General features: G+C 40.8%; 4 protein-coding genes across 6 annotated transcripts in view; 3 read left to right on the top strand and 1 right to left on the bottom strand.

Annotated features, from left to right (window-relative positions):
• The window catches only part of FOXJ2 (forkhead box J2), a 16,795-nt gene extending 8,708 nt beyond the window's left edge, over window positions 1-8,087 (top strand). The window contains exons 7-10 of one of the 2 annotated variants that reach the window (XM_042469277.1): window positions 1,681-1,779; window positions 1,968-2,168; window positions 4,048-4,146; window positions 5,331-8,087. In XM_042469277.1, the coding sequence (XP_042325211.1) occupies window positions 1,681-1,779; window positions 1,968-2,168; window positions 4,048-4,146; window positions 5,331-5,410 (479 nt within the window). In that variant the 3' untranslated portion in view covers window positions 5,411-8,087. The remainder of the gene's footprint in view (window positions 1-1,680; window positions 1,780-1,967; window positions 2,169-4,047; window positions 4,147-5,330) is intronic. The other variant, XM_042469279.1, reaches the window with a different exon arrangement.
• A 4,073-nt stretch (window positions 8,088-12,160) lies between these two features.
• C3AR1 (complement C3a receptor 1) lies at window positions 12,161-18,604 on the bottom strand. Of its 2 annotated transcripts, none has more exons than XM_042466547.1 (2): window positions 18,489-18,604; window positions 12,161-14,593 (listed from the first exon to the last, which is right to left on the bottom strand). In XM_042466547.1, the coding sequence occupies exon 2, from the start codon at window positions 14,591-14,593 to the stop codon at window positions 13,199-13,201; it is 1,395 nt and encodes a 464-aa protein (XP_042322481.1). In that variant the 5' UTR covers window positions 18,489-18,604; the 3' UTR covers window positions 12,161-13,198. The 2 variants fall into 2 exon arrangements, with proteins under 2 accessions (XP_042322481.1, XP_042322482.1); XM_042466548.1 differs by having other exon boundaries at window positions 18,506-18,589.
• Window positions 18,605-23,135: 4,531 nt separating this feature from the next.
• On the top strand, window positions 23,136-43,193 carry NECAP1 (NECAP endocytosis associated 1). The gene is made up of 8 exons (XM_042468685.1): window positions 23,136-23,367; window positions 28,076-28,176; window positions 29,884-29,988; window positions 30,777-30,858; window positions 35,302-35,410; window positions 35,519-35,705; window positions 36,971-37,082; window positions 41,064-43,193. Exons 1-8 carry the CDS (start codon window positions 23,240-23,242, stop codon window positions 41,110-41,112), a joined length of 873 nt encoding a protein of 290 aa, XP_042324619.1. The 5' UTR covers window positions 23,136-23,239; the 3' UTR covers window positions 41,113-43,193.
• Window positions 43,194-47,338: 4,145 nt separating this feature from the next.
• LOC121931365 (C-type lectin domain family 4 member E-like) lies at window positions 47,339-68,570 on the top strand. Its single transcript, XM_042469052.1, has 6 exons — window positions 47,339-47,651; window positions 50,907-51,023; window positions 60,778-60,873; window positions 64,178-64,329; window positions 64,631-64,776; window positions 68,075-68,570. The coding sequence occupies exons 1-6, from the start codon at window positions 47,585-47,587 to the stop codon at window positions 68,235-68,237; spliced, it is 741 nt and encodes a 246-aa protein (XP_042324986.1). The 5' UTR covers window positions 47,339-47,584; the 3' UTR covers window positions 68,238-68,570.
• Window positions 68,571-71,252: the final 2,682 nt, after the last annotated feature.

Genomic DNA, 71,252 nt, shown 5'->3' with positions numbered 1-71,252 from the left:
TTACTGTCTCTTATGCACCAGGCAAAACCATTTTTTAAAAACCTTTTAAAATTTTTGACTCTAACTGTACTTTTATCTGTCAGAGGTTTTTTTTTCTATGTGTTGTCTTTATTTCTTGTTTTAATTTCTGTAATGGTTGTTGTGTGCCTTCAAGTCATTTGACTTATGGTGACCCTAAGCCCTAAGGTGAACCTATCATGGAGTTTTCTTGGCAAGATTTGTTCAGAGGGTGTTTGTCTTTACCTTCCTCTGAGGCTGAAAAAGTGTGACCTGACAAAGGTCACCCAGTAAGATTACATGGCTGAATGGGGATTTGAACCATTGTCTCCAAATTGCAGTGCAGCATTCAACCCACTATACACTGGCTCCCAGTTTCTGCAAAATGTCATTGATAAAAGGCAATGTATACATATTTTTAAAAAATGAGGGAATGCAGATTACATTGAATAAACAGACTTTCTTGAAGTGAGTCCTGGAGCAATTACTGAAGATGGTCAAGGAGGAACGTGCCAAGGTTGGATTAATGCTGAACATTAAAAAAACCTGAATAAAATGACTATGGAGCATCTACAAGAATTCATCCTACACAATGGGAAAATTGAAATACTGTAGTCCAAAATTCCCATACCTTGGTTCAAATACTGATCAGAATGGAGACTGCAGTCAAGAAATCAGAAGAAGACTAGGATTGGGAAAGGCATCTATGAAAGAACTGGATAAGATCATAAAATGTAAAGCCATTACTCTGAATACTAATGTGATGATCGTCCAAGCCATTGCATTCCTTGTCACATATATGGGTGTGACAGCTGGATAGTGAAGAAAGCCAATAAGAAAAAAATTAGCTCATTTAAGATGTGGTGCTAGAGAAAAGTACTGAGAATATCGTGGACAGCCAAGAAGACAAATGGGTTCTATAACAGATCAGGCCTGAATTCTCTCTGGAAGCCAAAATGACTAAACTGAGGCTGTCATACTTTGGCCACATCATGAGGAAAAATTAATACAGTCATCCCTCTATATTTGCGGCTTTGATATTTGCAGATTTGATTATTCACGGATTTCATTAATATGTTCTCTCTGAGACTGTCTAGGTCCTCCAGTACAACTCTGTGGTCAACTTTAACTAAAAGTTGCACTGAAAGACCATTTGTAGCTACTCCAGTGCCATTTTATGGTCAGTGTATGTTGGACATTGCCCACAGAGTTGCACTGGAGGACCTAGAGATTCCTAGAGAGGTGTCCTCTCAGGTAAAAACAGTGTTTTTGTTATTTGCGGTTTTTCCATATTCACGGGGGTCTTGTTCCCCTAACCCTAGTGAATATGGAGGGACAACTGTAATTAGAAAACACAATGATTCAAGTAAAGGTATAAGGGTAGAAAGAGAGGAAGACCGTATGCCAGATGGCTAGACTCAATCAAAGAGACCACAGGAGCCATCATGTCCTGAGCAGAGATGTAGAGGTCAGGGGGCCTTGGTGATGTCTTATCTACAGGGTAACCATGAGACAAAGTTGACTTGAAGGAAGTTAAAAAAAACAACTTGAAGAGTGGAGAACTTTTTTGTTTTTTGCAATTCAAAGTGTTGGTGAGAAATATAAAGGGAAATAATCATTTTTAGATGTAAATTATGGGAGGGGAGGGTAGCATATCATTTTGATTGTTTTGACTTTATCTAGCATTTCCTGAGTGGTGCTCCAGCATTGATTCCCTAAAAGAAAGTTTCAAGATGGTGAATCGACTCAACTGGTCTAGCATTGAACACTCCCAGTTCTCAGGTAGGTCATGTCATGTTCCCTCCTTACATTCTCTATTCTGTCTCTTAGACAGCATCCTGGTAAAGGGGAGGGAAACAGTCCTCCACAAGTTTAGGGGGGAAACAAAAAATAGTGAAGGAGCTCTTAGACAAGAGTAGAGAGCAGTGATATCTAGTTTCTTACCTCTCTCTTTCTCCGGCCTCCTGCAGAGTTGATGGAGAGTCTGCGCCAAGCTGAGCGTAAGAACTGGACCCTAGATCAGCATCACATTGCCAACCTCTGTGACTCCCTCAATCACTTTCTCACCCAGACCGGTCAGCTCCCTCATCTGGGAGGCCCACAGCAGCCTCCCCGAATCTCCGAGTCCTGTGCCATGAATAGTGGCAAACAAGAGCAGCCCATGAACCAAGGTACTTAGCTGGGCATTCTGGGAGTGTACCTGCCATGCCAGGACAGTGGGTCCAACAGAATCAAAGGAATACTATAGCCTGTTCTGTGGCATTGTTGCCAAGGATGGGTTAAATCCTCACCAGGTTTTGAGTGCAATCAAGGCAATTCTTGTGTTTTTGTGACATCTAGTCTATTCCCCTAAGATTTTACCTCACCTTGGTTTATTTTGCCTAATCCCTTAGTAAACTGGGAGAAGGGGAAGTAGAGGATAGTTACATATTCAAAGGCAAATGCCACCTTGAAAAGATCTATATGTCATTAGTGACCAGATTGTATATTTTACCTGAACGCATCAAAGAAAGTAGCACCCATTTGGTGCAGTGGTAACGATTATCACTACCATGGGAGAGGTTTTTCCCTCCCATTGATTATATGCTTAACTTTTTACCAAATGGATTGATAAGCCTGATGAATAGTTTTATCAACTGCAGATCCTGTGGCAGATGCATGTCTGTGCATGCTTTTACTCTGTTTTACACAGAAATTAAACTATACCTCAAGATGGTGTATGTATGTGATTCTTTTTGAAAAGGTCAAGACCAGAAGCACAATATTCCTGCCAGTCTCAGCCTTTACCTACCTGTTATGCTTATAACATGAAAAACTTGGGGAAAATTAACCAGGAACCTGATTATCACTTAGGAAACTTTTCACAGTTATCTCTTACTCATGAAAAATTTTAAAAAGTTTTTTATGACCACTGATATTTTTTTTTAAAAAAAAAGAAAGAAAAGATTTTATAGTTTTATTCAAAGACTTTAGCCTATACAGGATTATTTGAAGATTTTGAGGCACCTCAGCTGTCTCACATCCAGAATGAGATTACATCATATCTCCTAGTCACCCATTTCCAAAGATTTTGTATTGTCTATAATGAGATACTGGGCTATATTATTTTATCCAGGCCATAGCAGTGATAGAGCTTTGATTAGACACTATGCAAAAACATCTGAATATTTTGATACTTCATGTTGCATCTTACCTTGCTTATTCCAGGATAGCAAAGGCATTATTGTAGTACAGTAGTCACTCCTCTGTTCCCTTGTGGCATGTAAGATAACTCCAGGTAACCAGTGGGGAGTTTATTTTAAGGCTGAAAAGAGTTTATCTTATTTTTTTTCTTTCATGCTGCTAATACAGCAAAAAAATTGCAATAGTTTGTGGAGGCAGGAAAGCTAGTAAACATGTTTGTAACCTAGGAAATGTGGACTTAACTGTAAGAATTGATGTAGCACAGTGGTTCCCAACCTGTGGGTTGGGACCCCTTTGGGGGTCAAATGACCCTTTCACAGGGGTCGCCTAAGACCATTGGAAAACATCTATTTAATTACAGTTATGAAGTAGCAATAAAAATAATTTCATGGTTGGGGGTCACCACAACATGAGGAACTGTATTAAAGGGTCGCAGCATTAGGAAGGTTGGGAACCACTGATCTAGCAAATTTATGTCAGTGCATACACATATAGTTATTTGTAAAAAAAGAAAAGAAAAAGAGAAGGTGATTCACCTACAGAAAGCAAATAATTGCAGTAAAAACATCTGTACTTTGGTGAATATGGAAAGCTATGCACATATATAATGAGGTTTTACTTTTCTTTTTTTATTAAGAAAATTGCTTTTAACAGGATTTCCATATGTTAGTTTGTGGAAGAAGCAAATGGTCAGAAAACTTCAACTTAATAGAAACTATCCCTTGTCTAAATCCAAACGGGTGTTATAAATCAACTAAAACATGGAAGGGTTGTATAGATGGCATTGATCCTACCCTAATCTTTCACATTCTTATGCTCCAAGCACATAGCTGAGGCTATTGATTCTGTTCCTCTTTTATCTCCTAGTGAACTCTTATGGTCAGCCACAGCCTCCCCATCTCTACTCTGGGCCATCTCCAATGTACCAGATTTCTACCCAAGATACGCCAGGGTATAATCGTCCAGGTAAGATGATTGTGTAAGGTGCTGTATAATAAATTTGTTGGTAATTAAGGTGCCAGAAGTCCCTTTGGCCTGGGACAGACTCCCTGAAAAGGGTGGCCTGCTGGTGGCCTACTTTCCTCTGGAGAGTCAAAAGGCTAGTACTGCAGTTGTATTAAAATGTGAAGAGCCATAAATTAGGTCTGAGAAGAGGGAGAATGGAATGAAGAATATCCTAGAAGACAGTAGCCGAAAATCAGCATTATATGGATGCACAGTAAAATGTGATTGAACATATGATAGCAGTTCAGAGAAAAGAAACATCCTTTCTTTCATACTGTATCAAATGAGGCATCTAGCTTGGAGAAGCTGGGAGAAGCAAGCCTGTTCTCTCATACTTTCTTTGCAGTTTTTCCATATTTTCTCTTCTCCTTGTATATACCCATCAAACTGAAATTTGTGTACAGTAGCGCCTCCCAATTCATGGGGGATCTGTTCCGGGACCTCTCTCCCATGAAAATGACAACTCACAAATATTCAAGTCCCACTGAAAATAATCGTGTGTGCACCCAATGTGCACGCCCTTCCCGCAAAGAGCAAGACCGCAAACTCCAAGTCCGTGAAAAGGAAGGAACAATTGTATTTGATAATACAGTATATATTTTTCTGAACACATACCATTTTTTCTGTATCCTCTTGATGTGAAATTTAATTTACTTTGTCTTAGAATGTTTTTGTTTCAGTTGAAAATTGTATTTATAGCAGTCTTCACAAATGCAGTGCCATTCAGCTATAATACAATTACATCTCCCGTCATTCCTAGCCATCATGACCATTGGCCTGTATTGTTTTTCCTGTTGTGATATCCATGCTGCATATAATATCTTCAACTGAATAGTTTTTATTTCAAATAGTCTATCATATTTGCCTAGGCTTTCAATTGTTAGGCTTGGTGAAAGTGCTAAATAATTTTCAGAATATCAGATAGAAAACAACTAGTGTGTGGTTATGTGAATTATTAGTATTTAGGTAAACTAATAACAAAGAATGTTATTTATGGCCCAGAGCGTGGGATGTTTGTGGAGTTAAACACCTTATGCCCCTACCTTTTTAGCAGAGGCAAAATGAATGAAATATACTAATTCATCAAAAATTCAAAATAACAGATCATTGATTGTCCTTCTTCTCCTTTTCTGCCATATATTCAGGTCATCATCTGGTTCAGCGGCCACCTCCAGGTGCCAGTGAGGAAATCCCTGATGATTTCAACTGGGATTTGATCACCTAGCAAGTTAGAGACTTGATAGCACATCCCTCGTATAGGGTGTGGGAAGGAGAGCCTAGGTTTCTGGTCACAGGCCAGCATCCTTGGTCTCTTTCCTTGCCTGTATATAGATATATATTCTCTACTTCGCCAGAGAAGAAGCCGCAAGATGCTGCCGAAGATAATCCTTCCTTGCGCTCCCTGTTTTACCTTCTTTTCTTCTTCGTTGTCATCATCATCATCAGTAATTGTGCACAGCCCTCCCGCTCCATCTACCAGCTTCGGATTTTACATGTTTATTGGCCCTTGTGTGGGATGGAGAGAAAGAAGACTGTTTGGTGGTGCCATGAGAAGACCTCAGATGGAGGATTTCTTGAGGGCATCTTTTTCTTCCTCTAGCACTTGCGTCTAACAATCCCTCTTTTCCTCCATGGTAGCCAGTGACTTTTTTTTATTGGCTATGAGAGAGTAAGAGAGCCCTGTGGATCTTGAGAGTCTGTAATAATTATGTTCTTTCATAAATGTTGTAACAAAAAGGGGGGAGGGGGGCTAGATTGGTGTTGAAGGGAGATTTGTGGACTGTCTTACATCAGAAAGGGACAGCTAGAAAAGTAATGGAATAACCAAGGCAGATAATGGGAAGCTTTAGGGTGTGGTAAATAGCTGTGGTTTGACAAAAAGAGAGAGGCCCTGAATGGAAAGCAAAGACTCATTTTGAGACTGAAACACTGTAGTTAGGGGTCTGCTGCTTATGGGGTTGAGTTTCTGTGGAAGATGAAGGGGGCCTTTGCCATTTTTCTACACTGCCTTTTTTCAATCACTGCCATTTTGCACTTGCCCCCCTTGGCAGATGAAGAAAGCTTGACAGTTGTGACTTTTAACAGCATCATGTGGGTTGGGTACCGAGATCTAGCCAGACTCCTCAGGGCTCATCATATCACACTTTTTTCTCCTTTGCCTTTTCTCATAATGCAACAAAGCACTTACCTGAATATGCTGATAAAACATATAAATCAAGAAGTATTCCTCTCCCCTGCAACTTTTGTTTAACTTGTGAATTTCACTTCCCCTCAAATTCTTTTAAAAGGGACTGTGGCTTGTAATGCAAGGGAAGAAGCTGAGGGTGTCTTCTCTGCCTTATATGAAGAAGTGATTGATGTGAATGATCTAATGTGAAAAGAGGAATGTATAGCTGAGTTGAGGTTGGTGGGTGGAGTTTAAAACTCTCCCATTGAGACTAATAGGCACCTTGCTGCAGGAGATATGGAAAGTGAATAGCTGGGAAAGAAAGTTAAAAAGGCTCCTTCCAAATCAGGTGTGATCAACAAGGTCAGATATTCAGTTGTATGGTAGTCCTTAGGATAGGGGTGGCATGCACCAGAGCAAAGAGGGTTGTACCTTTCCATTTCTACTGCCTCAGAAGGCTGCACAGAACCTGAGCAGTCACCATTTGAGGCAACCAGAAGTGATGACATGTTATTCTTGGTCACCTTTGAGGCCTTTTTTGAAGGGGGAGGGGTGTTCTTGTTTTGAGGTGTGGGAGCATCTTAAACAGCACTTCATGGCACTTTCAAGCACTTAGAACTGATGGGGAAAGAATTTTTTTTGGCCAAAAATAAGGTGCGTGTCCAATTTGGGTGGTGATGCTGGGGCTTGAGAGTATCATTAGGGGGTCCCACAGGCCATGCTGGGCCTGCATGTGACCTGTCGTCTGCACAGTTTCTAACTCTGCCATAGGAGGTATTAAAGGGCAGCAGTGCCAATTTGGAACTGGATTTCAGCTGGATCTGGACGGGTGGCCCCTCCCCGCTGCTTTGTGTTCAATTTCAGGTGTGACTCTCTTTTGCCAGACCTCTTCATGCTCTTCCAACTAAAGCCTGCTTTGTATGTCAAGGGGAAATTAAATTGGAAGTAAAACCATCATGGAAATGTCCTATGCCAGGGGTGGGAAAGTTCTGTAGTACCATTGCTTTTAACTTGCTGTTTCATTGGATTTGGGAGGGAGGGACATTTGTGGTTGTTGGGGGAACAGTCATCGTGTGTTCTGAGAGGAGTGAAGAGTCCCTGAGCTAAACTCATGGAAAAGTTATGACCGTTGCCTGCACTTTTTCCTGCACAAGAGGACTGTGATACGACCAGAAGGGCCTTGGTGAGATTCTCTGGAACATAATGTAGAGGTGACTTTCCCTTCTGATACCAATCAGTGCTTTATTTGAGAACAAGAGCCACAGAAGGGTACACTTGGCATTTCAAAGAACATGGGGATGGGGTAGGGGAAAAAGAAGATCATGCCATTAGGTATTAAAAGGCTCCTCATTCAGTTGTTCTGTTGCACCTTGTTTGCATATGTAAATATATGCCAGTCAGTGTGCATATTAGCTCCATCCTCCATTTGCCTCTGAATTAACTGTATCATTTTTGAGCGGGTTAGTATTGGATTGGGCACATGGAGTCACAGACTCATCACTGGAATTCTGCACTGAGGATCTGACATGGCTTGTCCTGGAAAAGGAATCAGCGCAAAGGGTGGGCAGGGCTGGGCAGCCTGCTGGTTTGCCAAGGAGAGGAATCCCTCATCTGCCCACCAGCTGCAGTGCAACCCAAAATGCTTTATGTCAAGGAAATGAGAGAGGGGTGTGGCCTCACAAATTTATTTTTGTGCATGCTTTCTTAATTAAAAAAGTGAATGTTTATGGTTTAAGTGTTTTTGCGCCCCTGTTTTGATTTGTTCATGGCAGGTTGCATCATAAAATCTACATTCCTGGGAAACATAGCTTCTTTTTGAAACAAGCCTGCAGTTTTAAATGGCTTGATTCCAGACTATTTCTTAACCTTGTACTAACACACACTGGCCAGAATTGTGTACCAGTCAACGTGTAGGTAAATCCCATTAAACCATAAGGTCAGTTTTAATTGTGAAGAATAGGACTGAGACCACTGAATGTTAGTCATAATCCGATCCCAAAGACAACAGTAATGTGCAGCGTTAAGACATGGCTTTCAAGTCTCAGAATCCAGGAAGGTGGCTGGAAAAAAATATTTCCAGTAACTGCAGAAGGCTCTATGCTGAGACTTCTGATTAGTAAAATTAGAATTATGTAAAATAATAAAAAGTGTCAATAGATTTTACATATCCAGGTGAATGTTGAAATAAGTAGAGCTGTGCTAAATCAACCTTCACCTAATTCAGGATCCTGCCTTCTGTAGTAGCTAAGCAAATGCCCTTGGGAAACTCACAAACAGACCATAAAAGCAGTGGTCTTCACTAGCAACTAGTTAGTTCAGTGGCTTTCTAGCTCTACATTTGGGGATTTGAATAGGCATGATTATCTTCCATTGCTAAAACTGTTCCCCATTAATTTGTCCAATCTCTTGAAAGCAATTCACGCTATAGACTCATCACTATATCTGGGAGGTCCATAAATTAACAATGTACTGTGTAAAATTCCTCCTTTCTACCCTGAATCTCTTATCAGTTTCATTTGATGACTTTGAGATATAATATGAGAGAGATAAAAAACATTTGTTACCTATTTTCATCACATTGTCCATAATTTTATAAACATTGGCTCAGCTTACAACTCATTTCTCTAAGGTACAGAAATGCTTTGATTGCTTTGGCCCCAAGGTTTAGTTCATTGTACACTGTTTGCATCTAGGTCTCAATTTGTCAGATCAGATACTATTCACTCCATTACACTAAATTGCATTTTCAGAAATTCTGCTGAGTGAAGATTTAGAGGTAAAACCATCAGACTTGGGAGGTCTGTGATTCCAGCAAGACAGGAATCCATTCATCGGCTTAGATCTTGTTCACAGTGCATTTCTGGCCGGGCACCTTCCAGGCCTGAGGCTGTAAGAAACCTTTAAATGATTTTATGGTGTGTACTTCCTTGGTTACTCTTATTCAGAGGATTCAAAGGCAGAGATTATGATCAAATCTGGTGTCATGTGAAAATTGCTGTAACTTGTTTTTCCCCACAACATTGCTTTTGCTGAGATTGGCAGTGTATTGAGCAACCCTTGCTTGCAAAAGGGAAGTGACCTTTTGAATGTAGTCAATGGGGCCCATGGGCATTTTGGTGGGGCATGTTTCGTTTCTGAGATTCAGTGGACTTGCTGCTGAGTTTAGGGGTAAACAGTAGGAAATCTAATGTCCCAGTTTAATCCCACATCTGGCCCACATCAAAGGGAATCATTTTATGTGCTTAACCACTTTTTACAACTTGAGCCTGAAATACAGACAATGAACTCTCACTCCAGTTATGAATTATCAACAGACTGATAGAGCCTGCCCTTCATGTATGTCAGCTGTATACTTGCTCTTGGTCTACATGTGCAAAAGGTGAGGTGGTGGAGTCCCAAGATAGTGAAATGGAGTGTAGCAATTTAGAATTTGGGAGGGGGAGTGAAGTTATTCAATGTTTTGAATGATCCCATATGTTAAAGGTTGCTTTTTTAAAGCATAGCAAGTTAAACATAATGGAATGTGGGATGAGCTAGAAACTTTTCTGATATACATTTGTACTTCCAAGGAATATGCATTTTTAGTACATAGCAAGAAAATATAAATGCCTTTCCCATAATAGTACACTTTTACCACCTCATTCTTTTTCCTTTGTTACTCAGATACATAGGGCCTGAACAGAAAGGCCAAAATAAAGCTGCTTCGGGTCACTTTGGAGGTATGCAGTTTAAATGACACATGCATCTTAAGAGGCCAGAAGCTACACCAAAGCTGTGCTCCAGTCCTTGGGACTGGAGCATGATTTTGGCGCAGCTTCCAGCCTCTTAGGATGCATGCATCATTTAAACAGCCTCCAAAGTGATCCGAAGAAGCTTTATTTTGGCCTGTCTGTTCGGGCCCATAGTCCCTTAAACTTGTAACTCGCCTCAGGATGGGTGCTAAATCAGATAGTTCTCCCAGCATTATGTCCTTTACTTGCTGGCACCCATTTGCCTGTCTTGATTCAAGCAGAAGAGTGAGCAGGTGTGGCAAACTGGTGTGTGCACTTCTAGCCCTACAAAGACAAGCTTTAAGGTATTTTTGTCCCTGTTTCTCAAAGGTAGAGGTTTATCACTTGTGCATTTTAAGGGCTCCTTCAGTACATGAAAAAACAGGCCTGTACATGAAAGCTTGGTCCCTTTTTCAGGGTTTTCAGTCCTTCAAGTAAAAGAATTAGCTGATTAAACTTGCCAGGATCTTAAGAACAATTTACCAAGGCAACTTCCAGGGGAAGGACAATTCGGAGCTTCACTGTCCCATCTTTGTTCAAGTGAAGACGTGGGAAATCTAATTTACAATCAAAGATATACTTCTTGGTGGGCCTGGCAATTCCCAGAGTGGGAAATTAAAACTGTCTTGGTTGTCTGAGAGATGGAAACATTGGGCCATTCCTATATATCCAGTGCAGAATGAGGTGGTGGTGGATTTGTTGCAGGAGGTATGTATAAAAAAGCAATTGTGGGGAGCAGATTAAAGAGGAGGTGTTTAGATTTTAACTAGGCAGACCTTGGCATTAAGTGACTAGGCCGGATGGTATTTTGCCACCAAACATACCTCACAGAATATATGCTTAGTTAAAAGGGATATATCACCTTGACTCTTTAGATAAAAGGAGGGATGCAAATGAAATAATCAGGAACTACTCTTCTCTACTGGCTCATTCCAGTGAGGGACGTTTGTGATGCTAGTCTTGCTCTTGCTGAATTGAAACCTGAGAATATAAGTACTTGATGGCTAAATTGGTAACTGCAGTTATTAGATGTCCTTGTTACTCATTATTAAGTGGTGCTTTCAGTGTATATGATAACATTTAAAAAGCCAATAGAACAAGCAGAGAGGATAAAGATAAGCATAACCAAAAGGTTTACCCATCCAAGTGGTTTGAGTGTTAGACTAGGACACTAGGAGACCAGAATTTGGCTCTCTGCTCAGTCATGGAAACTACTAGGCAAGTCACACACTCTGAGCTTCAAATGCAAGGGCAAATCCCTCCGAACAAATTTTGCCAAGAAAACCCCTTCTAGTCACCATAGGTCAGAAATGACTTGAAGACATACAACAACAGCCTGAAGGGATGACTATGAAGAGAAATCTTCAGCTCTCAGCCCCCATAATTTGGAGGAAGAGACATTAGAATTACCTGAAAATCTTTTCCTATCTTCCTGTGACATTTACTCCTGTAATGAATTACCTTTTGTTCTTATTTAGCGTGGAATATTCCTTAATTTATTGAGTAAATGAGAAACTTCTACAACAAGGAATATGCTGAGATATGTGAGATTGCTATTGTACCATCTCCCTTCTAACACAATGAAGAGAATCATGGAAAGAGTGTCATTGCCTCCTACATGTGGTTGTGATTACCATTAAACCCACCCATACTATTTTCTGTGGGCACAACAATAATAATAATGGTGATGACAATCGTCATCATCTACAGCTCAGTTGCACAGTATAATTACTGGCCCAGTCCCAAAGTGAACTGGTATTCCACTCTTCCAACTCAATGCTGGGGCTGGAGAAGGAATGGAAACCGTTGGACCTTCCAGTTAGTTTGGATTTCAGCTCCTAGCTGCTTTGCCCAACACACCCAATGATAAGGGATTGGGAGCCAAATGTTCCTCATCCCTGGATTACATCAGTGGCACTTGTGTTCCTTAAGAATCATTGGGGAGGAATGGATGAAAGATGGGTTCTAAACTAAATCCATCTAAGAAGAGTAAGCTGTGTGACCATGGTGAAGAGGAAATTCTTTTAAAAGTATCAAATGTAGAGGTTTAATTTATAAATCAGTACACAGTACACTCATCCCAAAGGTTTAGAGCAAGTGAGAAAAACAGAAAATTAAGAACAGAATAAATTGTCACTAAATTAATAAAATGTCTCTACAGGGCTTGACAGACCGCCCCAAAAGGGTGGGCTGGAGGCGCCCATTTTTGCTCCTGAGGGAGCCCACAGCAACCAGACAAGATCACACAGTGTTTCTGTGAATAGTGAATTCCCAAGATGGGAACATTGGAAACACACATTTTTAGTGGAGTCTTCCATAGCACTGCAGATGAACTTAAAACTATACAATGCTTGTGGTTGCATAAGTCCCGTGGACTGTTTTTATGTTCTGTAGTCTGGTTTAAAGTTTGTCATGTCATATCTTGTGGCATCAGTAGAAGAAAATTCTTAAATACAGTTGGTCTTCATCTTGTAGCATTAGAAAATTAACACTCTCCTTTGTGTAACTCGTTGCTGTTCGGGTAGCACTATTTCCATCTTTGGCCATTATTTTTAGTTAAAGATTAAGCTATGAAGACAATACTGTAGTCTATGAAAAGGTGGAATACCTCTCAAAGTAGGTACATTTTCCTTCATATTGAAAACATGACTAGAATTAAAGAATGGGGTTTCTTTCCAGAGCAGCTGGCAGGACTCAGGCCTGAGCCCTGGTGCATTTCCTTCTTTCTCTAAGCACTGTCTGTACCTTCCTTGACAATATAGTGAAAACATGACCCTAAAAATTAAATGTTTCTTGTATAAGATTTGTTACCACTAAAACTTACTCTAGCATGTTATACATATATATACACACTCCTTTTTATCACTGGTGATAACAGTGCAGATAAACCTATATGCGCACATACTGTAGGTCACTTCTGCCAAGCAATAAAATATAGGCACATTTGAAATGATCAGCTTAAAGCAGGGTCATGTACAATAGCTATAGATTGTAAACTAGATTAATAACATCTGTACTGTTTTACATTAAGGACTAATAGGAGTGAGGAATATTTCTGTTGTGTGGAAGAACTATTTTAGAGGACAGAAACATCAGTGTTCTTGTCAAATCTGGTCTTGCTTCTGTCCTGGGAGCAGGCAGTGGAACATGTGGCCTCCTCACTGAAAACCCCTTCAAAGATCCCCAGCACTGTCTGGCGTGCTTTCTCTTGAAAATTTTTCCCCACAAACACATAAAGCAGTGGGTTGGTGCAGCTGTTGACATAAGCCAATGCTGTGGAAATGTGGTCCCACAAAGCCAGTTCTTCATAAAACTCTGTGTTTGGAGTAGCCAGGAGGTAGAGAACTCCAATTATATGGTAAGGAACCCAACAGAGAAAAAAAGTGGCTACTAAAAGCAAGATCACAAGTAGAGCCTTCCCACGGATCTTAGTAAACTGGCTTTTGAGCATCTTGTGGGCTATGAGGGCATAGCAGGTTGTCATGATTCCAAAAGGGAGGAAGAAACCAAAGATGCCTCTAATGATGGTAATGGACACAAGGACACTTGGTGGTTGACTCTCAGTGGGGTAGTCATAATAGTACTTTTCCATTAAGTTGCTGCTGTTTGTAGAATAGCTGCCAGGATTAATACTGGTTGTGGCAGTATTCAGCTGGGGTTGAGAAAATTTAAATATGGATGTAGGGTGGGTCCTGTCTGTCACCAGTGTATCTTGATGGATGCCAACTGTGTTTAATATGCTAGAATGTAGAGCTTTTGAGTTATTTTTAGCCATGCTAAGAACTTGGTCCTTTGGATACATGTCCAGAATTTCATCAGTAAAACTCTCCTGAGGGATACCAGTAGCCATGAAGGTGGGATGTTGTATAGAAAATAGATCGCTGCTGAAAACTAGGTCATCCACCTCTTCATCCTGCAGATACTCCTCACTGTACCAATTGTAGACACAAATGCTGTTGCCAAATTCATCCACAGAAGTCTCTCGGTAGAAGAAGGCAGGACAACACATAGCAAAGGCTAGGAACCAGATGCTGGCACATACCCCTGATGCAAGTCTTACTGTTCGATGGTTCTGACACCAAACAGGCTTCATCACTACCAGACACCTGTCAATACTGATGGTTGTGAGGAGAAAGACACTGGCAAACATGTTCAAAAGAATGCCTGTTGGGATAATCTTGCAGAAAAACCATCCAAAAGGCCAGTGGTAATGGAGGATGAGCTGAACAACAGTGAAAGGAAGTGTCAGGCAGCACACAAAGTCAGCCACTGCAAGATGCAGAAACCAAACGGTGTTCACTGTTCGTTGCATTTTCAGGGTGACTATCCAGATTACCAAGCCATTTCCAGGAAGGCCCAACAAGAAGGTGAGGGAGAGAATAATCAGAGAGCTGATAGATGTTGGTGTATAGTGTAATTCAAAGGATTCATTATATTCATCTAAACTGTCATTGGCCAGAAGTGGAGGCATCTTAAAAAAGAAAAGAAAAGGCAATGTTGAACAATAATAACAACAACAGTGATCATGCATTAGTCCAGGGATATGTAGATACTGTTCCACCACAGATGGTGGGCTTAGGGTATCCTTAAGGGTGGTATAAGGATACTTGGGTTGAGCACAATCTAGTGGAAAGCCCCAGTTGCAATCAACAGTTGCTTCTCAGAGGCACAAACCTGTTTCCATACCTCCTTTTATTCCAGTAATGCTTGCAAAGAACAACTGCTTTGTACGTTATGTCCTTTGCTAATTAATGAAAGCAAGAAGCATTTGGAATCCCTGCTTTCAGCAACAACGTATCTCTGGCTAATTCTGGCAAGCACTCTTGATATGTTCAGGCCATAATTGTTTTCTTTAAAATGTATGAATCCCAGCTCTCAAGTGGAAGGGTTTCCTTTTCTCAGTGGCCCTCCAGGATTGGCAAAAATCCTATGGAAAAAATGTACCAGGATGAAAGTTTCTCTGAACCCTGTTCCCAGATATATTTCTAAGTACATGGAACCAATTTTCTGATGAATCCAGTAGAGAATTCAAATACTGCATCCAGTCCCTTCCCTAGGAAATGAAGTACTTTAGTCCAGAGAAACCTTTACTGCTTGACTCTCTTACATGCATATTGTGTGGTTCTCTGTGAATCAAGACAGACAAAAAAAAAGTGTGTGTGTGTGCCTTCTTGGGTTTTAATGAATGACTACCAAGAAAACTGGGAGGATTTTATTGCCATTGTCAATTACTGACTGGCCTTTTAAAAGCAAAAAGGGCAGGGAATCAGGAGGACCACAAGGGAGAAGGAGAACCCAAGGGCCGTGGGATATAGCTGAATGACCGAAGGCCACATTATGATTTGATCAAGCTAGTGGATTTGGGTATTGTCCTTTTCACCAGTACTTGGGAAGGAAATTCATGCCTCTTAACTAAGTCAATATACCAAAAACAATTGTTGATGGAGAGGATGAGGAAGGAAGTTTTCCCCACCAAGTACCTGCAGCAGTTAAGGTTAAGCCAGATATAATGCTCTTAGGGTCACAAGCTTTCAGCTCAGACAAAGTGTGCATGAGCATACATTCACACATCATCTCCCCCCATAAGATTAAATATACCTGAGATTGCAAAATCTGGAAATCCCCCCTGCGCCCCAGTATCTAGCCATTTTGCTTTGTGGATCATAGTTCATGAAGGTCTGCCTTAGAGCTGCCTTGTACCTTAAAGCCAGCAGTTAATTAATTCCCAGGCGAAGAATCTTGGCAATGTAGGTTCAAACTTTCTCCCTTTCCCCTGAATTTACTGTATAGGATTAAAGGAGCCAACACTTTTTGGCCCTCAAGGTAGGAAATCCAACTGACAACCCTTCTCTGTTATCTCTCCCTGTGTGCACACAGTTTACAAAGGCAGGCAGGCTGGTTGGTTGGCCACTTTTTAATTGTCCCCTGAAACCTGCTCTTCAAGGCAGAGATCTCTTTCCCACTTTAAGGTGGAGGTGCCCTTATTTTGCTCTTAGAACTAGCATCCCTCTCCGGTGACTGTATTCTCGTCCTTATGTAAGAGCAAGCATTTTCCTTTGTCTGGCTGGAACTGTAACAATCTAGCATGTACAATCGTTCACCCTGATCATACTGATGTGATGTTAATTACCAGTACGTTTGCTAGGTTACCATTATTTTTCCCCCAACTGGAAAACATGTCAATGGCACTCCTGCTATGGCAAATAGACCAGTCATGATGGACTTTAAATAAGCCCAATGCAGGAAAAATGGATGTGTCCACTATCCACACCAGGGTTCTCTTGGGAGATTACTTTCCCAAGGAGACTTCAGCTTGGGTCCTTTCTGTGTGGCATACTTATCCTAATGGTTAATGTCACTCGCTTCGCACATGCATTCTCGCTGTGCCTTGACTAGAAAGGCACTTAAAAGAAAAGAAGAAAAGAAAACAGATTCTTTCTATTACAGCTTATCAGTTCCTTTTTCTTATGTAAATGCTGTGGTCTCCCTTGTGATGGGGGGAAATGTGAGCAGAAGGCATTTCCGTCTCTTGTATATTTTTATCGCTTGTGTGATGTTCCAGTTATAATTGATGTGTCAGCGATGCAGCAGTGGCAATTTTGTGGTGAGTAATACTAAGAGCCACCCCAAACAAGATGAAGTATTAAAGAAATGTACAGTTTGTTTGCTTCCGAGTCTTAAGTGAAATTTATGTTGTCAACATATATTTTGCTTTTCTGCAACTATGAGGACTAGAATCTGAATCTTTTCAAAAATTTGGTTTGTCTGGGTTTTTTTCAGATCTGAAAGTCACATTATATGCTTTTGTTAGCAGATATATAGATGTGTACTCGCTTAAAATGCAATGATTTCAGAAGCCTATATGCACAAAATACCATCTCATGCAGTGGTGAGATATGGATAGTATGGTGGTGTTAGTTTTTTTTTAAGGATGTCAAATAATCATTAGAAAGAAAACCAGTTTCCAGTAGTAAACCAAAATGAGTGGCGATCTGTACCCACTAAGGGAGTAATATGTGTGGAAAAATAACTGAAAACAGTGCATAAAGCCATAAATTAATCCTTCTGTTTCTGGTCTGGCTCTGTACAGTCTAGGAAAAGCATTGCTGAGAATATAATTGGACATAAGACAGTATGCAAAAAAAGGGCATGAGGATACAGAATAACATATCTTAAATATAATAACCATGATAGTCAAATTAGACATTTATGTGGGATTTCAACCTGTCCACATTCAGTTTCACAGTAAGAGAAGTCGGATTTGCCCTTCTTGTTTTCCATAAAGCCAACCAATTTTCAATGTGTGTGTGTTTATAAACACTAGGCACTATCATAATTTCAGCTTTTAAAAATGAAACATAGCAAAAGTACAGTTCAGTATTACTCAGTTATCTATAACAGTGCCCACTTGTATATCACTCTGCTCTTCTACATACCTTTTGATTCAACAAAGGCTCTCAAATACAAGCATCCTGCTGAATATGAAAGCAGACAATGATAATATCATGGTCTGTTTTTCTCATTTTTCTTCAACCACATTCTTTGATTTCCTTCCCCCTCACATGCCATTTCTCTCTCTTGCAGGCTGCTATCAGTCCAGTCTTTCGCCATTATTAGTGTCCAAGTGAGTACTTGTAGTCATATAGGGACCTACATGATTTCTTGTCAAATGGCTCATCTAAGCGAGTACTGGCTACTCCAACTGGTGGTGCCACTTGGACAGAGAACCAAATTGGTTCTCTGAGGTCCAGATTAGGACACCACGAAGTTCACAATCATAGTATAATAGGAAGGGCAGTATATAAATAAATTTTTTATTTATTATTATTATTATTATTATAAAGATTTGATCATTATAAAAATTAATGTTGGAAAACAGTTCAGTAATCTGTAACTCTCCGAATTTGTAATCCTTTATAAAGCAGGCTTTCCGGAGTATGTCACACACAGCAGAAACCCATCTGCAATAAAAGCTGTGTGTTATATTCCTATGCAGCAATTTGTTTTTTAAAAATGGGAAGGGGGAAGTATATGGCGATTGTTTTTTTGCTATTCCCAGATGCCCCCTTCCTCCTCTTCCTAAATAGGGGTACGACTGAAGTTTGTTTCAACATACAATTCTGACTTTTAAAAAATGTGGCTAAATGTGATTCACAATAAGATTTCTATGCACTCTTGACAAACCTCCCAAAATATGAATAGTCTAGAAAGACTGGCAGCCATGTCATACCCATTCCCTTGTTCCTTTCCCTTCATCAAATCCTGACTGTTGCTTGTAAGTCTTGTGTAAGTCACACAACAGCTTTTCTGAGAACACACAGATATTTTCTTATTCCCTCAAGCCTATTGCCCCAGATAATCCATACCTTTGCTCCCTTATTGCCTTGGGCAACTATCCACAGATGCTGCTGTTGTAGTTTCTGCCTTACCAGCTTGTTCTGTCCCACTGAGGCAAAGGCAATGCGCTGGGAGTGGGGAGGTAGGAAGTATACATCACACATCTAAGCACTTCTACCAGGACATTTCTCATGTAGTTGCTTGGTCGGTCTGAATATGATAGCTCCTCCTCAATTGCTGAAGCTTTAATAATTTTTTATTTCTATTTTGAAAGTAAAACAGCTATACATAAAACCAACCAGTTTTCAAGAGAGTTTAAAGAAGATGCTATCATAACATCAGCTTTTACAAATGAAACCTAGTTCAGAGTGCAGTAAAGATTGGGTGGCAGGAAAAAAATGCCATTAAGCAAAAAAATCCTAATTACAGATCTGTCCATAAGAATAGTACTATAAAGACTCTTTTTTAAAACAAAAAATACATGTAAGAAAGGGGAACATTTATGATATTCAGTTTAGTCGGTACCTTAGTAATTATAATTTAGTCAGTGTCATTAAGTTGAGTCTTAAGGCGGCTTCTCAGGCATGTTTCTTCAATATAAAGTTGTCTTGAAGGGCAGCTTCACGCCTACTGTGAGTTTCAAGAGATGGGAGTTTCTGGGGGTAGCAGAAAGAAACCATACTACAGTATACTGTCCTGTCACAGGAATTTTAAGTCACATTATGTTGCTAGTTCTCTACCAAGATGAACATCTGTAGGAAGTCTGGGATGTTGTCCAGAGTGTGCACACAGAGCAAAAGTAACACTCAGCATGCTTTGACTATTACCATCTGAAACAAGTGTGCACCATTAAATATGTGCTACCCGTACTGCAATTCACAGTTTCCAAGCTGACATGGAAAGCCAATGGGTATTAAAAAGGCAAAGGTGGTTTGCTACAACTAAGTGTAAAGTGAGGCACACCAGGAACTAGACCCCTAATGTGACAGAGTCTGAGATGTCAATGATTCACCAGAGGAGTTTGTAGCTTAGGGATGGGCAATGTCTGGCCTTCCAGATCTTAGAACTATAACTCCCAGCAGCACTGGCTAACATTACCTGTGATAAAGGGATGATGGGCATCCCAGTCCAATATCTGGAGAGTCATTAATGCTCCAGCCTGTCCTAGACATTGTACATCTATTTAGGCTTTTCCTCCTAATGGATACTTGGTTTGCCAGTATTACATGTGAAAAGGACTTGTATTATAGTTGCTCATAAGTTTACTTGACCCAGCAAGTTTACATGACCCAGCAATGTGATGCTGCAGCAAAGAAGGCAAATAATATTTTAGTCTGCATTAAGGGAAGTAATTATGTTTTAGCCTGCATTAAGGGAAGTAATTATGTGCATGCATAAATGCCTTCAGGTCACCAACCTTCTCCTTCTCCTTTTAATAATAATAATAATAATAAAATTTTTTATTTATATACTGCTTTTATAAAAGATCAAAGCGGTTTACATAGAATTAAAACGAATTACAAACATATCATAAAATAGATAAAAACCAATAACACAATGTACAATATACAGATATAAAAACAATCATTGAATAGGGTGAGGCAGAGAGTCTATGGGATCAAGTACATAACTTCATTTTCCAGGGGGGGCTTTATAGAAGAGGAAGGTTTTAAGCCTCATTTTAAATGTTTCCAGGGGAGGTGATCAGACGGAGCTCCTCGGGAAGACTATTCCAGATTTGTGGGGCCGCTACTGAGAAGGTCATCTGGGAAGTAATAACATATTTAGAAGGTGGAATTTCCAGCAAGTTCGTCCTGGTTGTTCTGAGTGTGCGGGGCGGATAATATGGGGAGATACGGTCCCTCAAGTAACTCGGGCCCAAGCCATGTAGGACTTTATAGGTAATAACCAACACCTTGTATTGCGCTCGGAAGCGAATAGGCAGCCAGTGCAGATCTTTCAGAATAGGTTTTATATGGTCAAACCTGGGAGCACCGGTGACCAATCTGGCTGCCATGTTTTGTACTAACTGAAGCTTCCAGACTTGGTACAAGGGTAGCCCCATGTAGAGCGCATTACAGAAATCTAAGCGAGAGGTTACCAGAGCATGTACCACAGTTTCAAGGTCCCTTTGGCCCAGATAGGGTCGCAGTTGGCATATCAACTGAAGTTGATAGCAAGCTCTTCTGACCATCGCATCTACTTGAGATGTCAACTGCAGGGACGAGTACAGAAGTACTCCTAGACTGCGAACTTTGTCCTTCAGGGGAAGTGTGACCCCGTTCAGGACAGGTGGACAAACCTCCTTCCCTGGGCCTGGGGAACCTATCACCAGTACTTCCGTTTTCTCTGGATTCACACTGAGTTTGTTTTCCCTCATCCAGCCCATTACCGACTCCAAGCAGGCATTTAGAGGAGAGATGCCATCCCTAGTCACTGCATCAGTCGGGGACACAGAGAAACATATTTGGGTGTCATCAGCATATTGATAACACCGCGCCCCGTGTCTCCGGATGATCTCTCCCAGCAGTTTCATGTAAATGTTAAACAAAGTGGAGGACAAGGGACACCAGATGTCAGTTCCCTCTTAGAGGAGCAAGTGTCCCCCAACTGCACCATCTAGAGTCTGCCCGATAGGTAGGATCGGAACCACTGGAGCGCAGTGCCCCCCCGATGCCCGATTCCCTCAGGCGTTCCAGGAGGATACCATGGTCTATGGTATCGAAAGCCACTGAGATGTCCAAGAGCCCCAACAAGGTCACACTTCCCTTGTCAATGCTTTTTGAATTTATTAATTTTTTTAGTTGTTCGTGTCCTCCATTTACAAAATATGTCCTACATTTTGGGGGTTTAAATTTTGTCCTACATTTGTCCCGGTTTGGAGGGAGACAATTATGGCAACCCTATCCCCACCTCCCTAAGTCGTTCTCCATAGGGCATGGTTTCCAGGCCCTTCACCCTTTTGATCACCCTCCTTTGGACACGTTCCAGTTTCTCAACATCCTTTTTAAATTGTGGTGCTCAGAACTGGACACAATATTCCAGGTGGGGGCTGACCAAAGCAGAATACAGTGGGATGATATTACTTCCCTCTATTTAGACACCATACTTCTATTGATGCAGCCTAAAATTGTATTGGCCTTTTTAGCTGCTGCATCACACTGTTGGCTCATGTTCAACTTGTGGTCTACTTGGACTCCTAGATCCCTTTCACACGTAGTTTCATTCAGGCAGGTGTCCCCCATCCTATATCTGTGCATTTCATTTTTCCACCCTAAGTGCAGCACCTTACATTTTTCTATGTGTTGAAATTGTGTTAGCTTTGGCCCAGCTAGCTAATCTTTTCAGGTCTTCTTGAATTTTGATCCTGTCCTCTGGGGTATTAGCTATTTTTCCTAATTTGGTGTCATCTGCAGATTTGATAAGCGTGCCAGCCACAGATGCTGGCACAACATCAGGAATAAACTGTTTCAGAGTACAGCCACATATCCTCGAAAACCCACAAAAACCCCAAAGACCCAACACTGTACCATCTTCCAACCACCCCCCTCTCCTCCTGTATGGTTTGTAACACGTTTGTCTGAGGAAGAAGCCAGTGGAGCTTTGAAACCTAGCAACATGTCTCTTGTGCATTGTGGCTGGCCCAATAAAGGTATCACTGTTGGGTGGATTTTTGAATGGTATTAGACTGTTATTCTTCGTTGGTTTGTATGTGTATGTATGTGAGGTTACCAAGATGACTCTAGTAAAGAGATTTTGGACTCCAGCTCCCAGAAGCCTCAGCCATGTTGGTCAATACCTTGGGATTCTGGGAGATGAAGTCCAAAAGACCTTGAACACACTTTTGGGACTACTGCCTTAAAGAGATTTTGGACTCCAGCTCCCAGAAGCCTCAGCCAAGCCCAAAAGATTTGGCCATTAGTCTGGAATTCTGGGAGATGAAGTCCAAAAGACCTTGTACTCCAGCTCCCAGAAGCCTCAAGCCATGTTGACAAATAGCCTGGGATTCTGGGAGATGAAGTCAAAAATCCCTTAAAAACCCACTTTGGGGACCATTGCCTTAAAGAGATTTTGGACTCCAGCTCCCAGAAGCCTCAGCCATGTTGGCCAATAGCCTGGGATTCTGGGAGCTGAAGTCCAAAATCCCTTGACGAGCACAGGTTTAGGGACCACTGTAATCTACAGTGCTGTTATTTCATTTTAACTGCTGTGGCTGTCTCCAATTGCATTGTGGGCTTTGTAGTCAAGTGAGGCCTAAGAGTTCTGTGGCTGAAGATTCTAAACGCCTTTCTTGTAAACTGCAAATCCCAGAATGCAACGGGAGGCAGGAACAGCAGTCAAAGTGGAATAGGAGCAATATGTCAGGTGAGTATAAAAGCGTCCATAATGGCGCCCGGGAGACGCAGGTGACTGTGCCAGGACCTAAAATGGCGGCCAGGGGCTTCATTACTACCGGCCTCGTTGCCTCGCTCGCTTTCGTTGCCCCGAACAAAGATGGCGCCCGGTAGACCCAGGTGACTGTGCCAGGACCTAAGATGGCGCCCACAGGCTTCAGTACCACTGGCCTCGTTCGCTTTCGTTGCCCCGAACAAAGATGGCGTCCAGGAGACGCAGGTGACTGTGCCAGGACCTAAAATGGCGCCCACGGGCTTCATCACCACCGCCCTCGTTGCCCCCAACAAAGATGGCTGTCGGAAGTGCTCCCGGTTGTTGTTGTTCTCCTTAGCCTCCTTCCGTGTTCCACCTTCTCCTTTCTCCTCCCGCCCGACTGAGAGCCGAGATGATGATGGCGACGGCGGCGGCCACAGCCACAGCCACGGCGGAGGTGGAATACGAGTCCATTCTCTGCGTGAAGCCCGACATCAGCGTCTATAGGATCCCCCCGAGGGCCTCCAACCGCGGATACAGGTCTTAATTACGCTTTAAGGTTTTGTGTTGCTCTGGTTAATGCGCACTGGAGAGATAACCCGGTTTGGAAGCGCTTTAACTCTTTGTCTGGCTGTTTGCTATGGAATTTTGGGAGTTGGAGTTTGTTGTGGGCCCAGGCCCACAACAAACTCCAACTCCCAGAATTCCATAGCAAACAGCCAGACAAAGAGTCAAAGATGGAAGAATACACAAGGTACAAAGGGGCTTCCTTTCTCTAAGAGACTTTATAGGGTTGGAAGAGGCCACAAGGGCCATCAGTCCAACCCCATTCTGCCATGCAGGAACTCTCAATCAAAGCATCCTTGACAGATGGCCACCCGGCCTCTGTTTAAAGACCTCCAAGGAAGGAGACTCTGCCATACTTCTTCCACTGTCGAACAGCTCTCACTGTCAGAGTCCATGTGCTGCGCATCCCGCTTCACCTCCCAACCTGGGCTCTTTATTTCCATGTGCCGTGTCTATAAACCCACCCATCAGCCCCATCCTTCTGCCTTGTGGCTGAGGGTTGTGTACCTGGCCTTTCCCCTTCACTTCCTGCTCCCATGTGCAGTGCCGCCCCCCACATTTGCAGCTTTGACATTTGCAGATTCAATATTTGAAGGGATGTCATGTTGAAAAGGAAGCAAGCTTGTTTTCTGCTGCTCCAGAGACTAGGACCTGGAGCAATGGATGCAAGCTCCAGGAAAAGAGATTCGACCTCAACATTAGGAGGAACTTCCTGACAGTGAGGGCTGTTCGACAGTGGAATGCACTTCCTCTGAGTGTAATGGAGTCTCCTTCCTTAGAGGTCTTCAAACAGAGGCTGGATGGACATCTGTCGGGGATGCTTTGATTTGGATTTCCTGCATGACAGAATGGGGTTGGACTGGATGGTCCTTGCGGTCTCTTCCAACTCTATGATTCTATGATTCTGTGAATAATTGACAGTTTTGATTAACATGCTCCCTCTAGGAATCTCTAGGTCCTCCAAGGCAACTCTGCCAGACGTTGACCATAGCGTTGCACTGGAGAACCTAGATGTTCCTAGAGAAAACACCTCTCTAGGCATTTTTTGGTCTTTCTGCATGATTCTGTGATTGACCATAGAGTTGCACTGGAGCACCTGGAGATGATGATGATGATGATGATGATGATGATGATGATGATAATAATAATAAATTGTATCCTGCCTTTCCCATTGAGGATCGAGGCGGGTAACAATAAAGAAAGAAAAAATACAAATACAATTTCCCAATACTAATAACAAAACAATCCCCGACCCCCCCCCACACCTTTCTACCCTTCCTCCTATCAATACAAAATAATAACAATAAAAACATATTTAAAAGAATAACATCAATTCCTCAGGTAAAAAGAATAGTGTTGTTGTTCTTTTTAATTTGCCTTTCCCCCCACATTCGCAGGGGTCTTTTACCCCTAACCCTAGCAAAAGTGGAGGGACCACTATAGTTTTCTGGAATCGTTGGGCTGAGTCAGAATGACTTACCCAATGATCAGAATCCTTAGCTGGCTGAATAGAAAGTGGGATTCCTGCCTGTTCAGACCTAAGTCAGGGACATAGCCAAGGGGGGTTTCTTGGGGTCCGGACCCCCCCTTCCATTAGATAAAATGAATGGTGTGTGCTGCCGCGCTGCCACACCCAACCCCCATTATAATGGTGGCACTTAGTCAGGAACCCCCCTGACTATGTCCCTGCCTAACTCAACAACATTGTGATACTACTGTGCATTAACGTAAATTTTCTCTTTAATGGGGAAGCCATTGGGCCACTGCTTGTGCCCTCCTTGTTCTAATACTGAGCAGAAGTGGTTATCTTTTATTGCGATTCCTGCCTGGCTTCCTGCTCCTACTGTATTTTTGAGGAATAACAGAAAGAAGTGCCTTGACATCCTTTTAACAAAGGATGCTAAAATGGGAAATGTCATGAGTTTGCTCTTGCTGTCATTGATGATTGCTCTCTTCCTTTTTCAGCATGGCAACCCAAGTGAATTTCTTTCTTGCTGTTGATGCTGGTTTTCAAACAGCAAGGGAAGAAGTAAACACGACTCTGTTTTATAAACTCCCCTCCTTTCTCCCCCACCTCCAGCTCTGTTCCCTTGCGCTGTGTGTGTGTATTCACGCACGCGCTCTGAGTCATCCTAGTGCTGTTTTCATTAGTGACAAATCCACTCTCCTGCCTTTTATCTTCTTGCTAACAAGCACAAAGGGAGCTGGATTATCTTCCAACTTGTACATCAGCACTGACTGTCCTGGTGAGATGAGCACAGAGGAATGGAAAGTGGATACTGTGAAGCAGTGATGCTTGTTTTTCTCTTGATCCATCCTACGCAGGCCCTGAATTTGCCTGAAATGCTTTTGAGCTGCCTTGCTTGCTCAACAAATGCCTGATACAGACAGCCAAAATAAAGCTGCTTCGAGTCACTTTCGAGGTATGGTGTTTCAATGATACGAGTCCAGAAGCCACACCAAAGCCACGCTCCAGTCCTAAGGACTGGAGTGCAGCTTTGGTGCAGCTTTAGACGCATGCATCATTGAAACATCATACCTCCAAAGTGACTCGAAGCAGCTTTATTTTGGCTGTCTGTATAGGGCCAAAGTGAGCAATCAGAAGTGTCATTGGTTTCTACTGTTAGTGGCTCTCCTGCTTTCTGTGCCTTCCTGCATTCAAATCTGAAATGCACTTGGAATCTGCTTTTTCCAAATAGAAGGTTTTATGGCAAATGCTGTTGGAGAGATGAAGGCTTGAAAAAGTATGGAGATGGCCCTTTCATTGGCTTTTCCTCTGTAAAACAGAGAATGGGAATACTGAGGAAAACAAAGTTCCTTATCCATTTTGTTATCTTTCAAAGGTCTGTGAAATGTGCTTAAAGTAAGGTTTTGAAATAATAAGGGATATGCTTAAGACAGTGTAGGAAAAAAACATTTGAAAAGCTGTGGAATACTGAATATCCTGAAGAATTTGGTCCAGTTTAGAAATTTGCCAATTACTTTTGCATTCCTGAACAAATGTGTCTCATGACTGTTCATCTTGTTTTGTGGGAACAGAATCTGCTATTGAAGCTTAGAACCTGCTATTCTAAAAGCTAAATAAAAGCCTCATGGTCAAAATAGTGATAAAACATCTAAGCATATGAGAAAAATAATGTGACTATAACACTATTATTCGCAAAAATACATTTCATACAGCTGATGCATGAAAAACACATTTCATATGGTGTAGCCTCAGTCAGTGTGGACTTCATATGAACCAAGATGGTTATGCACATAATAAAACATATAAGCCAGAGACAGCTGTTGTTTATTTAGAAAAATATCCTTTTTGTGCTTCTTATAATGTAGAACTTTAACAGTTATCCCTGTGTTGCTTGGTCCTGAGTGAGTATTCAGCAAATGCTTCAAGTCCTGAAGCAAATATAGAAATGTATTGGAATCTTCTGCCATTGTCAAGCTGCTCCTTATGAATCATAGAATCATAGAGTTGGAAGAGACCACAAGGGCCATCCAGTCCAACCCCCTGCCATGCAGGAAATCCAATCAAAGCATCCCCAGCAGATGGCCATCCAGCCTCTGTTTAAAGACCTCCAAGGAAGTAGACTCTATCACCCTCCGAGGGAGTGCATTCCATTGTCAAACAGCCCTTACTGTCAGGAAGTTCCTCCTAATATTGAGGTGGAATCTCTTTTCCTGTAGCTTGCATCAATTGTTCCGGGTCCTGTTCTCTGGAGCAGCAGAAAACAAGCTTGCTCCCTCCTCAATATGACATCCTTTCAAATATTTAAACAGGGCTATCATATCACTTCTTAACCTTTTCTTCTCCAGGCTAAACATCCCCAGCTCCCTGAGTCGTTCCTCATAGGGCAAGGTTTCCAGACCTTTCACCATTTTAGTCACCCTCCTCTGGAAACGCTCCAATTTCTCAATGTCCTTTTTGAATTGTGGTGCCCAGAACTGGACACAATATTCCAGGTGGGGCCTGACCAGAGCAGAATAGAGTGGCACTATTACTTCTCTTGATGAGAAACAGTGAAACAACAGCCTTTTCTCCAAGGAACAAAAGTGGTTTACATGATTCTTCTCCCACCCTTTTGATTTTCACAAGTACCTTGTTAGGTAAGAGTACTCCTGGTTCAAGGCCAAGAGTTTCATGTCTGTCGGCTTGTCCAGTCATATTCTATCAAACGAATACCCTTTTCACTAAATTTTTAAAATATACTTTTCTTTTTCCTACTGTGTTTTTCCTTTTGTTTATTGTTTGTACAGTATACATTACATTACAAGGACAAGATTGGCTTTCTTTTATGTCTGTGCTACACTTATTTTTTTTTAGGTGCTGTGGAAGTGATGTCATTCACACTGAAATAAGAATAACTCAAACATGGTGTCTAATAACAGCAACCCTTTTGTGTTTGTTCTAACCTTTTCTCAATAGCAGGCTAGGAAGCAGGGTGGACGAGGGTATAAATGATAGATTAGAGTGATATGTTCATCATCCACTGATATTGTGGAAAAGCAAAAGGTCCAAATTCTGCATGACCATGTGCACCTCAACCTTGTGCCTTGAGCAGAGGACCTAAATCTATTATGACCCAGGATTGTGCTGAAATCAGCAGGTCAAGCCTACAGTGGGAATGTATGCAATGCAGGGGGTTTCTCATTGGCACATGTCCCAGTGTTTGTTTATCCGCAGGGCTTCTGACTGGAAACTGGATCAGCCAGATTGGACAGGACGACTTCGCATTACCTCTAAAGGCAAAGTTGCCTATATAAAGCTAGAAGACAAAGTTTCAGGTGAGGATATTGCAGGATTGATATTACACAGGCCAAGAGACATAATGGTGTAGTTAAAGATATCTTATGGTAATTGTTCTCAAACTTTGGTTCTTCAGATGTCTTAGGCTTCAGCACTCAGCATTACAAGCCATTAACTAACGTTCCAGACATCTGGAGGACCAGAGTTTGAGATTCAATATTTTTGAACTTCTGAAATAATTTCTGTGCTAACAACATTGCTTTAGTTTATTGATTCCGTGTAATTTTCCTTACTTGTTCAGTAATGCTGTCCTGCATATTTTTAGGTGGTTATTATGATTAAACCTTGACTGAATGCAAGGCTGGCCCTAATTGAAAAGTAAATACTGCACAGTGTTAAATCTCTTTTTCACAAGAGAAGAAATTCCTTTTTTTTTTTTTTTGGCGACAAGCCATTAAAAAAAAGTATCAGGCTTCTATCTGCTTGTTTTATCCTGCTGTGTTAGTGACCCATAGAGATAGTTGCTTACATTCCAGGAACAAAGTATGCTAACTGAGCGATTGGTGAATCTATTGTACTAAAATGTTGAGCAGACTGAAATTTAGACAGATTAGTTAGAATTTAAAAGACCTTCTCAGTAACTTTGGCCTGTTACAGACTGCCAAAATACAGCTGCTTCGGGTCTCTTTGGAGGTATGCTGTTTAAATGATGAATGCATCCTAAGAATCCGGAAGCTGCACCAAAAGCTGCACTCCAGTGCTTAGGAATGGAGTGTGGCTTTGGCGCGACCTCTGGACTCTTAGGACCCATGCATCATTTAAATAGCATACCTCCAGAGACCCAAAGCTGCTTTATTTTGGCAGTCTGTAACAGGCCAACGTGTGAGTTAAAGTTTATCAAGGAAAGGCACATCTTTCTGTTGTTCAGCAGTGGTAACTCATGTTAGTTTGTTTGGTTATTCATATCTATCAGTTTTCAGAAACTGCTACTGACATTATAGTAGTTCCCCACAGTTTAGCTGTAGTTTTTATGAAAATGGTACTGATAATTTTGTTCAAATTGTGTCTTAGCCTTTGTTGCTGAACCATGGTGTCACTAGGGCAGGTGCGGATAGCACCAGGAAGCATCCTAAGGGTGGGGTGATATCACTGCTGCTCCTCAGACATCTGCTTCTTGGCAGAAATGGGCTGTGGCATTTGCCTGTTTCCTATTAAAATGCTGATGAGATGGTGGGAGTGGGGTCAGGGTCAGTCGAAGAAGAAAGAAAAGGTTCCAGGGTTTGGTTTTTTTCTAAAAAAAATTAAATAATAATTTTTTATAACTTTAACAATTTTTTTATTTTTTAAAAAAATATATTTTAAAATTTTCTTTAAAAACATCATCCTTTACCAAATGTTCACTTCAACCACATGAAACTATGTATATGCAAATGCACTGAGGCTGTGCATATGATATTGTAATTTAAAGGTACAATTTTAAATTTGCTAGTTTATGTCACAACTATTAGTGATATGCAGGAATTACAATTAACGAGTAACATTAGTACAAAAACATCACTAAAAAGTCTGTATGGTGTGGGTTGGGAGGAGGTCAGTGGTGGGGATGCCATGAGTTACCGCACCGGGTGATGCCAACCCTATTGTTAAATAGTTTGGTTGTCCCTGTTTTGGAGGTACACTTCCCCAATACCATTTTTGAATCTTGAATGAGTCTTGAATGTGGTGCTCTTTTTGTATCTCCTCAGGAGAGCTTTTTGCCCAAGCGCCAATAGATCAGTATCCTGGTATTACTGTGGAGACTGTGACTGATTCCAGCCGATACTTTGTTATCCGGATTCAAGATGACAATGGTGAGACAGGCCTCTTTACTGAAATGGGGTGGACTTAAAGGGTTTCCGATACAGAATGCCTTCAGAGGGATGAGGTTGAATGAAAGATTGTTGGGATTTCCATATATCATATATACTTGACTATATGTCGACCTCATGTATAATTCGAGGGTAGGTTTGGGAGCCAAAATTATGGATCTTGATATGACACATGGCTAAGTCGAGGGTAAAACTTAGGGGCACATAACAAAGGATGGAAAGGAAGATGCAAAGGAAAATGATGCTAAAGAACTTAGAACATTCTGGCAGGCATAACTGTTTGTGCTCATCCTAAAGGCTGGATGGATGGCAGAATAGAGGAGATCCATGCTTCTTTTTTGTGCTACCAGTTTGGACTAAACTTTCGCCTTTTATCACTCTATTCAGAGAAAGGGGATGGCTCCATATATATACTTACATTGACCCATGGATAAGTCGATCCAGGTTTTTTGGGTCAGATTTTTGACTAAAATTTCTAGGCTTATACATGAGTATATATAGTATATGGAATAGTGTAATGTGTTACATAATTATATTTAATGTATACAGTCAGACTAGTCAAGATTTTGATAAATAGATGAAAGACAGTTAATACAAGATAATACAGCAATTAATGCAAAATAAAAGGGTTGCTGTTGCAAAATAGAGTTAGTGGTTTCTTTGATTGATTTGAACGCAGGGTATGTAGTGCTGTGCCAGTTATACCTGGCTTTCTCTGCATTTGTGGGGATCTTTGCTCTACTGACTACTTGCTCAACCTCCCTTGTCAGGACGAAGTGCTTTTATTGGCATTGGCTTTGGAGACAGGGGGGATGCCTTTGACTTCAACGTTGCCCTCCAGGATCATTTCAAGTAAGTTTTCTCTTTGCTCTACCACAGAATATTCAATTGCTTCTTTCCCCCATAGATCTCTTCACTGGCTACCAGGAGTAGAGGTTAGCGAGTGAAGTGTTGACAACAAGTATGTCATAAGCATGGTAAACGTGGTTGCTGTAGAACCACAGCAGCAGACATTACAGCTGTTCTAGGAACTCAATCATAGATTCTTCACAATCAATCACAAATCTCCTCTTTTCTTTTACCTCTTTCATCATTCTTCTTCCCTTATCTCATATTCATCATCAGTTTGCTCTTTTAACCTATAACTGCCAAACAATGCCAAGTAAGAAGATTTACAGTGCCTGGCTATTCCACAGTCTAGACTTTACAGAGTCTTCTGCCTGGGGCAAAGAATCTCTTCTTGTTCTTACACTTTTATTTCAGTATTCATCTGCCCTACTGTCTCCTAACTGGGAGGGGGTATTTCTAGAAACCTATTACACATTGTTATTGCTTATCTGCACTTACTTTTAATATCTTCAGGGTCCAGTTCAAGTTGCTGGTTTTTTTATTTCTGAATGACTTGGGTCTTCTATGTTGTCCAGTCATTTTCTCTTTTACATGTCACATCATCCAAGCCCTAGGATCCCTGAGATTGGTACAGCAATTATAGAATCCCCTCTTTAGAAAAATATGGGTTGGTTGTTGGGAAAATCATAAGTGATTTTCTGAAACATAGGAAACACTTTAAACACTTCAGAAATATTTAGTATGTGTTTTTAAAGCTACATGTATTGTGCTGAGCATTCACTATAGAGGTAATTACTAATGTTTTAATTAGTAAAAAATAAAATAACAAGGACTTGCTTTGCCTGCAGTAAGGAGTGATGGAACAGGCTGTCTCTGACACAGATGGTGTGGCAGAACCTCCAAGATGTGGGTGCTAGGTACTCTGCTGCTAAACATTTGTGTTTTTTACATTTATATTTTTGATTGAAATGACTGTTCATGTGATAATACTTGCATGATATAATAAGTTCTAGAATGTGGGTGGAACACTCCCTCCCATGGCAATGACAATGAAAAGGCATTCCTTTTCCAAAGCTATAAGACTTTGACGAAAGAGAGGAAAACACTCTTCCATGTAGTATTCTTTTTTTTAAAAAAGGCTAATTGCCAACCAAATGGGGATTTGAGAGCAGGATTTTTCAGCATGTGGGATGGGCAGACTCTCTTTTCTTCAGCTATGGCTTCCCACCCCCTCTAAATGGATCACATGTGACAATGAGGCTTTTTAAAAAAGTAACTGCCATTATAGCTTTTTAAAGAATGGTAGGGATCAAGGAAGCATGTGGGGGAGGCTACCGTTTCCCTGCATGGTTTAAAGTTTTCAGTGTAGACCAGGGAATTTGGGTTTATTTTTTATATTCCTTCTCATTCCTAGTTTGGGACTGTTTGCAACAGTTAAACATAGCTAAAAACTTAGAACATGCAGAAGTTAAAAATGTTAATTAAACTATCAAAAATTTAAAACCTGTTAAGAACATAAACGTGAAAAGGAAAACAGTAAACAGAAAACCCAGTACATTATTGGAAGGCCCTTTCCTCCAGGAAAAAAAGGAAGACACATAAGTGCTCAGTGGATAGCCTTGATTTTACATTTTGGAAAAAGCCCACTGTGTCCAGGCTTATGCATACATCTCAGTGGCCTTCTTCAGGGGCTACATAAAAACAAAAACAATATAAAAACAATTGTGTCTTGATACTGTAACATGCTTAATTCTATTTTAATGCTCACCTTTGCAATAAAGGCAGCAAAAAGGCTTTTTTTTGGTTAAAACTATTGTAGCTGCACAGAATCGTTCAGCTGAGCTGTTTCAAGTGGTCAGGGTCTGTTATGATCTGGTCCTGAGGAGAATGTAAACCACTCAACAACAGCTCACTGTAAGGAATTTGCCCAACATTTTGCTAATAAAATTACTTGGATTCACTCTGACTTAGATGCTAGCGTGGATACAATTTTGGTGGATATAACCTTAGATCCTGCTTGTCCAGGATTGATGGATACTTTTCAATTTGTGCAGCCTGATGATATGGGATCCTTGGAGAGGTGAGAGCCACCACATGTATACTAGACCCTTGCTCTTCTTGGCTTATTAAACAGGCCAGAGGAGGACTGACTCAGTGGGTAAGGGAAGTGATTAATGCCTCTTTACAACAACCCAAGGTCCCAACACACCTGAAGGAGGCTGTGGTAAGATGGCTTTTGAAAATAACTTCCCTGGATCCTACTGTATTAGATAATTATGGGCCAGTCTCCAACCTTCCAGTTTTGGGCAAGGTGCTGGAGCGTGTGGTGGCTTCTTAATTCCAGGGTTTCCTGGGTGAGATGGATTATTATTTATTATTATTATTAACCTTTATTTATGAAGCGCTGTAAATTTACACAGCGCTGTACATGCAATCTTTTTAGTTAGACGGTTCCCTGCCCTCAGGCTTACAATCTAAAAAGACATGACACAGAAGGAGAAGGGAGTGGTGGAGGGAAAGGGTAAGAGGTCCAGCAGTTCCTCTCAACCTCCGAGGTCTGGACCAAGGCAGATGGACTGGAGGGAGGGCAAGGCTTCATAATGGATGTCAATCTGATTTCAGGCCTGCTTATGGGACAGGGACAGAGACTGCTTTGGTCACCTTGGTGGATGACCTACACAGGGAACTGGACAGAGGGAGTGTGTCACTATTGGTTCTACTGAATCTCTCATTGGTTTTCAATACCATTGACCATGGTGCCCTTCTGAGTTGCCTCTCTGGGATGGGGCTTAGAGGTACTGTTTTGCAGTGGCTCTGTCATTTCTTGGAGGGACGTTCTCAGAAGGTGGTGCTGGAGGATTCCTGTTCGACTCATTGGCCTGTGGAGTCCCGCAGGGTTCAGTCCTATTCCTTAAGCTTTTTAACATCTACATGAAACCACTGGAAGAGGTTGTCTGGAGTTTTGGAGTATCGTGTCCCCTGTATGCTGATGATACTCAGCTCTATCACTCCTTTCCACCTAATTCCAAGAAAGCTGTTTTTATCCTAAACTGGTGTCTGGTCGCTGTAATGGACTAGATGAGGGCAAACAAATTGAAGCTTAATCCAGACAGGACGGAAATGCTCCTGATCAGCCGAAAGACAGATCTGTGAATAGGGATTCAGCCTGTGTTAGATGGGAATACGTTCCCCCTGAAAACTCAGGTTCATAGTTGGGGGTACTTCTGGATTCAGCGCTGAGCCTGGAAGACCAGGTTTCAGCAGTGACCAGGAGTGTGTTTGCACAGTTAAAGCTAGTGTGCCAACTGCGCCTGTTCCTGGAGAAGTCAGATCTAGCCATAGTGGTACATGCCGTGGTTACATCCCATTTGGATTACTGTAATGCGCTCTACGTGGAGTTGCCTTTGAAAAGTGCTCAGAAACTTCAGTTGTCCCAGAGAGCTGCAGCCAGGTTGTTAACTGGAGCTGGCTACAGGGAGCATACAATTCCTTTGTTGTGACAGCTCCACTGGCTGCCAGTCTGTTTCCAGGCAAAAATCAAACTGCTGGGTTTGACCTATAAAACCCTATACGGCTTAGGTCCAGGTTATTTGAAGGACCGTATCTCCCTTTATGAGTCCACTAGGGTGTTGAGAAAATCCGGAGAGGCTCTTCTCTCTGTCCCACCACCCTTTCAGGCTCGTTTGGTGGGAACAAGAGAGAAGGCATTCTCAGTGGCTGCTCCCAAGTTTTGGAACTCCCTCCCTAAAGAGGCCAGGATGGCTCCATTCCTGCTATCCTTTCGGAAGCAGGTAAAAACATTCTTATGCTGTCAGGTCTTTTCAAGCTGCTAAGGACTGGGATTTAAATGTTGTGCATTTTAAATTTTAAAGTTTGTATTTTTATCATGTTGTATTTTAATTTATAACTGTTTTAACTTTAAAAAGTGTTTAATTGTTTTTAAAAATTTTATGTTTATATATTTCAATTTTGTATTGTTTTTAAATTGTGTTGTTTTTAAATTTTGCTGTTAGCCACTTTAAGTCCCTATGTTGGGAGAAAGGTGGGATATTAAAATAACAACAACCATGATAAATTTTTCTTGTATTCCTTTAGATTATAAACTGCTTTGAGTCCAAATTCCCGCATAATTAGAAAGCTCACAGGGTGATTTTGTATTAGTTGCTTTCAGTCAGCTTAATCCCTCTCACCAAGTTGTGAAGCACCATCAAAACAAGTTTGCCTAAGCCACCTCTGAATTCCTTGGGCAAAAATTAAGATGCAGATGTAGTTAGTCCCAGTCATGTACTTGCTGTTACACTGCACCTTACTGGGGTATTTATTGGAGGAAAGAAACTTGATAGAAAATCCCTGGTGAGATTTTCCTTGCCTGTTCCTTCCCTCTGTAATCATTTTTTTCATCATGTATGGATTCCTTTTTCTCTGTTCTTTCCTTTCCCAATGCAGGTGGGTGAAACAAGAGTCTGAAATTTCCAAGGAGTCCCAAGAAATAGACAACCGTCCCAAGCTTGACCTCGGGTTTAAGGAAGGACAGACCATTAAATTGAACATTGGGGTGAGAATCGCATAGACTTTGTGCTTTATAATCACCTGCCTTGTGGTTTATATGGTGAAGTGTTGTTAATCTGAGAGATTCCTGTTGATTACATATTTCTCTTTACAGAATATGCCAACCAAAAAAAGTGGACATTCCAAGCCACGTCCAGCTGGATCAGGGGGACTAAGCCTGCTCCCGCCACCTCCTGGGGGCAAAATTGCACCACCTCCTGTCCCTCCACCTTCCTCAACTGCCATTTCTAATCATGTGACACCTCCACCAGTGTTGAAATCAAGCACATTGGGCAACACAGGTAACAGCCATATATGTTCAAGGAAGGAAATTTGAAACAATCCTTTTGAGGTTGCAGAAGCTTCGAATGTGCAAATAGTGATGTTAAAAACAAGTATATAAATCGGACCTCAGAAGAACAGTAGCAATCTGTATTGCCCCAGGATTAATAGCAGTGTAAAAGGCAGCTTTTACAAAAAGAAAAAAAGTTAAGTATTGATGAGATGCTGGCATCTCAGTAATAAAATGTGTAGTGTTATGATAATGGGGCATATGCTGATAATACTGTATATACTCATGTAGACATCTAAAAATTTCAGTCAAAAAATTGACCCAAATACCTGGATCAACTTATCCACAGGTCAGTGTAAGTACTGTATTTTAACTCTTATGTTTTAAAAAAGAAACTAACTTATTTTGCTAAAAAGGAACCATTTAAAAAAAAAAAGGTGAAAGGCAAGAAAGTAATCTGTCCTGGAAGCACTGACACCCCCCCCAACTCTCTCTCTCATCCATGTAGGCTTTAGTGTGAGCACAAACAGTTATGCCTCCTTGAATTTTGTAAATTCTATTGTATCATTTTCTTTTAGCCCGAAAAACTCACAAAAGCATTTTCTTTTATTTCGTTCTTTAGATCCTTTGTTACATGCCCTTAGGTTTTAACTTTGACTTATCCATGGGTCATATCAAAATCCATAATTTTGGCCTCAAAATCTACCCTTGACTTCTACTTGAGGTCGACTTATAGTCTAGTGTATACAGTAATTCACAGTCATATGATCCATAGCTGAAATAATTTGAAATCATGGTACTGAAAAGTACGACATTATTGTCCTCTTCCAATGGTAATATCAGATTCCCCGCACCCCGAACTGGCATAGTGTTCCAAATTCTGCATTTCCAAAGTATGTGTGTGAGGAATTTTTCCCTTGTCAATTTTTTTTCGGGAGAAAGACGAAAACGGCTTGGAGAGATAAAAAGTCAAAATAGCATGCAAGGAAAGGGTGGAATAATCCCACCCACCTTCCCTCCTTCCTGCTGCTTCTCTATTGTAAAATATTCCAACCATTTATGTTGCATGAGTGCCTGTTCCTCACAGCAAGTGTAGAATGTGAAATCATTTGTTGGCTGAGGGGCATCTAGCTATTTTTTTCCACTAATCTGTTCAGTCCATGGCTGCTCTAGATATAGCTTTAGTTGCTGCAGTTTTGAGGTTTAGCAATCTGATTTGTCCAAGCTTGGGAATCCACAGCACAGCACAATAATCAAATGTTTCTTTCTCCATAGCATCAGATATTCTGCTAGACTTGGACTTGCCACCTCCTGTTTCAAACGTTTCTGCACCTGGTATGGTTCCAGCCACTACAGACCTATGGGGCGACTTCAACACTGCATCCAGGTAATAAGCATGTGATTAATTCAGGGGAGATGCAACTGCCATAGATGCAATGGCAGCCTATTAGATATGTCTGATGGTTATTATACCTACCATTCAACAAGGAGGGGGCAGTGTAGTCTATTACTTCTTGATCACTTCTAGATTGCTACCTGCTGTAAAAACTTTTTCATTAGAAAACTGACCAGAAAGTGACTATTACTGTATTAAATCATACAGCTAGCAGTGAAGCAAAGTGGAAATAAAAGTGCATATTCACTGAAGATGGCTACAGCAGGCAATAGATGACTTAAATGATCTGAATCTTTGAGTATTGAGATTACTGATCACTTGTATGGTCCCATTTTGGCTGACTTTAGGAGTAAAATCTTGCAGAGCAATCTGGAGGTTATGGAGGGTTATCAACAAATTATAGCTCTGCTAAAATCACACCTAATCCAATCAGAGCCTGCCAAAATCCTTAAATTGCACAATGCAAGTTAGTTTGGTGCTGAGTGCAGGAATATTAAAAAGGAATTAACCAAGCTCCTAAAAAGAATGGGTCTGAAGCTTTTCACAGACTGATTAAAAATGATCTCAATATAAAGCCTTGTTGAAGAGAAAGAAAACTATATTTATAAGACAAAGATGAAGGGATTTGGAATGGGTCGTCTGGCAAAAGAATGAAGTAGAACTCTGAATATGGTTCATTTTAGTTTAAGGATCAACAGGCTCCACTTAGAATCTAAAATTTCAGTTTCCACATGGGAAATCTTTTAGAGGGGACTTTCCATAGGTCCTGAGCCAATGGTAGAAGAATCAGTCAGTGATGATCTCCCTGATAGATCCCCAGTGTCATCTCAAGAGACTGACAGTCTGCTTAAAAGTCTTACAGCAGTAAAGCTCCAAGGGAAGACATGCTTCCCCTGAATAATTTAAATTCATTTCTTCCTGGTGGAACCCCATCCTGTCCAAGTTATTTTCACATATTAGTCAAAAGAAATATTCCTACTGGATGTTGGTCCAGTGTTATTGTTCTCCTGTATAAAGAGAAAGAGAGAGAGATCTGATCCCAAAATTATAGACCAATAAATCTCCTGGACATAGTGTCAAAAGTATATGGCAGGTTTCAACTGAATAAACATCAGGACCAGGCAGTGGAAAGTGACATCATAATAGAGGAACAAGCCAGATTTCAGTATGGCAGGAGCACAACTGAAATTTTTTTTGTGGTCACCCATCTGATTCAAAAGAAGTCTGATAGAATCAAAAGGAAGTCTATGGTCCAAAACACATTGTAGAAATAATACAGTTTGAGACAGCTGTAACTGCCCTGGCTCAGTTCTAGGGAATCCTGGGAATTGTAGTTTATTGTGGCTCCAGAGCTCTGTGACAAAGAAAGCTAAATGCCTCACATAACTATAGTGCCCAGAATTCCCTAGCATTGAGCCAGGGCAGTTAAAGTGGTCGCAAATTGGATTATTTCTGCAGTGTGTTTTGGACCTATATGTGGCAATTGTGGATTTTGCTTTTGCATTTGACTTGATTGATGGTGCGTCTGAGAAGAATTGTCACACCCAAATACTCAACTATAAGTCAACCTTGTGTATCTATAGAGGGCAAATTTTGGGACCAAAATTGTGGATTTTTTTATGATCCTGTGGATAAATTGAGGGCACTCTCTGTGCCTGCCTAAGCAGCGGTTTCAAAGGTCTTTGGCTATGAAGAAAGGGTGAGATGTCCGGCAGCAAACCCTTATCAATCCATTCACACAAACATATACACACATTTAAGAGAGGGAAGGCAGACTGGGAGGAAAGTACTCTGTCTCAGCAGCTGTTTCGGAGGAAGGTTAAGGTGTCTGGCAGCAATCCCCATCAATCAACACACACAAACATACACACACATGTGACAGGGAAGGCAGACGGGAAGGAAAGCACTCACACTCTGTCTCAGCAGCTGTTTTGGAGCTCACTGGCTATAAAGGAAGGGTAGGCACTTATTTGAATGGTTTTCAAAGTAGTATTACCATATTGCCCCATATATAAGTCGATCCAGGATATTGGAGTCAATTTTGGAGCATAAATTTCTCGACTTATAATCAAGTATATGCAGTAGATAGAACGTAGTCTTGTTTTTCTCCACACTGAATTAAGAGTGAGGGTAGGACTACCAGGTTCTCTGGCAAAGTCCAAACCAGTAGAAGTGTCAGGCAGGGATGTCTATTAGCCTTTTTTGTGTTTAATTTCTGTGTGAACAATCTAGTCTGTGATCTGAGTTCTGCAGAATGTTTCCCACCTTCTGTTGGAAACAGAAAGTTCTAAATGTTGTTATATGCTTATCACATGGCTTTATTATCTACCACTCAGATAGGTTTGAGGAGACTTTTAATAAAACTTTTAATAAAACTATAAAAGTGTTTATAAGCTGGAGGACTTATATTCCTATCCAAAAAACAACAGCAGTCTTCTTTCTCTAAAAGGAAGCATTTGCATAAATGTCATTTAGATGGTCACTTGACTGAACAATGTCACAGTCTTAAATATCTGGGGTACATCTTAAAAATCTTAATTGCCAAAGTTTTGCCGCAATTGCTGTATTGAGTAGAGATAGGGGGACAGGCTCATGTTTGCAACTGTTGAGACCATTCAGAATAGATTCTTGAAAGAACTACTAGCACTCCATCCAGGGGTCCCTCCTCATTGCTAAGGGTAAAAGTTGATCTCTCTTCTGTTAAGGCTAGAATCCATACTCGAAAAAGACTGATGGGCTGAGATGATTGCAATTTTGCAAAATGATGGGGCGAAGCAGATGGGCAAGAAGGAGCTCCCATCCCATTTGCCCCAGGGCTGTGCTTAACACACACCCCAGCCACAAGAGAGCCTCCTGCCATGGTACCAAAAGGAGCAGAAGAGATCTGCTCCTTCTGGGGCCAGCTTTGGGCTGCCCTGGTGCCTGAGTGCTCCAAGGGCATGCATCATGTAAACACCTTGCCCCCGTAGTGTCTGGAAGCTACCCCCGTCTGCCCATCGGATTCAGGCCTATGTTTCATTGAGCAACTAACTCAGAAAGGATGAGTCCATTGTTGGTCATCATTGTTCCAATCTTATTTTGAGGGTGTCCAGGCTTCTATAATCCATGAGGACAAATATTTTATCAGATAAAGAATTTTTGAATTTGATACTTGTGAAAATGTGCTTGCTATCCAGCAGTAAGTGTTCGAACTTGGTACAGTACAGCCTTATAAAAATAGAACAATATTTCTAAAAGTATTTTCAAGATTTATCATTTGTTACCCTCAGAAAAGCCTTTACCCTAAATATTTTAGAAATATTGTTCTATCTTTATAAGGCTGTACCAAGTTCAAAGGTACAAAGGAATCCCCTACACACAGAAGTTATGTATCTCTGGGGAGGTGGAAGATCTAGTCCACTATTATTACTCTGCCCATTATATAGCAACCCCAGGAACTACTTGTTGAGAATGAAGGTGGGTTGGATGTTGCTAGGTATTATTTGTGACCTGTTGGCAGATTATTCCAAATCCATTAGTCAAGTTGCCACCTTTGCAGTCGCAGTCGCTATCCAAAAGATCCACTGCAAATTCTTAAAAATGTTAGCACTGGATTGTAAAGGGGACCAACCATAAAACTTTAAAAGTGCAATATATAAAATTATTGGTAAATGGAAAAACAAATGTGTATATTAAGAGACAGCCAGATCACGTAGCCAGTGTCCTTTTCATCCAAATAGATGGATTTTATGTCCCTTCCCAAAACAATCAAGCACATCTCATTCACATTTCTATAATGCTGGAACAGTAAGAATCTTGTTTCAGTTTACTGAATAACTTTCCTTTTCCACTGTTAAGATTTCCAGTTTGAAGATCTTGATCAAGAAATGGGGAAGATATACATAATGGGATATGCAAGCTTCTAAAGGTTTGTGGCAAATGCCAAAGACTGCCCCTATCCTTACTAACTCTGTTCTGCTTTCTTTTCCACAGCACAGCTCCCAGCCAATCTTCCCAGCCACCCAATTGGGTCCAATTCTGAAGAATCTTGAGTTGAAAAAGTAAGAATGGACCAATGAACAAGGCTTGAGGACTCCAGGTCAAATGGGAGTGAGCTGATTTCCTTAGCTCTTCTGTCAAAACATGATTTTTGGACAATCCTCCTTTTTTTATGTTAAAGTTTGCATTTGCATTGGCACCCATAATTTTCTCTCATGAATGCCCTGTGATAATGTCAGAAGAATGGGAGGGAAGCTCTGACAGGCTTTGCTAAGTGTACCCTCTACGTCATAGCTGCTACTGTGGAGGAAAACTAACGCTGTGTTGCTTAGGAGAAAGCTGGCCAGATTTGGAGTTTCTAGCTGGACTTGTCTCCCTTTCTGTTTTCCACCTCTACCATAGCGGCAATGATCTTGGCAGGTTGGCTGGAAGCCTGAACAGAATAGTGGGCCATGACAAGCATATTTGATGAATGTTTTTGTGTAGCAAATGAGGAGGAAAACAAAAGCCATTCCTAAAGAAGTCATTGTGACACAATATACTTTCCTTGTCATAGTATCTTTATGATGGACCTAACTGAGCCCTTCCTCAGATGTTATTTTCCCCTTCTGACGTGTGATAGGGAAGTGTTAATGAGTCTGTGTATCAACTTACTTGTGGTGCAGTTTGACTTAGATCACCCTTCTTTCACTCTGGGTGTACACCTACAAATCTCCCTGATTCACCACCTCCTAGCACTGAAGATACTTTACAACTTTTTAAAACTGGAAATGTGTAGAAAAATTGTCCCCGTATCATGCAAAAAACCCACCCTCTCCTGCTTCCATCTTTACATAGAACAATAACAGAGCTATCTGTTATTAGGAAACTGCAGTTTTGGTTCTTTTAGAAATCTGCTGAAGAGATTGTGCAGATTAGCACTGACTCTTGATACAAATTTTATGTATATTCTACACTTGGGATATGCCTGCAAATGTGAAAGCAGTCTAAGCACTTAATTGACTATTGCCAATGAAATGCCATCACCTAACTGTCAACGGCAGCAGAAATGCCACTGCAGATTTCTAAAAATGAATTTCAGGGCTTAAGGGAACTAATGTTTGAACTGTACTTTTCTGGCCAGCATGTTTACTGTCTTTATACATGGGTCATCTCTCCCAACCAAATATTAGTGAACAGTGAAATTACTTGGGACAGAGTGTTTTTATTATCCTCTATTCTGTACCATCTGTTCTTTCTTCCCATCAGCTGCTCAGTTGGTTGGGAAGGCATACTATTATACTTGGTTTGCTTGGCTCCTGAAAAATATTGTTGAACAGATTTGTAAGTTTCACTGTGGGAATCTTTGGTGATGCCAGTAGGCAGTAAGCAATATCCGTTCATATCAGCTAGAGATCTGTGTTTGTACACACAGTTGATATGAGCCCATGGCTTGGTGCTTTTAGATGTGTGTGGCAGAATTAGGGTATATCTGAGTAGTCTTGTGATATTTCTCCTTAGATCATAGCCCTGTGACTCTTGAACTTTTCTGTAGATTATTTAAAACCAGTACAGCAGGGGGAGATCTACTCCACTAGTAACTGAGAAGTGAAAGTTCTGAAAAGTTATATGCATATCTCACTTATCTGAAACATCTGCTGGGGTTTGCTTTTTAAGGCTATATATGCTTTAAATACTCAGTTATTCATCCTCTTGGCACCACTACCACTTTATTTCTATATTAATCTACTCCTACAACTAGATGTATTTTTGAGTCTTCATTATTTCACCACTGGTTGCTCGTGAACTGTTTTCCTTCCTCTTCTCTACTAGTGGAATTGTATAAGTCAGACCAGGAAATCTTCAATCTGGCTTGAATAGTCTATATCAGTGACAGGCCCTATCATTTCAATAATTCTGTGTCCAGACCTCAAGAAGTTAGATAATAATTGGAAAAGAGTAATCAGGAGCTTCTCCTTCTATTTCTTTTTTGTTTTGTTTTGTTTTTTACAGCTCGTATCAAGGTAATATATTATGTATTGGCAAAAACTGAAATAAAATTTCGTCTATATGTATATGAAACATAAGATGTACTGGTTCAATAACAGCAAATAAAATCCAGAATATAATTGCAAAGGGCATGTATTTTTGATCTGTGTGCATGTTTTTTAAATTAAGCAATATTTACAGATATCTGGCGTTTCTATATTGCACTTCTAAAGACATCTGGTGCCACTTTCATCTGTTAGGATCCCTCAGGAAGGTAGGTTGCTGTAGGACTGGACTTTTTCCTTAAATACATGGATTAAGCAGCCCAGACAAATAAGCAAGTTGGAAGAATCTGGAAGGAAAACAAGAACAGGCATGGAGACACTTGTAGAATGGAATCTGTAAGCTGCCTAGGAGGATTCTTGATAAAGGTAAATAGGAAAGGGTTCTTCTTGCCTAGGCAGAAGAATGAGTAATGACCATTCATGGTGGAAAGGGTGGAACAAAGCAAAGAGGATTTCAGAGGTTTCTTCCAGAGATACAGCAGCTCAAGAGGTTCAACTCAACTCCCCCAAGCACCCAAGAAGTTCAACTTAGCTCAAGCACCCCAAGCACTCTGGATTGAGTCAACTTGTATCAGTTCACTGTTTCATTTCAGATGTCAGTGTTGGGTTTTTTCTGTAAAGACTGGAAGATATGAACTATAATCTTGAATTTATCCAATTGTAATAGGAAGATACAATAGATAGAAAATATTCCCAGTTATTGTAAATATATGTGTTTATGTGTATTCTCTTTTTCCTTTTTTCCTTCTTTCTCTTTTTTTCTACCACTTTTTCTTCTTTCTTTCTTTACATGTTGACATTAGTTTAGTCATTTTTTGTTAATTTGTCTGATTAAAAATGTTAAATGTATTTTTTTACCTATACATAGGTAAGTCTAACTTTGTCTAAAAAAATTTTTTTTTAAATTATCTCAGGTAAGAGATGAGGAAGTTAAGCAGGGTCCTGTGCTGCAGATTAGTAGATCCTAGGTCCAAAAAGATTGCTGTAATGCTGTGAATTTGTTATTGTCCAGAATATCATTTTAGGGATTCAGATTTTTAAAGTTTTCTCAGTTGCTATCAACTCTACTAAAACCGTATTTTCCAGCGTATAAGATGACTGGGTGCATAAGACGACCCCCAACTTTAAAATATATAGTTTGGGATATACTCGCCGTATAAGACTACCCCTCTTCCAACACACACCAAATAAAAATTAAAAAAACATCAGATTTGATTTCAATATGGTAATTTTAATTCAAATGCTTATGACATGCAGGTACTTATCAGGAAAACTTGTTGTGTACAAAGCCTGCTTGGATTGGTCAGCTCTCCCTTGCTCTGCCCTTCACTTACATCTTCCCGGTGAGGCGCCCCCTCACCTCATCATCAGGACTGCGTTAAGTCACTTCTTTCCACAAATCCTGGTGAGTGGATTTTCTTCTACCGTACTTGTACAGCGCCACCCTTGCTGCTTTCATAGAGTCACTGCATATGATGGGGATGCGGCTGTGGCCGGTTTTGAGTTCCCCCCACCATATGCGGTGACAGCAGATTCTCCAGTCCGGCTTGGAAGTTTCAGCACCTGCCCTATAAGATGACACCCGGCATATAAGACAACCCCCGACTTTTGAGAAGATTTTCCTGGGTTGACAAGTAGTCTTATACGTCAGAAAATACAGTAGTTTTTCTGGCAGAAAAAATAATTAATTCATTGTAAAACACATTTGGGAGCTAGATCAAAATGTTGCAGCGTATACATAATATTCATATGTTACCTGTGGCTGTGGGGACTGAAAAAGCACATATAACCATTACATTGTTATCAGCGCCAAAATCTTCTGAATTTTGGTATGTGTACTTTCTCCCTGTGGCCCCAAACGGACTCTACTCTGGGCAGCCATGATCTCTGAAGTGAGTGGTCATGCCCACACTATCCGATAAACACATCAAACAAAAGATTTTGGGAGCTTCAAATGAGAAACTTTAACACCTCTGAAGTCAGGAAGATAGGTGATTTAGGCAGCATGTTCTGCTGGACAAGCTGATAAGGCTGATTTACAACTTCATTTTCACCCTGGACATTGTCATACTGAGCGAACCTTTACAATGTAGACTTGATTTCCTTTGATGTAGGACAAATACCTTTGCCTTCAGGCTAGTTTTGGCTTCTAAAAGATCTCCGAAATCCTTTGTTAGCGGGCTAGTTGGAAGGCATGGGGGCACTCTGTCACTGTGAACTCTGATGGGTCGCAGTACATCTGTTTTTCCACTGCTCACCTGAATGGTGCATTATGAAAATAAACAGTCCTTGTAATATCCAGAAATACATACATTTTCTTTGCGTATTCACTTAAATGTAAGATCCATGTAATTTAACTGTTATCCCTAAATATTGTTCTCCGTCAGTGTTGAATACAGGTATCAAAAATAATCTGAACAAGCTAGACAAAATATTTTGGCAAATAGAGGGGGAAAAGATTTCAAAATGTTATAAGTTATTACTGGATAGACAATTAGAACCAGAACCAGAAACTGTAAAGGACTATATGATTAAATGGACACGTGACACAGGTTGTAGGATTGAGATTGAGGAGTGGCAAAATGCTTGGGAAAAGTCAAATAAATTCATGGTGTCACAAGACTTAAAGGAGAACTTCATGAAAATTATGAACAGATGGTATTACACACCATGGAAATTTTAAAAAGATATACAAATTAGAAAAAGGTGTAGGTTGGAGAGGTAAAAAGGAAAAAGGGACAATTTTCCATATATGGTGGTGATGTGAAGAAATTCAAAAATTTTGGAAAGAGGTTCATGAGACAATTCAATGGATTTTTGGGATTCAATTTCCTTTAAAGCCCTGAATTATATTTGCTCAATATGACCTCAATCTTGAATTCATCAGATGAGAATAAATACTGAAGAATAATTTTGTACCTGGTCACTGCTGCCAGAATATTGATAGCTAAATTTTGGAAGTCAGACACATGACCAACTTGCGATAATTGGATGCAAAAAGCGAATGAGCATAGAGAATTAGATAAGAGATCTTGTGGTATACAAAATCAAAATACACAAAAAAGGAAAGAGGAATGGAGTACAGTATTAATGTTTTGGGAAAAGACTTGGGATATAAATAAAGATATTTTGGATATCTTTGGAAGAAGGAAGAGCCCTCCCTCCAATCCATCTGCCTTGGTCCAGGCCTCAGAGGGAGAGAAGAACCACTGGACCTCATCCCCTCTCCCTCCATCATTCCCTTCTCCTTTTGTTTCGTGTCTTTTAGATTGTAAGCCTGAGGGCAGGGAACTGTCTGATTAAAAATAATATTGTAAGCCGCCCTGAGAGCCATTAGGGCTGAAGGGCGGGATATAAATACCTAAATAAATAAATAAAATAAATAAATATTTGAAAAGTTGATTACAGTTAAAGCTAGGACATTTTGTATTATGATCTTGTTTGCATTATTATCTTTTATACCATTATAGGTCTGTAGATGGGGGAAAAAGTAACCTCCGATAAAGCTTGTTTTATTAAATAGGAACAGATGATTAAGGAATAATGCATGTATTAGGCAATTAAGCAACTATTGAATATAGTTTAAGATACAAAATTATTAGAACATTGTTAAATATTTTAGAGTGTATGTTGTATCTTTTTCTTTCTTCTTGTGGCATGATACATAATGTAAAGAAAGGTTGAAGCTAAAAGAAATAAGTACAGTACTCTTTCAAGATTCTAAGAACGGAAGAAAGACGTATCAAGGATTAATTAACACAAGAGAATACTTGTACTTTTTTATTATATATGAAAATAAAGATTATATTAAAAAAAAGAATATCTTGCATATAGTAAGTGACACCAGTGCCGATTAAATCCATTCCAGGTCCATGGTATAATGTGGAAAAGTGAAAAATGTGTGTGTGTGTGTGTGTGAATACTTCTTCAAGGCACTTTAGCTTCTCTTGGCAGCCTATTTGATGTAGGATTGTGTCCTTTTTTGTCTCTCTGTAATGTCTTAGTATCAGAACCATTTTGGTTCTGCCTTGAGTGTAGGACTACACCTCCATTATGTGGTGATATGTGATATAGGGGCAGCCAAATAGAAAGTAGATGGGTTAGGATTAGGGTGGAGCAAAGAGAAGATAATTTCTTGAGACATAACTGGGGTATGCATGCATGCTAGACTACAAGGGGAAGGAACAGTAGCACTTCCCTTTCCATGATGAAGTTCCTCTTTTCATTTAGTTTCAGCCATTGCAAGCCTCTCCAAATGAAGATACTGTACATCAGAAGAGCCAACCTTTCCTGGGCCTCAAGATATTTCATCCTCTGCCATTTGGCCTTCCTGAATGAATGGTGACAGCAGTGAGCTTTCTGGAGAGTTAGAAGTTCTTTGTTTCAGGGTTGCATTTATTATCAGCAGCAGCACGCCAAAAACTCAGCAGACCCAAACTGCAGTTTAAAAATCAGTTTTGGAAAGGCTCTTTCAGAATTCAGATGGCAACAGAAGTCACATATGCTGAAATAAACTTCATGAAAACGCCTCCACCTGTTGATCCAAAAGGTGAGGACTGGTATTTGGTGGGGTAGATGGTTATGTCTATAGGGAAAGGAAGAATGGAAAACTTTGGTCAGGAGTAGGAAACAAGATTATTAGATTATCTTTGTTAATTTGTTCTGCTTTAAAACAAATCAAGTACTGTATATGGAAATCCTAGCCTTCTTGTTTTCTGATATGCTGTATGAATGAATAGGTGCAAAGCAGACAGAAATCCATTGTGTAGACCCTCTTGCTATGAAAATTTAATAGTGATGAAAGTTCCCCTGTTAAATGACTAGCTTTAATGTAATTCTTAGATTTTGAGGCTTCAACACGGAAAAAATTGGCAATCCTCTAAACTGTGATTTTGATTGTTTTTAAAAAGCGGTTAGGGAAAAGGCACTAGCAGTGTTAAAAATTACACTGCTTCCAGACATTGTAACATGCACAGTGCATCTAGGACTGATTTTCAGATGACATTTATCCAGTCCTATTGTGAGGAAAGGACTTCATCTCTGGGGACAGAATTCTCTGATACAGTGTAATATATTTTCATATGTCAAAGGCAACTGATCACAAAAACAATATTGAAAAAGAGAGTGCAGATCTTTCTGCCATTTACATGTCATTCGTTTCTTTGAAGTCACTGAGAAATGTTAAAGCTTAAGAAATAAACTGCAGAGCTCCAGGACCTGGGGTGTCTCAATTTACCAGTCTCTGATACTTTACTGTTTCTTTGCGCAGTTATATATAAATGTATATCTCTGAAATTTACCAAGTCAGTTTTTTTATGACCATGGCTCAGAAGATACCTGAGCAGGGCTTACTCAGGAGAGAAAACCTTTGCAGATTGTCAGAACCTGACCTCAAATTTCCAGGTTTAAATGGTGAGGATCTAGACCAGAGACAGGCAATATGCATCTCAGAATCCCCCCTTTTTGCTACCTCAACCATCAACATACCCCAAATCCCACAAGATGCCATTTTTTTTCCTAGCAAAAAAGGGTGATTTGCCTTTGATAGATGCTTGCAGAGATAACTCACTTTTCAAATAACCCACCTCTGCACTATTTACCTCTGGTTTGGTTTGGGGCATTTTTGCAATCTATGTGGGCCCCAGAGCCATCAGCTTTGCCCACTCCTGCTCTAGTATGAGACAGCTGGCTTTTGGGCCAAGGCAAAGGAGCCTTTTCTTTTTAGAACATCTGTTTCAAATAGGTTGATGAAGGGGCTCAACAGACAGCCCCGAAGGGATAGCCTGCAACCTCCCCTTTTCGCACTGGATCGGGGCCATGGCAACTTAATGCCATGGCCTCGATCCAGCCTTTTGAGGGCACAAAAAGGAGCTGCAAAAAGTAGCTCCTTTTTGTGCCCTTGAAAGGGGGCCATAGCCATGTTGCCACAACCATACGATGCTCCTTTGGTGCTGCATCGTATAGCTGCAGCATCAGAGGAGCACCATGATGCTGTGCGCCCATGTGGCACTCTGAGGGCAGAGTCAGAGCATGCGTCATTTGGACATGATGCCCCGATTCCACCCCCATGCCAGCCTTAGTGGCCAGCGTGTACACGGCCGAAGATACCATTTGATTGTCCAGCATCAAGAGGAACACAATGAGTCCCAAGCTCATCACAAGAAAGGCTTCAGTGCATCACTTTTAATATAACTTGGGAGTGGCAGCCATCAGAAACATGGAGAAGGCCAGATTACTGGAAATATGCATTCTTATGTGGGGTTTTACAGTCTGAAGCCACACTATAACAGGATTAGAGACATTCACTCAAATAAAAGTTATAATTTAAAATATAAACATTCACATATACCTTGTGATTTAACACCAGAGTATGCACATTTGTATTCTTCAGATATCTGGCTGCTAAAGAAAGTAACTTGGGGTTTGTTTGTTTTTAGTTCTTTGCCAAAGCACAAGAGAAGTACAATGAAGGGATCAGATAGAGATTTGTGTTACTGCCTGCAGACAGTTAATAATACTCATAACAAAGCTGCCAGTGATTGTTTTTCTGTTTCCAAAAATGATTCATAGTCATAAGGAGTTTATGCATTTTTCTCCATCTGACTCTGATATGTAGTTACCAATTTGCATTGGCTCTCAGGCAAGTGCATTACCCTTTTACCAAACCATGCCTGTGGCCCTCCAGATGTTATAGCCCTAGACATCCTGGCCAGTGATGAAATATCACTGAAGTCCACCAACCTTTGGACAGCTAAAGGTTCACCATCCCCAGCATTAGTTTACTACCACTAACTCATCACTGTCCCTGAGATTCAAGTAGTTGGCTTTTGCCTATTTTAGGGCAGTGTTTCAGGGCAGACAGGCTGAGCTTATGCCATGAGAAATGTCAGTAATTCCTGTCTACCTGCAAGCATGTCAACAAGCTAGTATTGTAACTGGAAGATACTTAAAAAGCAGAGCTGGCATGAGGTTTTTGTAACCATATCTTAACATTGTGCTGAAGTCAGCCTATACATTTGCCAACAGTTAGACTCCATCTAAATCCTACTGTCCTGGTGGTGCAGTGGTTAAATGCTGATACTGCAGCCACAACACTGTAAGATCGATCCTAGAGGAGGGCTCCAAGTTCCACTCAACCTTCCATCCTTTTGTAGGTCAGTAAATTGAGTACCCAGCTTGTTGGGGACAATTGGCTTACACACTGTAAACTGCTTAGGGGATGCGAGTTGACTGATAAGTGGTATAGAAATGTACTTGCCATTGAGTAGACCCATTGAGGCAACATAATTTAAGTCAGCACTTATGTAAATTCCATCAATTCAATAGGTGCACTCAATTTTATATTAAAATTGGATTTAACCATTTATTAGTTTTCTGCTTTATCTCTCCCTTCATGTTAGACATGGAATGTCTGCCCCTCTGAGTTTTTGAAAAGGATGTTCTCTGAGTGCGCTGATGGAAGCTGGCTTGCCGCCAATATTCACAGGCTTAAAATGTCACAATATGCTTTCAAATTAATTTTAGGAGGAGGAGGTAGAGGGAGTATGATGGGAGCATGGAATCAGAATCCACCAGCTAAGAAGTGGTTTGCACATTTAGCTTCCAGTTCACAGTGTTAGCTTCCAGATCACACAGCCAAGTCTCCTTGTGTTTCACTATGCAAAGATATACTTGCATGCCAGTGATTGATAGGGAATAATCACTGTACCATTCCTTAAGGCATCTGGATTATGAATGCAACAGGTTATATAGTTTGTAAAATGTGAACCTTTAATCATGGTGTCTGTGTCTCTTAACTTTGTAGCATCTTCAAAGCCCAGAACGCCTCTGAATGTATTCCAGAGAATCCCCTCCTGGTTTCCGTGGGTGATGTCAGGATTTTTGCTCCTACTGTCCATTGCACTTCTTATTGTCATCCTTGGTGAGTACAAAGGAGTGGAAATAGTCTGACAAGCAGACAACTAGATAAAACCCAAAGAAAGGAGCCACATGAATTTTTAAAAATAATATAAAAGCGTAAGCACTAAAGCTGATAAAGTAATAGTTATTCCCTCTCTCCAAGGACAGAATGTTGGATATCCTTGGCCACCAGCATGGCTCTTCTTTATATTCCCTGTCCATACTGGGGGTAGGATATGTGTGAGAACCACCTCCACCTGTCCCAAGCACACTTGTCCATATTATAGAATTATGTATCCAACACGAAGGTCTGAAAGGAATGTACAAGAGTGTTCAGATTAACATACTTAACAAAGCTCCTGAAATCAATTGGCCTCTTCATGACTTCTCACCATGGAGGGTTTAACTATATGTCAGCTGAATGTGACTTCAAGCCTGTGACCCTTTGTATTATCAAATTGTTGTGGATGCCTGAGTTGTGCATAGAAAGGTTTGAAACAAACATGGAAAGGGCTAATATAATGCTAGCAAAGGCAAGAGGCTGCACTGCAGTATTTACGTCAGCATGGCATTTCAGTAGATGATAATCAAATTGTTTGCTTTCCTATGAGAATCTCAGAGTCCACATGTCCTTACCTTTTGGCCTGCGTGAAATGTGGTGGAATGATTTTGCTACAGCTGCTTAATATTTTGTTCCCAAAGAAGGGAGGAGAAGCTTGTTTCTACACAGTAAAGATTCCTTTATTTAAACCTTTGCTGTATAAAAACCTGTTCAGTGCCAGAGTAGTGTAGTGGTTTGAGAACTGAACTATGACTGTGGATACCAGGGTTTGACTTCCTGGCATAAACGCTTTATGGGAAGTTGTAGTTAGTCTAGTTTTCGTATATTCCAATAGTTTCTTTCCTGATGTTCTAAGAATGTGGGGCAGATTGTGTAGGGAGAGGCAATTCCTTAGGTAACTTGGGCCCAAGCCATGTAAGGCTTTAAAGGTAATAACCAACACTTTGTATTGCGCCCAGAAGCTGATTGGCAGCCAATGAAGAGATCTTAATATTGGAGTAATATGATCAGATCTTGATGTTCCTGTGATCAATCTGGCTGCAGAGTTTTGGATCAACTGAAGCTTCCGAACTTGGTACAAAGGTAGCCCCATGTAGAGCTAAGCACCTTACTTCATGTTGGATGAATGTCTATAAAGTGTTACTTGCACATACTTTGCAAGAATAATATCAGTTAGAAGATTCTTGTTGACTCTTTAGAAATAAGGCCATCTGTCGCGGCAAGGAGACGCAGAGACGAGAGTGGGGTTCACAAGCCTCCTCACCAGCTTCCTCACAAGCCTCCTTCCCAGCCAGGTTTTGGCTGGGCCTTTTATTGTCATTTTGCTTACATTAGTCCGTTATTTGTCTTACAATCATTTGCTAGGTTACGTGCCCTTTTTGCAGTGGAAGCAGGATGTGAAGACCAGCTAAGTCAGCATGGACTTATCTATCTGATTATGGATAAAGCATTGTCATCTCGAGAGGGGGTCACCCTTCCGTGGTTTGCCAGCGGAACTGTAACATCTCAATCTTGATGAGCATTGCTATCCAGAGAGAGGGTCGCGACCCCACGGTTTTGCCCATGAGGTTGCCACAGCCATCATCCACTGGAGGATTTGTCTTCTCCTCATCTCTTCTGTACACAGCTGCCCTAATTCTTTTTTAAAAATTCTAGAACATGGCCACATAGCCCGAAAAACCCACAAAAAACTATCTTTTTTAAAAAGTTTGTGGAATATATTGGACAATAGAACTATGATTGACCATAAACATTTATTTGAAATCCAATTCAGCCCGGTTTAGAAAACAGCCCAAATTCAGCTTGATACCTTCCCAGTTCTATTCAGTTCCATATCTAAATGGCAATTTGAAAATCGAGGTCTTTTTGCTTCCCACTGATTATCACTGATGATCATCCAAAAGCTATAATTTTTATGTTTGTCAGAAACTGATGACATTTGCAGACATACCAAAGGGATTATGACAGCTAAATTTCAGGCATATAGTTGCAGTTGAGGAGGCAGCTGTGCTAAGTGGCTGGAATTTGGTTTTCTTATACAGAAAACTGTGAATAACTTTTTAATTCCATGTTAATTTCTTTTAAAAAATATTGCACATCGTAATATACACATACTGACACAAACCTGCTATTATAGAACACATTACAAAAACATAAACAAAACAAACCATGTAAAACGTATAAATCATTGTATTCTTCCTTCACTGCATATTGATTTCCTACCACTAACTGTTTCCTTGCCACTGATTCTTACATCTAATTTTTTAACTTTCCCCCTCTCCTTTCTCAAATCCTTTCTTCTTCTTCCTCCTTCTATTTCATCTCTCTCATACTTTTCTTACCTTTCCTTTAAACATCCCTCTTTTCCCTCCCTTCTTCTATATCCTCCCTCTTTCCTTCTACAAACGCACTTTACATTCCAGTTAATGCTTCCTCTCTTGAGTACTAATGTTTCTAACTTTCTACATCTTCATTCTTTATTTCATCTATCTCTTCAAATATCTTTCCCTTTTGCCATTTACCCACTTCTTCATACCTACTTCATACATTCCCTATGCCAGTGATGGCGAACATTTTAGGGACCGAATGCCCAAACTCAAAGGTATTCTGGCACTGGGTGTTACCAAAGGCCAGGAGCAAAACTTCTGGGGAGCGAGACTTCTGTCTTCTGGGGGTGAGACTTCCCGGAAGACAGTTAAAGGCCTCTTCTCCTGCCCTCCCATCTTCCCACATGTCCTCCAAAATAGTTTTGCTTGCCAGAGAGCGCACACATGCCATAGGTTCGCCACCATGGCACTATACATTCTGCGTATCTTCTTCAAACACTTGAATTTCCTACTCTATGTATTTTCTTTTGCATTCCTGTATACCATATATGGATTTGTCAGCATGAGCTGCATTTTTCCTGTGACCCAATAAGTTAGGCTTTCATTTCTCTTTTTCCTTGCTTCTCAGAAATGCCTGCTGGGTTTGTTCAATAATGCGATACGGCTCTTAGTTAAGGCCAATAGAAAAGATGCAGCTCTTCTAAAGTATAGTGGGATCTTTATTGTAGAGTAAGAATGTAATCTTTCAACTTGCTGGCCAGGAATCTTTAATTTGTAAGGTTCCCAAGAAGAATTTGTTCCTATTTTCAGCTGACAAAAAAACAACTGAATAAATAGTGAGGAAGATCTTCAATTTTATTTTAACCACAGTATCAGAAACAGAATTAATATGGGATTTGGGCAAATCTGCCCTCTACTATTGCTGATGGCATTAGTTGAAATCTGGCTAATGCAGATACCCTCCTTAAACAATATTGGTCAGTTTTAAACAAATAATCCTCTGGGCCACGAGGGAGTTGTAATAAACTGTACCATAGAACAGTAAATAAAAAACTTAGAGGAAGCAAATTTTTCCAGTCTGCCTACTGTTCTTCCTCTGTAATTTGGACACAAAGCAGGAAACATCCACATTTGGTATCCTGGGATATTTAGATTATATATTTCCTCATCCGTAGTCCATGGTACTTGCAAACATATGATTTAAAATGCCACAAAGGTTTCATTAAAAGCTTTGTCTCCTCCATGATGTTTCCAACAGGCAACATTCCAAGATACTATTGTGAGACTATTTTGCTCATTAATGAGAGTAGATAGTCAGCACTCCCACTGATGACCCATACAAGGGAAACTCTGATAGGAACATATTTCTCATTAGTAACCTCTTGCATAAATATACTAGCATTGCAAGAACCTTTACCAATTGCATCACTATGAGATAGGTAATTTCTATTTGATTGGACATTTAGACACAGTCTTCTTGTAGGATTGTATGTACAATATTTTAATTCTGAGAGCCACAGTCTAATTTTATGATAGGGTGGATATGATTTATAATGCATGCCTTCTTCATGAAAATTGTAGCAATTCTTCATATCTTCTTAGGAGGGCTACATTTTATTGGTGAAATTAATTGTAGTACTTTCAGTTCAGCTTTTTATTTTTGTCCTGCTATTCTTAGGAATTAAAGGTTTGGGGAATTGTAGAACCATCCTGAACTAATAGTTCATGATTCAATGCGAGCAGTATAGTATTCCTCGCCTTTCTGCTAGTTCTAGCATTATTAAAATCAAGTTCGACTATTCCTTTATGTCCATTTTAGACAAAGATGTTATGAAACTCAATCTCTTGCCACTGCTGTGGTATCTGTGTTGTTTCTTGCAGATTTTGGAGTAAGATTTGTTTACTGAAGAGGGAGCTGTGCTCATCTTCCACCTGCCAGTAATATATTGTCAGAATAGTGAGCTCCTCATTGTTTTTAGAGTGGCAGAGTGTACAGGAGAAATAGGAGATGCCAATTTAATAGGATGATTTGTAGGGTTGTTTATGTTGGAAGCATAAACAACCCTACAATTGTGTTTTTGTCGGTTTTTCAAGCTGTGTGACCATGTTCTAGAACAGTTTCTTCCTGATCTTTTGCCAGCATCTGTGGCTGGCATCTTCAGAGAATACTGGAATGGAAAAGAGCAAACCCTACAATTGTTAAGTCACAGAACTTGAAATGATCCGAAGGCTTACAATAGGAATTGCATCGTGTTAAGTAGCTCCAGGTGACAAGCCTTAGTTAATATGTTCTATATAACTACACTAAGATCCAACACATGTGTGGGTTGTTGATGGTTGGAGAAAGGTTGGTGCGTTGGCTGAAGAGTATTGGTGTTTGTTTGAATAGAGAAGAAGTAAGTTAATGAGAGTCAAGAGGAGTGTAAATAATAATAATAATAATAATAATAATAATAATAATAATAATAATAATTTTTATTTATATCCCATCTCTCCCTATGGATCGAGGCGAGTTACGGAAAACAAAAATAACAATAAAATACATTATACATTTAAAAGTCAGGGCAATTCCCAATCCACAACCTCCCTCCCTACCCTAAAAACATAACAAAATAAAAACAACAATATAAAATACTAATTAAAATTAATTAAAATTAGAATGCTCTTTCGTGGGGTTGACAGGAGCTATCAATAATCAGTGGAAGGGAGAGCGGTTATCTGGAAGGGACTGCCAGAAGAGATCTGTATTAACAGCCTTTTTAAGGCTTCAAAAGTGGAAATCTGATGGATCTCCTCTGGCAGATCATTCCATAATTTAGGAGCTGCAGATGAGAAGGCCCTCAGCCAACCTGGTCACCCTTGGCTGCAATAGGTTTTTCCCAGAGGTCCTGAGTGTGCAGGGTGGATTGTATGGAGGAAGGCGCTCCTGCAAATAAGCTGGACTCAATCTATGAAGGGCTTTAAAGGTCATCACCAACACCTTGTACTGCACCCGGAAACTGATAGACAGCCAATGAAGAGATTTTAAGCTTAGTGTTATGTGGTTGGCTCTGGATGTATCGATGACCAGTCTGGCAGCTATATTTTGTACCAATTGAAGTTTCTGAACTAGGCAGAAGTTGAGTTGAATATATAAGATATATAAATATCTTGTATATATTGCAACTGCTGGAAGTAAAGAGCCTCCAAGCACTTGGAAGAAATCAACTGTTTCTGTGAGTTATTCAAGTGTGGTCAGTCCATTGCCAAATACTGAAAACTGAGCTGGTGCTTCTGCACTCTGCTACTGCTAGCTACTGTTGAGGATAATTACCTTAGTGCTGAAAGTTGGCATCTCTGGTGTGCCTAGAGTTTCATTTCTGTTACAGCATCTCAAGCAGGATAGAAGAGAGTCAACAGTTTACCAATAATCTGAAGCCTTGCCTTGAAGTGGTGTGTTCTGTAGGGGAGCCAATATAATCAGAATTACAAATCTCAGAATATTCATCTAAAGTAATCAGAGTGGACTCATTAGTTGGTATAGGGAACAAATTTTGTAACTGTTGCTCATCCACTAGACAATAGGTTTTTTTTTCTTCACCAAATTGTTTGCAGAGTAATGAGTTAAGGCAGGTAAATTGATTTTCCTGTAGAATTTCAGCGGAGTAATCCAAAGCCTTGTCTGAAGGTGAGTCATTTGTAAATAGCTCAGCATTATCATTATTAACATTTGGATAACAACTGAGTCTTCTCACTAGGAGGAGCAGCAATTAGTAGGGCACAATGAATTATTCACAGATTCTAGATCATGTTGACTGGAGCCCACATATAGTTTGGTTAGGTTTATTCATCTTTTCAAAAATCTTCTCCGTCAATGTGCTAGTCATAAAGCAGTAATCTCTCAGAAGAGAGTAGGTGTATTTATTGTTCTCTGAAATGTTCCTGAAAAAGTAGTGAACTCCATTAATTCCATCAGTAGCACTTGCTTCTGTAGTCACAGCTGAAGTAACAGACACAGACATTACATGTAGGTACTTGACCCTAGTGAGTTCTGTACACAAAGTTGTGTGTTTCATCTTCTTGAATGATAGGTTTATCAGGGCAGGTTTCGGGTTGCTTGTTTAACTGTTGGTCATTACTCTGCTCTTCAGAGTTACTCTCCACGTTGTTGTTATTAGATGCCTTTGAGTTGACCTCAACTCATGGTTACTCTGTGGATGAGACATCTCCAAGACCCCTTATCCTCCACCACTCTGCTCAGGTCCTGCAGATTAAGGCCCATGACTTCCGTAATTGAGTCCATCCATCTGGTGCATGGTGTTGTTTTCTTTCTACTGCCTTCAATGCCTTTCCTTCTAACTTACTTTTTGGTAGGTTTGCTGGGCTACCCACCTCAGCAAGATTTTGCCCCTGTGGATGGCAAGTAGTTGAAACTCTATCACACATTTTGTTCTCATCTACCTTTTATAATCAGTGCCACAATGAGCTGACTGTCCCCTTGAGCCGTAAGCCAGGCTATTCTGAAATGCTTTATATCAAAATGCTGTTGCAAGACAAATGCATGAACACTACCTTGTCCATTGCAAACTTTTTGTCTTTAGCTGTTACAATTAGAGAGACCAAATTATCAAAAAGGGGTCAGACTAATGGCAACATACCTTAAATCTGTAATTATACACCTAAAATAATTCTCCAGTGTTGCAACTCAATCTGATAATTTAATTTTTTGTAAACTTCCTGTATTTTTATGTAACCTTTCTATTTTATATGGTTTTAAATTATATGTAATCCTTCTATTTTATTTGGTTTTAAGTTATAATATGTCTTGATGGGTCTATTGACTGTAAATAAAGATTGATTGATTGACAGAGCATGCCTAGAAACCTCTAGAGCTATTAAGTGTTTTGGCAGTAGTCCTGCCCCTCTTTGAGCAACCTACCAGCTCACTTATTGCCTAAGTCCTCAGTTCCTTTTTGTCTGCCACAGCATCAGCGCCCGAGGAACACTTCATAGTTCAATTTTCCTGTAAGACTTTACGTTCTGTGCTTGACAGGATCTGTCTTGCATTTTAGTGTTTATTTCTTCATTCTTCTTCATTCTTCATTTGTATTTTAAGAGAAACACCATGATTTCTGGTAAAATACTGGAGTTAAATGGCTGCCTGCTTGTCTTACCTTTTTTGCTTGGCATCGGCTGATTGTGATACTGAGGTTAGGTTAACAGCTCTATTGTATGAGCAGAACCTAACTGAGGCTTCGTGGGCAGTAGGAAAATGATCTAATCTGATGGGCGATCTGATTCTTGTTCCTTACCCTACTTTGATCCTCTTTGTTGAACTTGTTGGATCGATTGGCCCTCAGGCAGTCTTGTGTGGCACCTATTCCTATACGGACTAAGAAATGTTGGGTAATAACTGGACCAGCATTGCTACTGACCACAGACTGTTGTGACACTCCTGTTGGAGGAAATTATTAAGGGCCCATCATCGATACCATTTCTTTACTCTGTACAGAAGGAATCAGGTGAACTTGGCTCCTCAGTATCGAGGGCTTACCATTGATACCTTCTCTTACTCCATACGGACAAATCCGAGGATGTGGTTGCTCCCTCCATACAAAGGCCCAGTATCATCTCTCACTCCATATGGATGAAATCAAGGATGTGGTTGCTCCCTCCATTAGCCCAGTTCAGAGTGTGGATGTTAGGATCTGCTTGAGCTACCTGATGTTCTTCACCTGTATCAGCCTGCCTGTCATCAACAAAGACCATTTCCATGGCCCACCACAAGGAGGCCTAGGTTGATAGGGAGAGAGGCTTTTCGCTAATGGTCTTGAATCTTTCATTAGGTGCTTTCTTTACAGGCCTTCAGGAATACTGTGAAGTATCTGTTGTGGTCATCTGTCGGCGATGCTTTGATCTGGATTTCCTGCATGGCAGGGGGTTGGACTGGATGGCCCTTGTGGTCTCTTCCAACTCTATGATTCTATGGTGACTTTCTTTTGAATTGCATTCTTGGCGTGATGCTTTTAGTTACAGAACTGATGTTTGTGGACTATACTTTTTATTTATTTTATTGCTTGCATTTGATGTTTTTGATTTATTGTATGCATTGTTGTATTGTTTGCTTTTTAAATGTAAATTAGCTTGGGAGAGTTCTACCATTAAAGGTGATCTAAAACAGAGTGATATGTTTTTCTTACTCCACAGGGTAAGCCCCAAATCATAAGGGGAAAAAAATTACATTGAACTTCTTAATTGCATGAGCCAGTAGGGAAACAGATGACTTGGAAAGATTGTGGATACTCCCTCACTGGAGGTATTTAACTATATGCAGGGAGGTTGGATGGCTATCTTTCAGTGGAACTATAATGGTGGAATTCTTGCATCAGCACAGGTTCAGATCAGATTATTCTGGAGGTCCCTTCCATCTGTAGGAGAAGCCTTAACTATGTTGCTGACTAATCTAATTCTAATTTTGGAAACTGGATTTATGTAAACTAACTCCAGAATATGAGCAGAGTTAATACCCAATAGTTGCATGTTGCAGTTACAGGCAATAATGGTGGTGATGAGAGGAATCTCATAATTTTTTGGGATGAATTACTACAGAAACAAAGTGATGAAAAAATATGCTGGTCAAGACTATGAAAAATATATATATAAACCAAGGTACTGTAGGAAATACAGGGCTGGCTAACAAATCCAAGTGATCTAATTTAGGATTAGAAAAAAGAGAGCTTGACATCAGGGGTGTCACTAGGGAGGTGTGGGAGATGCAGACCTCATCGGGTAACACTCGGGTGTGTGACACCACTGCTTCCCAAACATTTAACTTTAAGTACATGAAACTATTTACATGTAAATACATTTAGGCTGTGTGTATGATATTGTATATAGCAATAGCAATATCAAGTACATTTCTATACCGCTCATCAGTGCACTTAATCTCTCCCTAAGCGCTTTACAATGTGTAAGCTAATTGCCCCCAACAAACTGGGTCCTCATTTTAGTGACCTTAAAAGGATGCAAGCCTGAATCAAGCCTGAGCCCCAATGTTTTGTGAGTGAGTGGCTGCAGTACAGGCACTTAACCACTGTGCCAATTTAATTTAATTAAATTTAAAGGTATAATTTTAATTTTGCTTATTTTTTATGTCACAGCTATTACCATTACATTCAATGATATATGGGAATTACAATTTATAAATAACATTAGTACAAAAACATTACTAAATATTCTGTATGTTGTGATGTGATAGCAGATTAATCAGGACGTGACACATGAGTTATTACAACAGGTAATAACAGTCTTAGTGATGCCACTGCTTGACAGTGCCAGGGAAAGAAGGTTGTTACCTTTTTAAACTCTGTGGTATGGTAAGATGTTGTGTAGCTGCTCTTTTTCTCTAGTATCACCCAAGGAATGGCTGAAGAAGACCCCCCACAAGAACCTGCCCTCAAATTCCACAGAATGGCACTGCCTGCTGAAAAGCCATGGAGGGTCAGGTTAGTAATGGCAGTCTGGGTGGAAATACAGAAGGCCACGCTTGTATCTGGTTTAATCTTAAAACTTTAAAATAAGTGAAGTGAATGAACTCAAAAACCATTCTTATTCAATAGATCACAGTGTGAAGAGACTAGAGCAAATCTAAAAAGAACAGCAAAATGCCACTCCTTTTAGCACTGGCAGAAAGGCACCTTTGCCAAGGCGTCAGCAGCTTTTCTGTGCTCCTTTGGCACAGCGTGTCTAAACGCTGTGCCAAAGGAGCAATGTGACAATTTATTCATTGAAACACTACATTCTTCAGGCAAGCAAAGATACCAGTATGTGTGTGTGTGTGTGTTTGTGTGTGTGTGTATGGGCATAACCTGATGGCCAATACAAAAATCAAATGCAGTATGTAACTGGAAGCAGAAGATGTAGCCGGTCCAGTCTCTTTACAAAAACAAGACAGAGAGCAAATTGTGGCACAAACTATGAACGGCTAATATCAAAGATTAGAATAAAGGTAAAGAACACTAAATCAATTATTGTGTTAAAAATCAACCTGAAGAACTTCACTGTACAATTTAAAAATTTAGTTTATATCACTGTAACATACACTACATGTACATACTTGAAGAGTGTTTGGAAACTGATACAAAGCCAGGGTATTAACTGTGGCTGGTTACATGGTTTGTACAACTTCTCTATTCCAATGGCTCCACTGGCTGCCAGTCTGTTTGAACAAGTATGTTCAAACAAAAATCCACTAAACAGTGATACCTTTATCGGCCAACTGAAATGCACAATATACTTGTTGCAAGCTTTCAAAGCTCTACTGGATTAACCATCCATTATGAAGCCTTGCCCTCCCTCCAGTCCATCTGCCTTGGTCCAGGCCTCGGAGGTTGAGAGGAACTGCTGGACCTCTTACCCTTTCCCGTCACCACTCCCTTCTCCTTCTGTATCATGTCTTTTTTAGATTGTAAGCCTGAGGGCAGGGAACCGTCTAACTAAAAAGATTGCATGTACAGCGCTGTGTAAATTTACAGCGCTTCATAAATAAAGGTTAATAATAATAATAATAATACTGGCTTCTTCATCAGGCAAGATGTTACAAACCAAACAGGAGAAAAATTAGAGATGTTAGTAAGATGCCTGCATTCTTTTGTTTCCGTGCTTAGTTAAGATGGCATGGGAAGGGCATCTTTTGCAGGTTGGCACCTCCTCTTTCTGGCCATGTGGGAGATTTTCAAGGTCCAGGAAATTTACAGTCCATTTGCATCTCAACAAGGACAGCTTTCTTGCAATCCAATCTGTCTCCATTCCTGTAAGGCTAGAGGCCTCTTTCTAGGCAGAGGACAATGGATTTCTCAAGAAGCCTCCATGTTTTTGCATCAGGAATATTTAGTAGGTGTAGAGGTAAAACATGCCAATCCCGTCCCAATTTAAGAAGAAGAAAAAATGGTTTTACCTTGGTTGAAGGTCTCAGTCCACTGGCTCTCTTCAGGGTTCCTCTGTTGCAGCTACAATGTGGTATCTCATAATCCAGAAAACATGGAGGGGTAGCTGTGTTGGCCATTTAGCAAATTCAAATTTCCTAAATTTGGTGGATTTTTGTTTGGATTTGCTAAATGGCCAACCCTAACCCTAACCCTGCATGTTTTATTCATAGGTATGCTTGTTGATACACAAGGTAGGGCCTTCTCAGTAGTTGTCCCTAGGGCGCATTCCCACTATCAAAAGATTCAAATCGCTGAGCTAATTCAATGGCTCTCGTTCCCATTTGAAACCGGTTCCTGTCGTGATGTGATCAAATCTGTTATGATGAAGTGAGGCAAAGGCAAAAGAACCGCTTTTTTCAGATGCTAGTTTAAAATATGTTCTTTGGGGGGGGGGGAAGTGATTCCAAAGAGCGTTCAACAAGTGGGAACAACAGATTGGAACTGCAGCCTTCTGGACAGGAGGGACTAATGACAGAGGGTTGTTTATCATCCCTCCCCATTTTTTTTGGACATGTCATTCCTCCACGCCCCACCACCACCCCGGTGCTGTCTTGTCATTTATTGGTGTGACTTTCGGTTCCTTAAAAAAAATCGATGAAGCGACAGAATGGTTTAGCAACTACTTGCTGGTCAATGACCGAATAAACTTTTACATTACATTACTACTTGCAAAGGTGTTAAATCACTCTATTGCTTAATCGATGAATTGTATTTAGAAAAAAAGAGAAAGTAATGAAAAGATGCCCTGTCCTCCTTCCTACAAGCCTTCCTGGATGCCGGTGCCCTCCCTTTCCAAGGCTCCCTCCTCCTCCTCCTCCTCCTCCTCTTCCTCAGTCGGGCCCCAAGCCCCCACCTTTTCCTCCACCCTGCCAGAGCCTTCATCCCCCTCTTCCTTCTTCCCTGGGTCACTGACCCTTCCTCCTCCTCCTACCCCCTTCTTCCTCTTCCTCCCCCTCACACCGCTCTGATCCTCTGACCCTTCAGCGTCTGCATTTCTCTTGAGCATCACACTCTCTCAGTCTCCCCCCCCCCCCAATTTCCAAACCGGGCAGCTGCTTATGTCACGGATGATTGATGGGGGGTTCTGAGACAGCACTACCAGTGGGGACAACAATCGGGGCAAATTAAATCGCTTAGACAGGGGTAAAGTAAAGATCCCCTTTCATAGTGGGGACTGGTTCTTTTTTTAGAATCGCTTTCAAACACAGAGCAGAAGCGAATCATGAAGGATTGATCCCGCCAGTGGGAATGACCCCCTAGACTTTGGAACCTCCAGGAAAATTATTATGGTTCCCTGCTCACCATCCTTCTTCTAGGAGGTGAAGACTTTTTATTCAAACAGGCTTTTAGAACTAAAAGTTTTTAAGGAAAGGGCTTTTAAGGGGATGCTGTATTGTTTTAAACTGCTTTTTAAAAATCATTTTATGGAAGGCAAACAGTATGTGTTTTACATGGTTTTAATATGGTTAAAAGCTTAATTCTATTTAAATGTTGACTTTTAATATTGACATTTTGTATATTTTAATTATAGTGTAAACATTTCAATTTGTAGCAGTGGTGGTGGTGGTGGTGGTGGAGATAAAAGCTTGGTTTTGACTGGGCAAGATCCATGAGCTGTCCTGTTCATGATAGAAATGAAAACCAATAAAATTGTCTTGTTTTCTTATGTTTTGATTTGATACCGATCAAAACAGAATTTATTACTACGTATATATGTCATATGATTAATAAAACAGAAGGACACAGGCCTGGAAAGAAAGAAATTATGTTAGTTGCTAGATGCAAGAAAATCTTCTGTTTTTCCTCTTTTCTTCTCTTACAGAACAAGAGCTGTCATGTTGTAAGGAAGGCTGGCAGCAATTTCAATCCAGATGCTACAGTTTCTCTAAGGATACAGCTACATGGAATAACAGCAGGATGAAGTGTGTGGATATGGACTCCAACTTAGTGGTGATAAATTCAGAAACAGAACAGGTGATTTACAACAGGTTTATTTTCCCAGGAAATTGAAACAAACACCCCTTCTCTGATTTTCCAGATTTACATATCCTGAAGAGCATCTGTTATGTCCACCTGTACACTTATTTTATGCATGATGCCAAATGTGGTGGTGGTGGTGTAGGGGTGTTCTGTTGTGGTCTCTCTTTGGAAGATGGAGAGTGTGTCCAGCACTGACACAAAAGGTCCACAAATATGTCAGCTCTACAGGCACCTTCCCCTTTTAGAATGCTCTGTGATTTTAATTATCTGAAAGTTGATTCAAATTTTCATCTAGGAGTTTCTGAGGAACCAGACAGTGAAAAGGCTTCAGATGAAACAGGAAAGACCTCAAACAGAAAATTTTTGTATTGGACTCAGTGATCAAGAGGAGAAAGGTAGATGGCAATGGGTGGACCAGACTCCTATTGACCCTGCAGCAACGTGAGTAATAATATTAGTAGCAGTTGTAATATTTAGCATGCATATTGAGCTTTTTGAGACCTTAAATCCAGTCGCTAGCTGTAATGAAAGTGGAACCACTGAAGCAATGAAACGTACACAAGTGTGGGCTAAAAAGGTTCACATTGATTTAGTGTGCTTATTGTAGGAGTTGTAACTGTTCTATTGCAATTGACCATCATTCTGTGGCTTGCAGCAGGAGGGAGCTGGAGATGTTATCCTTCAGCATTCCTCTTGCCATACATCAGAACCCATTGGTTAGAGTGGCTGCTTGGCTTCTGAGGTGGCTTTTAAGGAGTCAAACTGGGAGATCATAAGTACGATGTGTGGTTACATCTCCAAGATATATCTCCCATGTATCTCAGCCTATATATTTTACATATGCAGAGTGGTTGTGTAAACAAAATAGCAATGACTACAAAGTAAACAGTGAGCCACCAGGGTGCAGTGGTTAGAGCATGAGACTATGACTCTGGAGACCTGGGCTTGAATGCTAGCTCAGCTGTAGAAACTTATGCAAGTCATTCTCTCTCAGCCTCAGAGGATGGCAATGGCAAATTCCCCCTGAACAACTTGCAAAGAAAACCCCATGATAAGTTCACCTTAAGGACATCCTAAGTTGGAAATGAGTTGAAGGCACACAACAACAAGCAAAGTAAATGCATATTACAAAAGACATCCCACTATAATGTTTTGTTATTTAAAGGCTAATAAAGACTAAAGTCCAGTGATTTCTCTGCAAACTCGTGGAGAAATTATATCCAGGGGTTGTTAAGCTGGGCATACTGCAAAGTACAACATCCAGAATCTATAAGACAGCATTATTGGGCCAACTAAAATGCACAAAATATGTGTTGTAAGCTTTCAAAGCTCCACCAGCTTCTTTTTCAGAGAAAGGTGTTAAAATTATACAGAAGAAAGGAAATTACAGTTGGCCCTCCATTTTCGTGGGGGGTCCATAGGCTTGAATGGGTCACCATCTCATGCATGCGGGTCATTGAAAATCATGGAGGTCACCCCTCCGCAGATATTTAAGGCTGTGGATCTCAGATCTGCAGGTTAGGAGAAGCGACTGTACAGTGATGTTAGCCATTTTGTTAAGAGGCAAAAGTGTTGTAAAGTTCAAGAAATAAAATTTAAATTCCATTACCAACCCAAAGAGCAACTTCCTTTGAGATCTAGATTGTCTCCATCATTTGCGATGCCCCACATGGTGAATTGATCCTACAGGACCAAAGGAAGAAACTGCCAAAGAAAATGAAAGAGGGCTGTAACAGTAGGGAAGCACCCTGGAGAACAGTCACCATCAGGAGCAGACCATATAGGAGGGGTTCAGAACTGCTCCAACTAAGCAATCATTTCCAAAATATTTGTAAAGGTAGCAGCAGTGAAAAATTGGAAACCAGCAACGAGGGGTACTACATGCGAAGGAAGGAGTCAATGCAACCAGCATCCACAATAAGAAGAAAAGAAAAGAAAGTGCGGATGGCAGGAGACTCACTGCTCAGCCATTTTGAGTAAACTACCAGTCTGACAAGATGTTGAGAAGTGTGCTATCTTTTTGGGTCATATATCTAGGATATGAGGCTAGCAACTTCCCAAAATTCATCAAGAACACAGTTCAGTACCTCATTCTCCTTATTCATGTGGGCATCGCTGCCAAGAACCCTTTAGAGCAGCTCACTTTGGACTATAACACTTTGGACAGGAAGGTGAAGGCATTTGAGTGTCAGGTCACCTTGGACTATGGAGCTTTAGATAGATAGGACCATGCAGTGCTATAATTCACAATGGTAGAAGAAAGAAGAGTACAGTTGCCCCTCCTTTTCCATGGAGGATCCGTGCCAGACCCCCTTACGAAAACAGTTTCACTTATATTCAAGCCCATGCTCAAGCACATGGGAGCATGCAGGCATGCGCCATGGGCACGCACCCCATTCATTCCTCCTCCTTTCACCCCCTGCACATAAGTGAAGGACGCGAGACCGAAGACCGTAAAAATGGAGGGAGGACTGTATAGTCAAACACAAACCTTAGATTTCAGGAAAGCTGATTTTATCAAATTCAGGAAATAAATTCAGGACACCCAGCAAAGATGGTTAAAAAAGAAAGAGTTGCAAAAAGCATAATGATAAGCAATCCTATGAAAGAATTAAAATGGGAAATATCTGAAAAAGCCAATATGGCTCAACAGCAAACTCAAGGAAGAAATGAAAAAACAAAACAAAACAGTTATGTATAAAGATTAGAATGAAGGACAAATAACGAAGGAAGAGTACAGCTGTGTATCCCAGGCTTTCAGGCATAGTATAAGTAAAGCCAAATCTCAGAATGAGTTGAAAGTGACAGAGAGCAACAAAATGTATTTTTTTCAGATACATTTGAAGCAAAAGAATGGCCAAGGAAATGGTGGAGCCACTGCTCAGTAAGGATGGTAAAATGCTAACAGATCAGAACAAAAAGGCACAATTGTTCAACAACTATTTTGTACCAGTTTTTTCACCCAAAAGAGAACGGCGTGCTTCCATGCATCAGTAGGAAACCAGATTTTAAAACAATATTGATAAGGGGAAAGTCATGTACCACCTAATGAAAATGAGTTCAAATGTGCAGAACTAAATGAACCTCATGCTACCAGAGATATTATTAGGGTTGGTATTACCTCAGTATGATAAGTCATGCTATTATCCCCAGGCAGGAAGCCACTTCATAGCTCTAGTGAGTGGGAGCTGCTGATGTCACTGGGGGATGTGGTCGTGCAGACTGCACTGTATGACACCCGTTGGTGTAATACACCGTGTGTGTGTGTGTGTGTGTGTGTGTGTGTGTGTGTGTAGGAGACTGCCTTCCAGGTTCTGCATGGCCATAGCCATATGAGACTCAGATGGCCAGGGGAGCTGCTGAGAGGGCCGAGCACACTCCTTCCCTCACTGCTGTAGTGCATTCTATGCGCTGCATCAGCAAGGTGGGGAAAGTGCCCTTTTAGATTGCCTCCAGAAGCCCTGGCCCCTGCATTGGGTGACACCCCAGCCGGGGATGCCACTGATGCTGAAGAGTCTTGGTTGCCTCCCTCTACCTAGGGACAGAAGGGTTTCCAGTCTGGGGCCCCAGAATGTAGGGGAAAGATGCAGAAGAGGATGCTACTATCATTTTAGCAGCTCCACCCAGACTGATGCCCCCAACAGCTAGGATGAGAGGGAAAGAGGTAGTGGAAGGAGAAGGGGCAGCAGACAAGGAGAGGTGCTCACCATCCATCTTTCCTCTCTTGATCACCTTGCAGCCTGGCGCACATCCCAACCAACCCCCTCTGCCATCCACCCATTGAAGCTATTGATGGGAGTTGGATGCTGCTGCTGCCCAGCTTCCTCTTCTGGGTCTTGCTGTCATGGCCAGCCAGGCCAAGGATTTGGAGGACTCAGATGAACCAGGTCCTAGCTATGTGAGTCTTCAGCAGAGGCAGTAGAACCAGACTCTAGTTCTGTGACTCTAGTTCCAGCAGAGCCTGTGATTCAGCATCCCAGCCTCTCCCCAGCAGAGATTCCAGGAGGAGCAGGATGAAGTCGTACCTACCTTCAGCCAGAAAAAAACAGAAGGGGTATGCCTCCGTCAATCCAGGAGGTTATATGAGAAACATCTAGCAATCATGAAACAGCTGTGATTAATAACTGGGCTATAAACAGCTGCAAGACACCGAGCTTCTTTGTCAGACCTTATATGCATTCCCTGGGGAAAGCATCTTGCTCTGACTCCCTTGGATTTTGTTGCCTGAAACTTTGCCTCCTGAATTATGGACTGACATAGAACCCTTGACATTGGACCGGACTTTTGATCTGCTCTCTAGAATCCTGTACCCTTGGCTTGTCCCTGACTCTGCTCTATTGGTCATTGGATTGGTACTGTGATACTGGACTTGGTTTCTTGCTGCTGCAAAGCCTTGTATTTGTTTGTTTATAAAGTTGGCCTCAGCCTTTATCAGCAGTTCCATTGGCTGCTTTCCTGGACACTTGCAAGGCTGCTGGCCTTGCCATGAAATGGAGGTACTGCTGTTGCTGGCATCAGTGGTAGCCATGGACTCCTCTCCTTCCCCATAAGAAAGAATCTATGGAGGAAGCTAAGTGCCCAAATCCTGTGCAGAAACTGGATTTAAATTCCAGGAATATCCTGCAAAAGTGGAATCATTTTCAGGCATACTGGGGGCATTGAGCATTGATCCGATATTAACCCGCACAGAAAGTGGACAAAATCAGCTGCTTTTTACTTTCAGGATTTTCCTGAAAGTAAAAAGTGGCCAATTTTGTCCACTTTCTGTGTGGGTTAATATTGGATTAATGCTCAATGCATCTGAAAACAATCCTTGCTTTTGTGGATTTTAATCCTGTTTCTGCACTGGATTTGGCTGATTCCCTCCTGTGTGATAAACTCCCCTGGCTGCCACTTCCACCATTTTCTCCCTTTTTCATCCAGCCAGCAGCCCTACCAGACTTGGAAGGGGTGGCTGGGTGATAGTAGTACCACCAGCTTCCACAGGGGACCAGTTTGCCCTCTGTTCCTACCCACTGCCCTGCCTTCCCTTCCCTGCCCCAAAAGGAAGTGCAGGGGAGGGCAAGGTGGGCAGCACTGTGTCTAGCACCTGGGAAAGGTGCTTTCCTTCTGGGTCTGGCAGAATCCAGAAGGATAGATATAAACAAGGGGCGCAAATTCAAAGAAGGGCAACAAGGATGATAAGAGGAACTGAGAACAAAATATATCAGGAGAAGTTGAGGTAGCTGTGCATGTTCAGTCTGGTGAAGAGAAGACTGAGGAATGATATGGTTGCAATTTTTAAATATCTAAAGGGGTGTTACAGAGAGGAGGGGGCATGTTTGTTCTCTGCAGCTCTAATAGTTTTATTACAGAAATGTATATCTCAATTGAGCATTTGAAGGAATATCTTGATAGTAAGAGCTGTTTGACAACAGAACCAATTACCTAGAGTGACGGCAGAGTCTCTTTTTCTGGACATCTTCAGAAAGAGGCTAGACAACTACCTGCTGATGATGCCCTAGCTGGATTTCCTGTAAGGGGTTGTACTTAATGGTACATGGACCACCTTCCAAATCGATGATTCTGTGATTCTATATCTTGATGGAAGTGACTCTTTCAACTACTATTGAAGAAGACATTTAGTTAACTTCTATTTGTTTCAAATTCCTTTGAAACAAAGGATGGGGCTGCTGATGTTTGCATTCAACTCTCCTTTAAGATTGTCTTAAACTATAGTCAAATGATATTTTGGGCAAGATACAGCTTTGGCCCAAACATATTTCCTGTTCTTTACTTTTATTTGATTTTTAACATCTCTGTCTGATGAAGGAGCCTATAAAGCTTTGAGTGCCTGCATGTTTATTCACCTGTGTTGTGTGACTTCAAGATGTTTCAACTTATAGCAAGCCTATGGCAAACTTATCACTGGGTTTCTTTGGCAAGATTTGTTCAGAGAGTGTTTGCCTTTGCTTTCTCCTAATGCTGAGAGAGAGTGACCTGTCCAAGATCATCCAGTAAGTTTTCCATGGCTGAGTGGGGATTCAGAAACTGGTATCCAGAGTTGTTGCCCAACGCTCAAACCACTATACAATAGACTTCAATCTACATCCTCAAATGCATCTGAACAAATCTTGCTAAGAAACCCCTGTGATAGGTTCATTTTAGGATCACCATGTCAGAAGTGACTTGAAGGCACACAACAACAATAATTATTTGTCTTGTTTTTCACCATCCCTGTTTAGCCATTGTCTTTTTTGTCTATAAAATTTTAGTCCTGTACTTTTTCTCATAAATGTCTCTGTTTCAGATTCTGGAGAGAAGGTGAGCCCAGTAATAATGACGAGAACTGTGTCGTTATGCATATAGACATAAATCAAAGGAACAACATAAAGAACTGGAATGACGTCAAGTGTACCCAGGCTAGACACTATTACATCTGTGAATCCATGGCAATTATTTTTTAATGGATCCAGACTGCGGATTTGAATCCCCACCAAGGTTGTGAGAGCAGAAAGGGGTGAAATCCCAATATATCTCTTAATACTGTTCATCTGGGACTGTAACCGGAAGGATGGAATTCATCATGGGCTTCAGATGTACACAAGAGAGCTTTGTATTCTCATTTCATACATATATTTCCTCTTTTTTTTTTTTTTTGCTGGGAAAAAAGTTGTATAGAGTTTTTCAAAATGAGGAAAGAATGATTCCCAGGTTCAGCAGAAAAAAGACTTTGGCGCGTTACAGATCGCCCCTTTGGGGCGGCCTGTAGTCGCACCTTTCCCCGCCGGATCGGGGCCTCAGTGGTCAGAGCGGCAGCCGCTGAGGCCCCGATCTGCCTCTTTCCGGGCTGCGGGGAAGCGGCAAAAGGCCCCTTCCCCGCAGCCTGGAAAGGGGTGTCCTTGGGGCTTCAAGCCCCAAGGACACCCCGCGGTGGC

The sequence above is a fragment of the Sceloporus undulatus genome, chromosome 5 (genome assembly GCF_019175285.1).
Source record: "Sceloporus undulatus isolate JIND9_A2432 ecotype Alabama chromosome 5, SceUnd_v1.1, whole genome shotgun sequence".
Classification (NCBI taxonomy): Eukaryota; Metazoa; Chordata; class Lepidosauria; order Squamata; family Phrynosomatidae; genus Sceloporus; species Sceloporus undulatus.
Note: the sequence above shows the minus strand (reverse complement) of the source record. Positions and strands in the feature narration are given on the sequence as shown.

Bases quoted from the DNA above. Each gene is read 5' to 3' on its own strand.
- LOC121931365 (XM_042469052.1), top strand. From the start codon at position 47,585: ATGGCAACAGAAGTCACATATGCTGAAATAAACTTCATGAAAACGCCT. The intron at 60,874-64,177 runs GTTAGTAATGGC...CTTCTCTTACAG, and splicing joins GAAAAGCCATGGAGGGTCAG to AACAAGAGCTGTCATGTTGT. The intron at 64,330-64,630 runs GTGATTTACAAC...ATTTTCATCTAG, and splicing joins TAAATTCAGAAACAGAACAG to GAGTTTCTGAGGAACCAGAC.
- NECAP1 (XM_042468685.1), top strand. From the start codon at position 23,240: ATGATGATGGCGACGGCGGCGGCCACAGCCACAGCCACGGCGGAGGTG. The intron at 23,368-28,075 runs GTCTTAATTACG...GTTTATCCGCAG, and splicing joins GCCTCCAACCGCGGATACAG to GGCTTCTGACTGGAAACTGG. The intron at 35,706-36,970 runs GTAACAGCCATA...CTTTCTCCATAG, and splicing joins AAGCACATTGGGCAACACAG to CATCAGATATTCTGCTAGAC.
- C3AR1 (XM_042466547.1), bottom strand. From the start codon at position 14,593: ATGCCTCCACTTCTGGCCAATGACAGTTTAGATGAATATAATGAATCC.